Source organism: Corylus avellana, chromosome 6 (genome assembly GCF_965113065.1).
Source record: "Corylus avellana chromosome 6, dhCorAvel1.hap1.2, whole genome shotgun sequence".
Taxonomy (NCBI): Eukaryota; Viridiplantae; Streptophyta; class Magnoliopsida; order Fagales; family Betulaceae; genus Corylus; species Corylus avellana.
In genome coordinates this window covers 4,828,447-4,898,460 of record NC_142495.1, presented here as the reverse complement: position 1 = coordinate 4,898,460, position 70,014 = coordinate 4,828,447, and the positions used below count along the sequence as shown (strand labels likewise).

At 37.4% G+C, this 70,014-nt stretch overlaps 8 protein-coding genes, 1 non-coding gene and 2 pseudogenes across 10 annotated transcripts in view; 5 read left to right on the top strand and 6 right to left on the bottom strand.

The window, feature by feature from the left end:
• The window catches only part of LOC132186380 (glycosyl transferase family 1 protein), a 12,617-nt gene extending 2,942 nt beyond the window's left edge, over positions 1-9,675 (bottom strand). The window contains exons 1-10 of the mRNA XM_059600319.2: positions 8,915-9,675; positions 8,612-8,698; positions 7,737-7,846; positions 7,186-7,236; positions 4,299-4,470; positions 3,598-3,915; positions 3,313-3,516; positions 1,939-2,424; positions 1,622-1,831; positions 1-130 (exon numbers count right to left, since the gene is read on the bottom strand). The exon at positions 1-130 is cut by the window's left edge and continues 59 nt beyond it. Coding sequence (XP_059456302.2) covers positions 1-130; positions 1,622-1,831; positions 1,939-2,424; positions 3,313-3,516; positions 3,598-3,915; positions 4,299-4,470; positions 7,186-7,236; positions 7,737-7,846; positions 8,612-8,698; positions 8,915-9,361 — 2,215 coding nt within the window. The 5' untranslated portion in view covers positions 9,362-9,675. The remainder of the gene's footprint in view (positions 131-1,621; positions 1,832-1,938; positions 2,425-3,312; positions 3,517-3,597; positions 3,916-4,298; positions 4,471-7,185; positions 7,237-7,736; positions 7,847-8,611; positions 8,699-8,914) is intronic.
• Positions 9,676-13,725: 4,050 nt separating this feature from the next.
• TRNAG-UCC (transfer RNA glycine (anticodon UCC)) lies at positions 13,726-13,797 on the top strand. The gene has a single exon. It is a non-coding gene; the product is annotated as a tRNA-Gly (tRNA).
• A 616-nt stretch (positions 13,798-14,413) lies between these two features.
• On the bottom strand, positions 14,414-17,719 carry MGP4 (Nucleotide-diphospho-sugar transferase family protein). The gene is made up of 4 exons (XM_059600932.2): positions 16,945-17,719; positions 16,164-16,325; positions 15,360-15,575; positions 14,414-15,019 (listed from the first exon to the last, which is right to left on the bottom strand). The coding sequence occupies exons 1-4, from the start codon at positions 17,422-17,424 to the stop codon at positions 14,807-14,809; spliced, it is 1,071 nt and encodes a 356-aa protein (XP_059456915.2). The 5' UTR covers positions 17,425-17,719; the 3' UTR covers positions 14,414-14,806.
• A 2,880-nt stretch (positions 17,720-20,599) lies between these two features.
• On the bottom strand, positions 20,600-26,607 carry ABIL1 (ABI-1-like 1). The gene is made up of 9 exons (XM_059602617.2): positions 26,020-26,607; positions 24,963-25,045; positions 24,045-24,195; positions 23,854-23,953; positions 23,645-23,737; positions 23,437-23,521; positions 23,240-23,292; positions 23,031-23,137; positions 20,600-21,142 (listed from the first exon to the last, which is right to left on the bottom strand). The coding sequence occupies exons 1-9, from the start codon at positions 26,110-26,112 to the stop codon at positions 20,987-20,989; spliced, it is 921 nt and encodes a 306-aa protein (XP_059458600.2). The 5' UTR covers positions 26,113-26,607; the 3' UTR covers positions 20,600-20,986.
• A 1,387-nt stretch (positions 26,608-27,994) lies between these two features.
• LOC132187071 (DUF2358 family protein (DUF2358)) lies at positions 27,995-30,806 on the top strand. Its single transcript, XM_059601228.2, has 2 exons — positions 27,995-28,525; positions 30,140-30,806. The coding sequence occupies exons 1-2, from the start codon at positions 28,200-28,202 to the stop codon at positions 30,555-30,557; spliced, it is 744 nt and encodes a 247-aa protein (XP_059457211.2). The 5' UTR covers positions 27,995-28,199; the 3' UTR covers positions 30,558-30,806.
• A 1,529-nt stretch (positions 30,807-32,335) lies between these two features.
• Positions 32,336-33,548, top strand: LOC132187271 (hevamine-A-like; annotated as a pseudogene).
• A 2,245-nt stretch (positions 33,549-35,793) lies between these two features.
• On the top strand, positions 35,794-36,926 carry LOC132187688 (hevamine-A-like; annotated as a pseudogene).
• A 931-nt stretch (positions 36,927-37,857) lies between these two features.
• SLD2 (Fatty acid/sphingolipid desaturase) lies at positions 37,858-39,642 on the bottom strand. The gene is made up of 2 exons (XM_059601913.2): positions 39,445-39,642; positions 37,858-39,349 (listed from the first exon to the last, which is right to left on the bottom strand). Exon 2 carries the CDS (start codon positions 39,346-39,348, stop codon positions 38,005-38,007), a length of 1,344 nt encoding a protein of 447 aa, XP_059457896.2. The 5' UTR covers position 39,349; positions 39,445-39,642; the 3' UTR covers positions 37,858-38,004.
• A 13,801-nt stretch (positions 39,643-53,443) lies between these two features.
• On the top strand, positions 53,444-58,912 carry LOC132189546 (uncharacterized). The gene has a single exon (XM_059604288.2). It carries the CDS (start codon positions 53,444-53,446, stop codon positions 58,910-58,912), a length of 5,469 nt encoding a protein of 1,822 aa, XP_059460271.2.
• A 6,206-nt stretch (positions 58,913-65,118) lies between these two features.
• On the bottom strand, positions 65,119-67,870 carry LOC132187736 (acidic endochitinase). Of its 2 annotated transcripts, none has more exons than XM_059602155.2 (2): positions 67,580-67,870; positions 65,119-66,306 (listed from the first exon to the last, which is right to left on the bottom strand). In XM_059602155.2, the coding sequence occupies exon 2, from the start codon at positions 66,293-66,295 to the stop codon at positions 65,246-65,248; it is 1,050 nt and encodes a 349-aa protein (XP_059458138.2). In that variant the 5' UTR covers positions 66,296-66,306; positions 67,580-67,870; the 3' UTR covers positions 65,119-65,245. The 2 variants fall into 2 exon arrangements, with proteins under 2 accessions (XP_059458138.2, XP_059458137.2); XM_059602154.2 differs by having other exon boundaries at positions 65,119-66,303.
• Positions 67,871-68,369: 499 nt separating this feature from the next.
• LOC132187735 (hevamine-A-like) lies at positions 68,370-69,540 on the bottom strand. Its single transcript, XM_059602153.2, has 2 exons — positions 69,015-69,540; positions 68,370-68,909 (listed from the first exon to the last, which is right to left on the bottom strand). Exons 1-2 carry the CDS (start codon positions 69,503-69,505, stop codon positions 68,507-68,509), a joined length of 894 nt encoding a protein of 297 aa, XP_059458136.2. The 5' UTR covers positions 69,506-69,540; the 3' UTR covers positions 68,370-68,506.
• Between the last annotated feature and the right edge of the window lie 474 nt (positions 69,541-70,014).

The window sequence follows — 70,014 nt, the reverse complement described above, 5'->3', positions numbered from 1 at the left end:
CAATCCGATTTGCAATTGCAAAAAAGGCTCCATATTCACCAAGTATATCTCGATAGTAAGAGCTACTAAGAAGCGGAAGCCGAGAAGGTGCATCAACATCTTCCACTCCAGGTCTCCGGCCTTTACTGGACTGCAAGTACCCAGTCCATGTATCCACATGAGATTGAAGGCAATATAGCTCATCTCATCCAAATTCCAACTTAAGAGAAACAAGTACAATAACTATTAGATGAGTATCAAGGCACGCTCAAGTATAGCAGAAAGGTGCCAAGGAACACAACACACAAAAGAACCAGAATACCAAAACAAGCGACCACAGCCACAAGGAACCCATCTTGAAAGAAAATGTGCGTACTACAAAGGGTTGCATAGAAAGAACTGCAGAAGCATATATAAGATGAAGAGCAGCCTGTAGACCAACCAATCTCCATGAAAAGGCATAGCATACTGAACTGCTGTGCTCTTTATAACTCAGTGTAACAATCAACAGAAACTCAAACGAAGATTAGTTAATTTCAATTACTAATAATTCATTCTTTCTTGTTCTTTTTTTTTTTAAGTAAAGAGAAATTTTATAAAATGCGTAAGATACCCCTAAGTACACACGCAATATACACCGGGAAGCACCCAACTAAAGCAAGCACAATAACAATTCATTATTTCTGTCAACCTTTTAGGGGTACAAAGAAATTTAAAAACACACCAAAAAAAAAAAAAAATACACATACCCCCCTCAAACTACCACCCCATTGTCAATGTCTCCCCTAAGGACAAAAATACCCTTCATAAAATTAAAAAAACTCTCAAATTATATTTTTAAAAAACTAAAAATTAAATAAAAAATAAAAACCAATTTATAAGGATATGTTTTAAAAAAATAATAATAATATTTTATTTTTTTATAAATTAAAAAAAAAAATCCAATTTATAAGGATTTTTAATATATATATATATATATATAGAGAGAGAGAGAGAGAGAGAGAGAGAGAGAAAACTAAAAAAAATAAAATAAAAAATAAAAACGAAATTCCAATTTATAAGGATAGTTTTTATATTTTTTCCAAAATTTTTAAAATTTTAAATTTTTATTTGAAAAAAAAAAAATATATATATATATATATATATATATATTAAAAAAAAAGGAAATTAAAAAATATATATATAAGAATATTTTAAAAAATCTAATTTTATTTTTAAAATTTTTCCTTTTTTCACTTTATGTTTTTTTTTTTTTCTTTCTAATATATATATATATATATATATATTTTCAACACAATTGGTAGTTTGAGAGAAACATTGACAATAGCATGGTAGTTTGAAAATGGTAATCTGAAAGAGGTATGTGGATTTTTTCCAAAAAAAAAAAAAAAAAAAAAAGTATCATGCATGACACATGGTTCTAGTCTTCTATGAGTAATATGCTACCTCACCAGGCAAGTTCTACCTCATTGTGTAGAGGAATGAATTAATATACAATTTTTTTCTATCACACCATTTCTTAGACTGACATAATTTTTGGAAAAAGAGTAATGTAATTGCATATTTATATATAGAGGTATGATCTACAACTGTGTCTGCCTTACGAAAACAAAGGTGAAGAATGAGTTTGGTGGTAACTCACCAGCCCAATCCCACGATAAAGAGAAGAGATGTGAAGGAAAGGCCAGGTACCCTCCCCGAAGTAAGGTTCATAAATGCACAACGGTTGACCAGTCCTTTCAAGCTCCCCGTCATCCCTTTCATGCAAATCGTGCTTAGATCTATCAGCCTTTTTGGCATTTCGATAAACTTCCTCCCAGGTTCCATGAGACTGATCAGTTCTATCCTTTAACTGCATCAAATTCCAAATTAGGTTAGTTTTTACCCAAATAACAGATCTTTAAACAGTCAAGGTCATCACAAGATTCAACCCACATCTTCTTACACAGAAATGTTTACCTCTTCTTCCTCTCTTTTTCTTCTGGTATTAGCCATCTGAAAGTTTTTCTCTTCCTCCCAAATGCTGTATAAAAACGATTCATCAGCAGCATTTATAGCCCCAGATCTATCTCTTTGAGTATAGTTCCGTTGCTGCTCAAACTTTTCTAAAAATGTGTAACTTCTCAAAGTGCTGTTCATATTCGTCGAACCTGATACTCCTTCAAATAAATGCCATTGCCACTTTTCCTTAAACTTGGGGGGGATTTCTGCAGCAGCCTTAGGAAGCGCAACATCTGATGGGAGATTCAAAGCATTTACAAGGAGCGAAGCATATCCCTCAACAGTTTCCAAAACCATCAGGTTTTTCGCCGTACTTCTTCCTATTGAGGCGATATTGCGAGCTAGTGGTGATAATTTTCCTTTTGAGAACACTTGCCTTAAGATTTGTGTCAGAACCCTAGTATTGTCCTTAGGGAAAAGATAGCCATTCACCCTGTCATCAACCTAGTAGTTATTGCCAGTGCAGTTAGTAGTTTGATTAGAAAAACATATGCAACATACTGATAATTCAAAATAAGAAAACAATTAAGATTGGGAAGATGTCTGAGATGCCTTATAAGCAGTCACTCTAGCACAAGCAACAGATAGGAAATCGTTACCTACATTTTAGTTAGTTCCCACATATGAGATTCTTTATGTAAAAAATTCAAAATGTTGCTAAATAGGCTGTGTCACATGATACTAAGATAAACAACTCAAGGTGAACTTTAATACTAAAAAAAACTTAAGATCTAAGAGGACCTTTCTTAAGGGTCTCCAAGCCAACTAGTTATAAGGAGCCTTAAGGTAGAAAATTAATTTTCGTCAAAAAATATGGACATGGAAACACTTCTTTTAGTACTTGTCCCCTATACTTACAATTTAGGGGATAAAATTTCATAAGACTGTAAGGCTAGCCAGGGGGAAATAAAAGAATACATGTCCATGAAGTTGCAGACCTCAAATGAGGATGTTGATAGATGGGTGGCAAGGAGAAAAATAAAAATAAAATGAAATAAGAGATGAATGCATGAGGAGCTACAACACCAGTAAAGACGATATTCTGCTTTAAGTCAAAGGCATAACAATAAACAAGAAGATGGAAAAGAGCAGGGTTCAAGTCTGGGTAGAAAATGGAATCATTTTTAAGAAAAGGTCCTAGAAAAAGCTCCACAGCCAAAAAAGATTTCCATGCCTGGGGATAGGACTTTGCAGAGTTGAATGAAGATAATGAATGCATTTTCCCTCCCATGAAACTTCTCTTGTTGTATTACACTATGTTACTTTGACACGTGTTTGTGTTGGTCAGAATTGGTGTGTGAAGAGAAGAGAACAGCATTTAGAAGGGCATACATATTTCCTTATCATGGAGAGATTTGGGGCAATGATGGGTTTCCCGAAGCACATGGCTTTCATCAAACTGTCTGGAAAAGATTGCTCTTCAAGGAAGGATCCATATATCACAAGATCAGCCATGCTTAAGACATTGTCTGCATCCACATCAAGAGCTTTATGCTTCACAATGCCACTCGGATATTTCAATTCAAGAGCAATTGCCTAGGGACAACCAGATAACTATAAGAAACTTAAACTAATATATCAATAAATAGATAGAACCAAACTTCTGCAGATATGTACCTCCACAACCAGACCATAGCTACTTGTTGAATCCCCACTTAAAATGATGATTTTGAGTCGAGAATTGGAATTATTATCTGATGGGAAGTCTGAAAGGGTTGGTAATAAAGCCTGTAAAACAATGGCATGCTCCAGCCACAAACCCCTGTACAAAAATTGGCTTCCCACAATTGCTATAGTAGCATCTTCAGGCTCGTAACCCATCTGGACGTGCATATTATCTTTGTGTAAGGCAATTACGGTGTCTGCTTCCAATGCTTCAGCAGGAGAACCCGGAATAACAAAAAAGTTTCCGACATCAAATGTGGAGTAAATCATCTGTTGAAAGAACAGAAGAAATCAGACCGCTATAAATAAGTGCCAGCTTCAGCACCTAGTTTAAAGCTTGATTTAATTAGACAATAACAATTTATCATCCTCTCATACTATTTGTAACTAGAGTGTTCTCACAATATAACATTTATTTTATCAGATTATGATTTCCCATCTGCACATTACTTATATCTACTGAATCGGATATACCCTAAGAGTGAAATATATAGGCAATTCAAAAATGAAGAATGTGCGGATGTTACACAGGAGATTTTTAACTGGATACAGTGAAGCACCCTTTCCATGTGTGCCAAATGTGATAAATCAATAAATCATTACATAGGAAGTTGATCAGTGTCTAAAAAAAAGAACAGTCCATTAAATATTACCGGCAAGACATAGTTTGGGAAGACAACAACGGTAGAACGGTTGAAAACTCTTTTCCAATCATTTAAAAGGTCAATCTGACCACTTGAAATATATTGTCTTGAACGAGTAGCAAGCAATCTTTCATGGATGGTCCATATAAGAGGTAACGACTTGAAAGGTTCCTGCTCAAAACTGTAACAAGTAAAATCATTCAATTTAACTGGATAAGGACAATGCTGATGACTGGAATCCTGGCAACATATTCAAGGAAAAAAAAAAAAAAAACCATATAATTTTTTTGATAATTAAAGCGACATGTTAAATTACCACTTATTCAAAAGCTTGAACAGATAGAAAATAGTAAATTTAATCATTTAATTAATACTTTAACACTCTCCCTCATGTGCAGACAACTCTCCCTCAACAAGTGAGACATACCAAGAGAAATATCTTACTGAAATGAACAGTACACTATAAAGTCAAGGTTCAAACTTATGACATTTATACTGATGCTATTTTAAATCACCGTTTATCCCAAAAATTTAAGCTGATAGGAAAAGTGACTTTTAATCATTTAGTAGGATTACAACTCTTTCTCTATATAAACTAAACAGGGACGGCTTAGCCTCCATGTTATGCTGTATCTTCATCAGTTTTTAATAAGAAACATCTTGGAGTGAGTTTTCTTCAATTTCCCCTACAAATTCTGATTTTTCTTGGTTTGTGGAAGAGTTGTAAATCTTCTGTTTGTAAATCTTGCGATCCAAACACGACATACTGCATTAGTTAGTATCAAAGCCCATGGTTTCTTTCTTGTCATGGCGCGAAGAGGAAGTGGATGAGGAAACAAATTTGCAAGTAATGGTGAAGTGCATGAGCGCGAAGAGGCAACACGTGAGGAGTAACTAATGGCACGTTTGCAACACTTGGAGAAGCAATTTTATCAGTTTGAGCGATTTGGAGACCAAATTGCGCCTAAATTTGAACACCAATTGAACAATTTGCCGCCATGAGTGGTCCTAACGGTTGTCGCCGACTCGCCATCAACTAAATCCGCATTTCGAAGAAGAGGATGACGAATTTATCATTGAAGAGGCACAATTTCAACAGAAGCAGGTAAGGCTTGATGGGCAGAATTAGTTGCTTGCCACCTTGACTGTTATTAGCAAACCTCAAATCCATCTACCAAATCGATCTCAAATGGAGAAAGATGAATTTGTCCAAGGAAATTTTTCAGTAGATTTGGATTCATTTTACTGATCTACAACATCCATCCTGACAAAGAGGATCTATTGGAGGCGGTAAGTTCTTCGGTTGATGCCATAAAAATGGTGGAAGAGAATGATGTCTATTATGTGTATGATAAAAGTCCAAAGAGTGACGTATCTCAGTTGGATCTTGAGGAAATTAATTTTGTTGATTTTCTTGGGGTTGAAAATTTTCTATTAAGTTTCCCTAGCCAAAATTTTGATGTTGGTTTCGTCATGTTGAAGGAAAATTTGATTCTTTGAGGGCAAGAAATAATTGATACTGCTTGGAAAAAATTTAAGGAGAGTGAGTTTGAGAAAATAAATAAGCAACGTGTGAAGATTTGAGTTTTCTCAAGTTGGAGTGAAGGATTTTAGAATTGCTAATCAAAATTATATTGTGATTTGTTGCAAGTTGTTTCTCTTCTGGTGAGTTATTTTGTTTGAGGAGAACAAGATGGAAGGGATTGATTGGGCATCCGAAAGATCGAGGCAAGGACAACTGGAATTCAAGGAAGACTTCTCTCCATCCAAGGAAGGATCATGCCGGGCAGTTTACGGGCAAACCAGTCATACCAAATCAGCCATATCTTGAGATTCCAAGATCGGATGAAGACAATCTTGGTGGTGTTGGGAAGCTTATTCAAAGGCTTCAAATTCATATTTCATGAAGATTTCCAAATTCCGACATTTACGAGGTCCAAATGGGCCGTCAATAGAAATATGAAGAAAAAAAAATTAGGAAGCTTGGTAGAACCTCAGTAGCTGCTCGATCGACCAAGGATGCTGCATCAAGTCTCCATACAAAAAACCTAAGACACTCAGTAGATGACTCAGTCAATGCTCGATCAACCGAGGATGGTTTTTAGGGTTTTAAGGGCTTCATCACAAGTCTCGTTCAAATGAGATCGCAACTAATCATTTTTTATTTCATTTTTAGTAGGGTTACGACTCTTTCTCTATATAAACTAAACAAGGACGGCTTGAACCCCATGTTATATTGTATTTTCATCAGTTTTCAATAGGAAACACTCTTGGGGTGAGTTTTCTTCAGTTTCCATACAAATACTTGATTTTTCTTGGTTTGTGGAAGAGTTGTGAATCTTGTGTTTGTTAATCGTCATATGCTCTCTAATCCTTCCTGCCAGCATCTTGAACAATGTTTTTCCAAAAATAAGGCTCTTAAATGAAAGTTACCTCATGGCTCATGCCTCCTGCATCATGCACATTGTGCTGACAAACAAGAGACATTAAGCCACATGATCTAAGGTCAATCCTGGCCTATGTTATAGCCTCTGGTCCTTTGAGTATCTCTCCCAACTCAGCTCACAACCTAAGCCTCATTGGCAAGACCATGACAATGTGGTGGAACAAGATAACTATCCACCCAACTTATAAACCAAGATGAATAGAAGACACAAATAATTCTATTTGTAAGTATTGACCATTCCAATAGAAATATATATACATGAGTGTACTTTCACTCTTCGTTCCTTTAAATCTGAAGTCATTGTAGTGTATCATCAGATCCAATAGTTTCCCAAACTAATTTGTATACTGAAGACAATTTAGAGAAGAGAGGAGAGCAAAGAGTTCATGTGACAACAATAAGTTGGAAGTTTATTGCGCTAAAAACTTAATATAAAAGAACTAATCTTACCATGAAAAGATGCCTCTAGCTTCAAAAGAGCTCACAAGTATGCTGTCATAGCTGCGAAAAAACATACATTTTTGTTATAAGTATCCAACATTTATCAGATCCAATAAACTGAACCATGCTCGTATACTGTGACCAACAACTCAACTCATATTTCACACTGAATAAATTTATTTATAGCTTAGTATTACTTATAAAACTGAAACATAATGGATGTATTATCAATTCTATTTGCAAGAGAATCTTGATTTCAGATCAAAAAACTACTAAATTGATCACCAATTCAGAGAAATCAAATCATGACGTCAACACAGATTTTGTCCCAACACAGCCAATGAAATGCCAAGTGTATTGAAACATCTCTAACATATTGCCAATGAGTCAAGAATCTAGTAAGTTAAAACAGAGAGTTTGTTATTAATTTTATTAAATGAACAGACTGTGCGAGCTGGAGTGAGAAGATCCTCAATTTTGCTTCAATCCAAACAATCCCCTACATAAAATATTATCTTAAATGTTCGAGGCATGTCAGTAAACTACTATGATACACATACTTTAACCAATCTACAACGATCTCTGTCTTATCACATGTTTGAATAACCGTGACTGGAATTCCTATTTTTCTCCAAACATCATGCACAGGGCCATCTTCAAGAGAGAAAACCTGCAAAATTATAAGAAATTTGATGCCATCATCAGAAAACTAAAGGTAAATGCTTTTAGATAACAGATGACTTAGGTAATTCAGGAGATGAGAAAGTCTATGATGACAAGTCTGCTAATGAAAGAGAGAAACATCTTTTAGTCATTTGCATCCAGCTAAATGTATAACTCTGTAAATAAAGATGGAAATTATTTAACAGCAAATAATAATGACATGGAAAGATATTCCTTCCATCAAATTCTTTTTTCTTTTTTTTTCTTCACAAAAACATAAGGGAGCAGGGTACAAATCCTACATTTCATGTCAGTTCAAGTAAAATTGCTTATCCACCTTCTGATCCCAGCATCCATCAATAGAAAATGAAAAACACAAATTCCCTCACATAAAATTGGGCGTCCAAGTTGAAAAAGCCTAAGATCGGTCTAATTCACTTCTAGTTCCTACAAATGACAGATGACAAGGAACTGCCGAATACTAAATACAACATAGGAAAACTGGGGGAGGGTTACCGTTCCCAAAACAAAGTTTAAGTGATAATCTGAGATGGAAATTTGAATTTCAAGCCCGAATGCACCATCTGTAACACCTGGTTGAAAGGTCATACCACGCATCCTCAGTACCCACTATGACAGTTCCTAGCCTAATAATGTCGCCTTCATCCCATAAGTAGAAAGCCATACGCCTAGAAACATTTTTTTTACTTTCTTCACAGCCCAACTTTAGATGTAAAAATTACAACAACAAAAATGATGCAAAGGAAACTACCTGAATTTCGTAGCCGATCTCCTGCAATGCAGCTGCAACTGTCACCATCAGTATTTTTTGAGAATCGACCAACAGATCTGCAAAAACCTTCAAGTAGAAAACGAAACCAAACAGATAGTCACGCACATACCCACACACAAAAAAGAAAACAGACAAACAAAAGTTATCAACCAAACAAAACCCATAAATCAACACAGACTTGCACATATATATGTGAATACATCTTACATGCATAAACCAAAGGAAATGCAATATGTTGAAATTAAGAACGTGCAATACTCCTGATAATAAATTATTACTGACCAATGCAAGCTGGGGTTTTCTGCACCCAAAACGTTGTAGTGTCCTGTTGAAAGCAGAAGAATACAGATTTGCCGCTCTAGCTTCTCTCTGAAACTTCTCCAATAGCTTAGTAGGCTCAAATCTAACATCCTCCCCAAATTCAAACGCGCCCATCTCTTTCAAAAGCTTAAAATCATCATCATAACTCACTTCCAAGTCTTCTTCAAGTGATGCCCCAGACTTTTCCACCTCCGAACCAAGCAGAACCATCTGGCAGAACACCACAACGAAGAGGAACACACCCATAGTACAAATCCATTGGAAGTAATCTAGCTTCTTGAAGAAAAAAAACTTTGAGAACCTCGATCTGGGTCTCTGTGGAAATGGGTGCCTCTCGGTTCTACCAGCTGATGAAGACCGGAAAAGGTTATCTCTCTTCAACGTTTGCCCGGTTTCCAGGGAACCCATTTAGAGTTCCATCCAAAATTACAGGTTTTACTTCAAAAACTTCAAACTTAACCCAAACACATCAAATTCATATCAGAAAAGAAAAAAGGTAAAACAAACAACAACAAAAAGACTAATAGACGAAGTTCTCTAATGGGTATTTTCTACACACAGTAGGTATGGTATGGGACTTGCGAGTACAAGCAGAGGAGATGTAAGAGCAGTGAAAGGCCAGAGAGCGATTGGGCTATGGTGATGATGATGACGTGTACGTATTTGGTCGTGGTAATTAATTGTCAACTTTGGAGAAAAATGGATTTTTTGTGATGTTGGAAAAAAAAAAGATACTTTGCGGACACAACCGCACACCCCTGATTTATTGCTAGTAATGTCTGAAAGAATCTTTATGGCTCTTCACGCAAATAATATGCCCGCCCTCTCTTGTAAATAATTTAATACCATGTGAATTTTCTTCAGTCCAGCTATGCTCGCATTGTCCATGGAGTAATTTAAGCTCAATTCCAACTATTTAATTAGTGGATAATAACCTAATTTCAGTGTTGATGAATAGTTGATATGATGGAACACTAAACTTATTGCTTAATGAAAATTATCCCAATTTAAACCTTTAGGATTTATCTATTGTTGTATTTAATAGTAGAGTTGTTCAATGAGGGCGGTAAAAAATTGTTTTGCATATGCTATCTACCCGTTTGCATGGATTACGAGCGAATTTTTCTTCTCATAACTGTAAGCAAATGGATATTATATCTATTATCCACATCTATAATAGTAAAACACGGCCAACAAATGCATGGTTATAAACGGATTCCGCTATGGGTGTTCAAGCGGGTCGGTTATAACCGATCCGTCAACCGATAACTGATTATAACCGCAAACTGATAATCGATAATCGCTAACCGATTTGATAGTCGGTTATTAAAAACCGCTAATCGATTAGGGCGGTTGCAGTTAGCGATTTTAAGGGTAGCGAAAGGCGGTTATTTATATTAAATATTTATTATATTTATATTTGCTTTGCTTCCATTTGGTTTGTATTTTGTAATATCTATCTGATTTGGGATTTGTCTTTTTAATTTTTTCATTTGAATTTGGATTAATGGATTTGGGCTATGTGGTTTTTAGCCATGTTTTTTGGGCTAGAATTTATTTGGCCATGTTTTTTTGTCATCTTTTTTTTAGAATATGTTGGCCTTAAACCCTTAAAATAAGACTAAAAAATAGCAAATTAAAGGTCAAAAACACTTAAAAAAAAAAGAAGCTCAAAAGCCCATTTAAAAAAAAAAAAAAAAAAAGGGTTATAACCAGTTATTGGATTGAATAACCGCTAACCAGTTATAAAATAACCGATAATCGCTTAGGCAGTTGTTATTAAAAACTAATAACCGTCAAAGTCGGTTGCGGTTGCGGTTGCGGTTATAGCCAATAACCGACGGTTACAACCGTTTGAACACCCCTAAATTCTGCAAAGTGCCCCAAAATTTGCTCTCCCTAAAATTCGGATGTTTTTTAATATGTCCCCACAAAAGAAAATGGGGAAGAATAACTTAAACTAGTGATTTTTATTTCATGAAACATAGATTTCCAATCAATTGAGCTACCTTATGAGAATTACCAAAATAAGTATTTTATTAGCCCATATAATGCAATTTACACCCATATTTAACGATTTCATTTAAAATTTTAAATAACATAAATATGTAAAATTTAATCCGAATAATAAAATAGACCTATCTATCTCTATTTGATATATAAAATAATAAAATAGACCTATCTATCTCTATTTGATATATAAAATAATAAAATAGAAAGAAATGGGTGCACTCATCAACCCTACAACTGTTTTTTTTTTTTTTTTATTGAAGAAAATAAAAAAAGTTGTGGTCAGTTATAAGTACCATCTGGAGTATATGAAACGCAAAAAAAAATATATATAATTATTTGCAAAACAACAAACTTTGTTCCTTGTGTGATGTGTAAAGTTTAGAAGCAGCTGCTGCTTTATCGTAAAAGAACAAAAAATAGCGATAAAAAATTGGAGTTTTCGACAACTGGCCTTCATGCGTTAATCTCGTGACTTTGGAACTTTCCGTATTTGCTATTTCCCCCCACTAGTTTTACCCTTTTTCGTTGGGCCTCCTACAGGCTACAGTGCTCCTTTCCGCTCAGGGTGTCTGATTCTGACATATTTCGGTAGATTCGCCTTCTTCAAAAGGAAAAGAGATTTTCTGCTGCCACGGAGAGTCGGCTAGTCCGCCATTTTTATTTATTTATTTATTTTATTTTTTTTAATTGAGGAGGAAAGATGTTATAAGGAGAAAAGTGTCAGCCAAATTTAAAATCGAGAATCACTGATTATAAATAAAAAATTGATGAAATTATATATCAAATTCACTGATCTCCATGAATTACTAATAAGAAATTGGTATGAGTAAAAGTATATAAAACCAAGATAACGTTTTGAAGCATTAGCACCAAATTTAGGATGACTGAATCCCTTTATAGTGATACCATCCCTAAAAGATTAACCTTCTTCTCTTATGTTTTAGTTTTAAATTCGAGTTTTAAGACATTAGAACCCAAATATTAGCTCATAAAAATTTAGCTAATATCACTCGAATATCTCAAAATACAACCCAAAAACCTTGCTCTTTCTCATGAAAAATTCATCAAACATACTGAATGTAAAAACATAAACATAAACCACCAATGACAAAAAAAAAAAAGAAAAACAACAACAAAAATATTTCTTCTCATATAAACGTGTTTTTTAAATAATTTTTTTTTTTTTTTAAAAAAAAAAACAACAACAAAAAAATTTGTATTCCTCCTTTTTTTTTTTTTTTTTTTTAAGAGGCAACCAAGTCAGTATTGGACGACGCTGGGCTGCCTCTAGGACGCCGGATAGCACGGCTCCTTCAAAAGATCTAGGGTAAAACAAAACATGGCACGCCGCGTGCAAAAAAAAAAAAAAAATTTAAAAAAAAATTTGCACTGGGCGTGCCACGCACGCTGCGTGCTCCCAATCAGTGCTCAAAGATCTATGTTTAAATTCCTCATTGTTGAATATTATTGGCCAAATCTCCTATATATATAGTACAATTTCTTAATTTATTGGACAAATCATCCCAATTTGAGATTTTGTTGCTTATCAACTATCATTTTGATTTGGGAGTGCTCGTTCATAGCTTCGATTATCTACTTGTCTTGTTCAGGAAAAAAAAAATTGTAAATTTGGTTCCTGGAGTTTCAAGCGGTGACAAATAATTTTTTAAGATTTTAAAAGTGACAAATAAATCCATTGGGTGTGCTTATGTAATAAATCACTTTCTTTCTCTATTGGAATTACTGTAAAATTACACATTTATCTTCAAAAAAGTTATAAAAATATATATATATATATATATATATATATATATATTATCTCTTGTTGTCAAATCAAAAAAAATAATAAAATAAGATAAATAAATTACAATACGTGAAACTAGTTTTTCAAGAACTATGTATAATTATTCTCTATTATTGCTTATTTTACATACTACTCAATATTTTATTTTTATAGACATGAAATCATAATGAGAGGTTAAAGAGTATAAAATAATAGTACATGAATCAAAACGCTACATCAATATATTACATGAATGTTATAAAAATTCTAAAAGATTACATGAATGTATAAAATTCTAAGAGATAAAACTAAATAGTCATTCACAAAATGCATGAATGAATTCATAACATCTCTCAAATCATCATCATATTACCAATGTTCTTTCAAATTATTGATTGAGTTAATGCTTCCACAACTAACAAAAATAGTCGGTGCCCCCTACCCACATGGGCAAAAAGACAATAATGACCTTAAAATGTTAAATAAGACAAAAATATTCCTTATATATATATATATATATATATATATATATATATATATATTATAAAAAAATACTAAAGATTAAAAATATAATTAAAAAAAAAAAAAGAAAAAAAGAAAAAAGAGGTTCAAAGGGGTGGCACAACCACTACCAAGGTGGTTTGGCTGCCCCCTCTTGCTAAGCCTAGGGACCAATTTTGCAAATTTTTTCAACATTCAGTTACAAATAATCTAGCCAGCCAAAATAATGGGAATTAGACCTAAGATAATTCCAAATGGCAAAACTTGAATTATTTCATTTGTTTTAAAGGGGAAAGAGAGGATCTATTATTATTGCACATGAATCTGAATGACTAAGCATTGAAAATTGACACGGTAAGAAATTATAGACAGAATACCACCAAAAAAAAAAAAAAGGTTATCCACCTGTCTTCTTGTTTGCCGACACTCTCTTTATTTCGTTTAATATTAAGTGCTACAATCTTCTGTCATCTCAGCGTTTGTAGTCCAACGGTTAGGATAATTGCCTTCCAAGCAATAGACCCGGGTTCGACTCCCGGCAGACGCATGTTTTGATTGTTAACAGCTTCTTCTTGGAGTGCTCAAAATCATGATTTTTAAGTAATCTTGCATCCTTATTTTAAGGCAAGACCTAAAGTAACAATTTTTACACCAGTTAGATAGATGCGTTATTAAACACTTATCACCAAAAAAAAGTATGTGTTTTTAATAAGTTAAGTGAGGTATCACAATTTTATCGACTCAATAAAAATATATTCTTTCAACCCATTTTTTTTTCTAAGAAAAAACTCTATCCTTGGTGATTGTCGTTTGAGTGTGTTTTCTAAACTGTGTTGATGCAATTATCCATCACTGCGAGTAGGTCATTCAAATTTGGTCAGAGCTTTAATTCATATGACATTTACCAGTCACCAAAACAAAAGGAGAAAATCTCTAAGGGATAGCTCAGTCGGTTGAGAACGATGCCTTATGAAGCAGAAGTCACTAGTTTGAATCTCTCATCCCTTTTTGTGTGAACATGTCAAAAAAAAAAAAAAAAAAACTTAATAGCAATTATTGCAGGGATCTATCAATTTTCTCCATGTTGGTGGTTTATACAAGTAACCGAAAACATCACACAAAATCTTGAAGATAATGACTTATTTGGTGAAGATTACACAACAAAATGAAGTCCATAACATGGAGTAATAAATTGTTATTAAAATTGAATTTCAAAAGAAAAAAGTAAACTTTTAAGAAAACGAAAATAATGGACAATATTGCATACATATATCAAACTGGGGTAACTGGCTGACATCTCCTTTATGCTGACTGGATCTCCTGCCAAAACACCAAGAAGCCATAGGAAACTTCTGCCCAGACGGGATCATTGAAATTCTTTACATTCTTGAAGAATCCATCAGCACATAAAAAAGTTAGCTGCTAATGCCAGGTTTCCTTCCACAGAGTTCATGGGAGTAGTCATTGCGCAAGAAGGTGGAGTTCACTGGCTTGGAGCAATAGACAATGACTAACAAGATTCTGCTTGGTTCTACATGGGGATATAAGTTTTCACCTTATCTTAGTCTGCCTAGAGGGGACTCAAGGGCATGATCATCCACCAACCAGAGGCCAAAGTCATGGAAGCGCTTTATCTTCTTCTCAAAACCTGTGATATAATTGTTGTGAATTATAACATTCATTCCCTTGGTTTCCTGCACCCATGTCTGGTTCTTGAAGTACAATCCTCCTGTTGGAAATGCTGCCTGGGGAAGCAAGTAGAGATCCACCTGCAGAAAAACTTTCAAACATCACATTATCTGAAGATTCCAAACAATACAGCTTGTATAGACATTTCAGAAATTGAAGTTGTAAAAAATCCAATAATTCTCACTATATTTCAACCAGATCATGCAGAAAACCCACTATATAAAGATTTCGTCATTATGTTATTTAAAAATACATGGCAATACATTCAACAGAAGCAGAAAACCCTCACGAGACCTTTTAATATTCTACTTTCATGGAAATATTAAAATGAGAAAGTTTCACTATTATTTTTTTTTTTTTGGGAAGTCCGGGCCATGAAACAAACTAGAAAGGTGACAATAGAACACAAAGAGGACAAACCTCTCCAGCAGTTTTGTTCAATGCCCAATTGAAAGCAGGCTGATCATTCGCTTTCTTTGCTTTGGACCATGGCTGTGCTTGAAGTTCCTCAATCCACTTCTTCATAACCAGTTTTGCACCACTAGAAGGTCGAAGGAATATCATGCAGCTACATATGTAAGTGCGCCCTTTTTTCCCTGGAGGCGGTAGCTCATGGGAGTGGTTCAGCGGTTTAACCTGGTCATCCAGAAAGAAAAAATTATTGATGATGTTAACATGTGGCTTCTGCAGTAATGAACAATAAGAAATGATTACAATCAAGAAGTTTCGTAGCCAGATTGATTTGATCTTATTGACTAAGCTTAAAACCCACCAAATGACTTTCAATGACTTGGCCTGGGGAGGTGGGGTGGGGATCTTGATAGATTTTGGAATTAAAGGTCTTTTCTTTTTTTATTGCAGTTCTGCTCTGCTTTTTTGAGCCAAGGGCTAGGGAAAGAACAGGAAAAAGCAGCCATCCACTTGGTATCTAGAGGGCATCTGAAAGATCTCAGCAACAAGAAATCAACTTTTCAAGGCAGGCACCCGTAGAATGGAATCAGGTGGTGTTCATTGTTATGATGTTGCAAAAAAAAAAAAAAGATATAAACAAAATAAATTTCAACTGGAATCCAAAAGACAAAGATATTTCAACTGATGTCCAGCATATTCTAATTTCATTATCTATCTGGGTTCATGTGGAATGGATTGGTCTTAATCTAAAACAGAGCACTCTATTTTATAAATGGCACACAGCAAAGGCAAGAAGCAAATTAGTGCACCTACGGCCGCCATATCATCTGTGAAGTACACATCATGATGCCCTTGCAAATAAGGAAACGGATCAGCCAACCAGACCATATCAACGTCATTGTACATGACATTATATCCAAGCTCCAAAATGTGCAGTAAGTGGCGCGGCCTTCGGGATGTAAAATTGAAGAATCCCTGTACAATGAAACCAACAAGGATTACTTCCGAAATGCAATTAACTCAATAAACCATGGGGATAAGCATTTCCAAATCTATACAAGTTGGCAGGACAAATAGGAAACATTTAAACGAAATGACAAAATTTAGTCCATACTACTAGAGCACATCAAAGGGAAAAACAAATTGTTAAAGAAAATATCCCCTTAAAATTTTGGTGGCAAGCCATCTTCTTTTCATATTATTGATCAGAATCATGCTGAAAACACAACAGAAAAAGGGAGCTACAAAGAAAGAAAGAAAGTTAAGAATAAACATAACAACGATCATTTTTTAACTTCAATCCCATATCCTCCTCAAGTGAACAAGAAGAACTAATAATTGGTGTGTTCACCCTATAATTCAAGCACAGCCATTGCAATTACAATGATTGGGTGGATTATCACATAACTACCAATCGCAAGTCTTTACCAATGTAGCATCAAAGTCCAAGTACCAAAACAGACAAACAAAAATCAAGAAGCACGATAAGTTCCGGTTACAGAGACTTGAATTGACCGACCACTTAACATACAATCTTAAACGCACATGTTATGGAAAAATAAATAAAATCCAGTTGTTAAAACCAAAATTTTACCTGAGAACCAAACTTATGGGCAGTTTGAGCATCGGGCGCCGGTGGGACGAGCACGGCGTGACCGGGCCACCGCTCGTTCACCTTATAGAGCGTGGCATAGTCCTCGGCGATCACAAGCACCTTATCCTGATGCTTTTGCCTGGCAATGCTAATCAACCAGTTGTTAAGAAAAGGCAAGTAAGGCTGGCTCACAGCGCAAACGATCACAGTCCCATTCTTGGCCACAAAAGACGCCGCTTGTGCGAGCGTGTAGTCGCGCCACTTCGAAAGGGAAGGTCTGGTGCTCGAAAAGATGAACTCGGGCATGCCCGCCCAGGGCAAGAAAACCCCAAGGACTACCAGAAGAGACAGGAGAACTAGAAGCGTGGTCGGGCTGAAAATCGAAATGGGTCTTTGGGAAGTTGAGGAAGAGCGAGGGGATAACGGATATGGATCTGAAAGCGGGTTGTGAATTGGTCTTTGGTGCAGTAACTTTGACATTGTATGGGTCTTCTGGGGCTTTCGGATTCAGTTTGAAATGGGAAAGGAGGGGATTTGATATGGGAATTCGGGATTTTCTCGGGGAATCCCAGCTCGGATGGAGAAGGGAATTGAAGAAGATAGATTTTGAACGTTTTGAATCTAAGTAAAAGTTTTGGGTTTGCTGAAATCTTTGAAATACCGGAGATCTGAGGGAGTAAGAAGGAGAATGAATGAGAGTGATGAGTTAAGAAGGGTATCGAACTATCGATGTTCATGTGGCGGATCGAACAGCTAGTCTGAAAGAGAGGATCAGCATTTCCTTCAATTTTAAAAAATTATAAATTCTACATGTTTTTTTTTTAGGCATGAGAAAGGTTCAATTTTGCCAAATTTTTTTCTTATTTTTTATTTTTTATTTTTAAAAAAGTTAATTTTTTTTTAAACAATAACATCCGTGGTCTTTTTTTTATTTGATATTTTTTTAAAAAATGATATTTTTCTTCATAAAAATTGTCATTTAAAAAAAAAATGTTATTATTATAAAAAAAAAAATACCAAAATAAAAAAGGACTACGTAGGATTGCTTAAGATTTTTTTAAAATTTTTTTTTTTAAAAAAAAAAATCTCATAAAAAAATTGGGCCAAAGTTATGCTTTTATCATTTCTTTTTAGGGAAACTTCATTAAGTCCTCCGAAGTTTCAGCTGATTTGACAAACACCCCCTGAATTTTCAAAACTCTCACTTAGGCCCCTTAAACTTTGATTTGCTCTCATTTTAGACCATTTTAACGTTAAAGTCAAATAGTTTAACTTTTTATGCCCATTTTACTCTCACCCCAAAACTACACCGTTTTGTGTCCTAAAACTACAACACCTACTCAGCCCAAAACAACGTCGTTTTAGGCATTAATTTTTTTTAATTAATTAGTAGGATTGCTTAAGATTTTTTTTTTTTTTTTTTTTGAGTAATTAGAACCCCTACTATCCGGTTGGGTTGTAATCCCACTTATTTACAGCATCCAATAAAAATTGGACACATCAACTTGAAACATGAAATAAAATAGGAACGAAAACACAGGATGAGCAAACTCTTGTTTTCCCTTTCAACGAAACCATGGATCTACCTACACTCTGCACCCTCCTTCTTCGCCAGATGCCAAGACCACTGTCTTAATCAAAGACACAAAATCACTGGCTTGATCACAATTACAAACACAGACATCAGTGTGAGAAATTTCTCTTTAGGTCTTGCTTTATCCCTTTCTTTTTCTTATCATAGTTCACTAGATTCGGCTTGCAAAGCCACCAACTGCGTTGTCTTCTCCTTCGGTTTTGGCTTCTGGGTTGTCGACAACATCGCTGCATACGGTTCTGAAGAGGAAGAGGCTGGCAAGGCTTGCTATTCCGGTGGCGTCGTTGGGTTTTCTGGCTCCAACGGAGGAGAGGTAGATGGGTACTGTGGATTACAAGAAACGGAGAAGAGAGGCTATGGAGGAGAAAGAAGAGAGGCTATGAAGGATCGGGTTTTGGGTTTAACGTTATGATGTGTTACTGCTGCCCTTAACGTTCTGGTTTTGGGTTGGATTCAGTGTTTTGTGTTTATTCTATTTAGTGAAATAATTTGAGGTGTCAAAATTGTAGTGGATGCTGTAAATGAGCGGATTTACACCACATACTGGTTAGAGTTATTATCTTACGTTAATTCATGTTGATCTTTACATCCCATACTAAAAAAAATGTTACCAGGTTATCAAAACAGTTTTAAAAAAAAAAAATTCTAACAAAAGGTAGCTCAAGCCACCCATTCTTCTTCTTCTTCTTCTTTTTTTTTTTTTTTTAATTTTTCTAATTATTTAAATATTTTTAGTTTTTATTTTATTTTATTTATTTATTTTTAATATGAGATATGAGCACGTGACAATTTCTTATTGGGTTGACGCAGGATTCCGTCAATTTTATAAACAGATTTTGGACGAAAGTACAATTTTCGTTTTTAACCATAAGTGAGCTTCTATTTAGGATATGAATTGAAATTGAGATAAAGAAAAATAAAGTCCTTAAAGCCACAAGGAGTAATGAGTTATAAGCATACTATTATGCTACTTTTATTAAAACTTAAAGCCAAAAAAGAAAAAAAAACGTGAGCAACCTATGATGGCCACCTCGTCTATTATTTATTTTTCTATTTTTTAATGAGAATGATGTGAAAAATATTGTTTACATTATTTTTATTATTTATTTAAAATGAAATTTGAGATTTAAAAAAGTACAAGGTGGTCCTCAAATATTTTTTCTTTTATTTATTTTCTTTTTATTTTTCTCTTTTCAGTTGATGATAAAAGAACAATACGTGTCTAAGTAAAGTTCCTAAAATCTTAATGGATGTTTTTAAAATAAATAGACGAGGCTTTAGTCACTTCAATCTTTATCATAGTTATCAACTCAATATTTTATTATATTTATTAATTTAGTAAATTTAAAAATATTTTAAAAGTTGTAAATATTGAGGCAATTTATTTTAAAAATAAAACTTGAGATTTTTCAGCTTTAAAAACTCTAGATGGTAATAATGCCATAAAAATTTTAAACGGATCTTATTCAAACGTGACATCAAAAATAGAGGTATGTACAGAAAAATATACTTTCTTTCTAAAGGACTCTGCAGTATATACTTTCTTTCTAAAGGACTCTGCTGTCTGCACCAGAAACTAGAAAGTAAGACAGGCATAGTTCATATAGAAAAAAGGGAAACATACCTGCAGAAAGAAGTACAGCTATAATCTGGCAAACTTTCATCGATGGCAAAAGCTCTCAGAATATCAAGCCATGTCCTTTTGTTCTAGAAACACATCTGATCCCAACTATCTTGGAATCATGGTAATCAAGATATGAATAATTACATCTGGATCCTCCAGAGTTCCCTTATGACTCTAGATATATTAGAGTTCTTAAAATCTCAACAATTGTTTTTGTACTAAATAATTCAGATATTACCACCTCAACATTTATCTTACTTTTATCAACTCAATATTTGTTAAGGATTGAGAATATGTTAAAAGTGCTAAATATTGAGGTGGCAAAATCTGAATAATTTAACTTTAAAACGATGGTTAGAAAATAAGGAACTCCATTAGCTCCTGATCTTAGCTGGTGATTACTGGTCCCAAATATAGTTGAAGCAACACTAGGAATGCTTAACCATCATCAATCAGCAATATTGACACAAAATGTTCTTATTCACTACATTGTTACATGTACAAGTGTATGAACAGTGATAAATCACAAGCATGGGCATAGAACTTACATACTCTGGACAAAGAATATCATGACATCATGGATTAGGGCTAATACTCGAGCGAGCAGATCCTGAGAGTCTTCATTAGGAGGATTTTAAGCACATTTTTTTTCTCATTATTAGCAGCCAAATGAAAGGGTTGGAGTAGAGTGAATTTCATTTCAAGCAATTTCTGAACTAGTGGCCAAGAAAACAGCCCATCAAGCACCGAAGATATTTCCCGGCAATTCGACTCAAATAATTGGGAAGGTTTGCAGGGCAACATCTTCGATTTCTTTAAAAGATTTATGCAACAGAACCAGCCTTCAGCTTTGGTGTTTTCTGTTTGACAAAGAAAGCTGATAGTACACTTTTGCTGCGAACAGGGACACGTACAATCTGTCGATTTTGATTTTCAAATGACCTGTGAGCTGTCAATGCTTTGGAACTCTCGATTGTGTCCTACAGAAAAAAAAAAAAAAAGAACTTCGTCAGCTTTCTAATTTCACTCATCTATTAAGACAGGTAACAGGTATAGCAGAACAAGAAATAATGTGCAGTGCAATGAGGAAACAAATATCCTTGTTTAGTTTTGGTCAAATGCAACCCATCTTCTAGAGACAGCTACACCAACTGAATAGTCTGATTATCTGATCAATCTGATGTTTGAAATACATGCATTCTGGATAATACACATAAACAGCATTGGAAAATATTAATCTAACGCTATTTTCTATCAGATACAATATATTCTTTTTCAGAAAAGATTGTCCTAAAGACAGAAAAGAACTACATAGTCCAGTGGTTCCCCAAAACTATATCAGACAAACCTGTAGAAATAAGTATAAAAAGGAAATACTTCGGTGGGGAACTTCGACAAAATCTAACAAATTCGGATCAACTTAAAAACTCTTTCACATGGTATGCAGCCCATTGATAAATAATCAACAGTCTCCAGAAACAGATTTTGTTGTGCACACACAGCCACTGAGTTGCTTGATGTGCATAATGTTGTCTCATTAATCACATGCCTAAAGCTAACACACTTGTAAGAGTGCACCACATTACCACCAGTTTGATTTAACAAAAAGATTCTCCACACTGTTGACAAACATCATATATTGTATCTTCTTGTAGGAAAGATAAGATGTGTTCTTATGCTCTGTGCAAGGCAGTCTGCCACGAACCAAAGCTTCCAGCTTTGAAAGCAGTGCTTTCCAGTCTTACTCAGAAAGCGCAGTATTTTAAAAATATTCTGGTAGTTCATCCTAGGGGTTGGGTATTTTAGTACCCACAGATCTATCAATGCTTGTTTCTTGCCAAGCCATCAAATTAAGTTGAGGACAATTAAAATCATCAGTGACTCACAGGCAGTTATATAATAACATTGCATTATAGTTCACACCACCATCTGCGTCACAATCTGCCTTAGCACTAGAATAAGATAAAAATAGTTCAGCAGAACCAGTACATAAGCCAACCAGAAACACAATGCCTACTGACCCAGACCACTCAAAACATGAACTTCTCATGTAAATCCCACTGGAACACAATATGCTCCAGTACCCTAATGTTGGATAGATAAAGTTTACTGCAGAGACAGGATAGAAACCACCCATAACCATGCCCACCAACCAAGACTACTCAACACCCAAACTTCCTAAGCAAATTCATTCAGAACACAACCTGCCCCAGTACTATCCCCCAAGACGATAGAATAGTTCTGCTGCAGAGCCAGCATTTAAACAATAACCAAGCCTACCAACCCATCCCAGTCATCAGCTTGCAACAATAGAAAAAAGCTGAAATGCTCCAAGAACACACAGCTGAGTGCATATCAGGGCTTTTTCCTTTTAGATTTCACCTGACATCTTTGCTTGAGTTCATGTGCAAGGGTCTCGCCAATAATAATTGGTGAGAATCATGCCTAAATTAATGCCTAGACTATCCACATGTGGAACTTATCACCAACTCAAAATCACATTGTTTAATCCCCATCAGTGAGAAACTTTTGTTAAGATATAAATTTGAAAAGTAGGAAAATGAAAGGCAATAAGATTGATAACAAACCACAGTATCAAATGGTAATACATAAGAAGTTTTCAAGACGCTTTCATGAAAGATATAATGTACCATTAAAAAATAATCGTGACTGATGACCCTTCCCAGACCAGGTTACTTACAAATGGTTAACACGCTCTTTTAATAAGTACAAATGGTTCACATGCTTATAAAGAAATTCAAGCAAATAACATGGCAAACACAAAAAGTCCAACGACTCTCAATTTTGATACTCAAGCATGCAAAAGAATGTTGCGCATGTCTGCGAGCTTTTTTGTTTTGACATTACCCTTCTTGTGGCAGTCAATGTTTGCATAACTGCACTAGAAGCAAGACCTCCACTTGAAAATTGAAGATGAGCTGGTGAGGATTTATTCCTGATAGTCTCTTCATTCTCTGCAAGCACATGAGCTTGAAGAATAAGTATCATATCCATCTATAGTCCAATAGCAACTAAACAAGATAAATATGACAAGGTGCGACTCTAATTCGACATACCTACAAGATGGAAAACCCCAGAAGCCTTTCCAGAGATTTTTGGGTCTTCAGTGCTGCACAAAAAGGAAAATGTCAAAAACCCAAGAGAGAAAAAAGTCTTTATGCTCTCTTCAAATATCAAGACAAAGACACATAAACAGAAAAGGAGATACTGTGTCCACCATTTGAAACTTTACACAAGAACCTTTTTTGGTTACCTGGTCGAAGCATGGGGGTTTCCTTTCAGGGTAGACTTCGTTTCTGAGGCTAAATGCCAAGAAAGAGTTTTTGATGCAAGGATACCTACTTAAAACACATGATAAATAATAGAAAATTCACTTAATGCAAAATGAGAAGCAGCATCAAAACCAATATGAAAAACTGCAAAAGCAAGATATCCCTACTGAAAAACTACGAAGTACATACCTTGAGGCTGAAGACGAGCTCTAGGTTGAAAGTGGCTTTGTCTAGCATCAGTCTGTATGTGTGGACTAAATTGTACCTTCTTATTGACAGAATCTACATTGGAGGCGAAGCCAGAAAATTAGAAAGAGAAGAAAAAAAAGAAGTTTAAAAAAAAAAACTCATCATACTAATTATAAATTCTAAAAGAAGCTCATCATAGTTAGTCTTACTTGGTAAAATGTAGTGTTTATGGTGCCTAGGGATGAAAGCCAACAACTGCTGCTGCCTGAGGCCTTCTCTAATTGTGTATGTTTGACATGTCAGAAGTTGCTGATATTAAGAAATCATGTTGGTTCAGCTCTATCAATTCAACAATCCCTCGACAATAGCACATCCAATTAGACTAATGTGAGCAATTTACCTGATTTAGACAAGAAATCCTAAGCTCCATGGTTGAGACTTCTAACGCTTGCTGATCGAGAAGGTCAGTCAACTTGTAAGCGACCGTGCCAAGGTGATCAACAGCATTTACCAGGGCCCGAACAGCATAATCTTTCAGATTGTCCAGTACCCTGAGACAATAATACAAAAATAATTTTCTGCCATGTAGATTATCTTTGATTCTCTCTCGAAAAACTTAACAAAGACTCGTATCCCTTGTCCTAAATTCTTAAGGTTAGCCGCACAGCCTCCAACTCTATCTAGGACAATGATATACCATCATGTATATTTTCAGCATCTTGAACCACATAAGAAAGTTTAGAAAATGTGTACATACTATCTTTAACATATATTGCATGTACATATCAGTTGCAAATTAGAGGTAAGGACCAACATAACATGAGCCCCTCCTATATTCCCACGATTATGCCCTATCTTGTAAAAGTTTCCAAATCAATCTAATTGTTTATGTTTGTTAGACCATATGCTTTAAAATTCTGTCCCTTATTCTAATTACCGTGTTGTTTCTTCAAGTGCAATTCATATACTTTTTGGTCCTACTCTTCAACGTTAGAGAGAAACTCATGTCAAATCCAAATTTTGAAAAGCGTTGAGTGCATCTATTCTAAGTTTTTCATTAGATGCTACATAGTATTTAATTGACATCGCGACTTATTCTGTGACAATGCCATTGAATTTCAGTCGTATTCTTAGTCTAGGAGAGTGCCATGTAGGAATCTCATCAAGGATGATGTTGGTTTAGTTACTGCAAATCTTTAAGATCATACGGTCATACAACAACTGCAGTGTGAGAAATGACATAAGCTCTCACTAATGAAACGATGTTACGCAATAAATTCATTGCGTAAATTATGTACAATGAAATTGGTAGTCTTACATCTGTTTCTGCTCACTGTGAAGATACGATTTTTCACAATATTCTGCAGCAGAATACAGTTGAGGTCTTAAGTTCTTAAGTTCCTGGAATAATGACAAAATGATCAGATTAGAATCAAAGCAACAATTTTGCTTCAAACAACATAATCACATTGCCATAAGAGAAATTATTCATAAGAATGCTACATGAAAGAGTTTAATAAGCATAAGCACAAAAATATTTTAACAAATAGAAGAAATCAAAGCAATCCCAGAAAATAATAGATAATATGAAAGGCATCTGACCATATTACATATACCTGATATTACTCCTTGCGACATAAACAAGTACGGCTTGACATATAGCATAGAATATATATATATATATATATATATATATATATATGAGTTTACCAGTTTCCTGCCTTTCAGGGCTCATGTAGTGAGATAAATTAAAAAAAAAAAAAAAAGTTTTATAAGTGTAGTGAGATAAATTAAAAATGCCTAACATCACATGAGTAAAATCTATTTGGGGAAATTGTGCCAATAAAAAAAACCATATAACATATCTAACATGCCCTTGTACACAAAGGAAGAACAACCCCCCCCCCCCCCCCCCCCGGCGCCAAAATAACCATTACATCTCCTCATAGTAGTACAACACACTAATTATTCCTTAACAAAATTCAGCAATCTTAGCATGTAATTTCCCAGAAGCAATGCACAAAATGAGAAAGATTACACTAACTCCTCAGTCTCCTCTCCTGACTGCCAAGAAAATAGATAAAGAAAACATAACGGGTTAAAAGGCCTCAATTCCAGTCCGCCTAACACAACCGTTTGACTCAGTTGACTCGATTATTTTCCATAATTTCCAACCCCTTTTCTCTTTCCTTAACTTTCAAAACAATCAAACATCAACAGTACGTAAATTGTAAAATTTGGCCATAGAGCATACCAAGCATAACAAAATTGATCAATGAAACAACAAGAATCCAGATCTGGCCCTAAAAAAACCCGGCAACAAACTCATCCACAAATGCATAACATAAAAATTATCTGAAAGAGAGCTGCCGAACCTGCAAAGCTTTGACGAAGCTTTTGCTGCGCTCCATGGAGACCTCGTCGAAGGTCATGGCCGGATTGGCTGGCCTCGCTTGCTCCACTTCCATTTCAGTAGCAATCACCAACGCTCTGGATTTTACGGTCAACTACAAGAAAGAAATGGAAGAGCCCGAGAGCATTGACAAAGAATAAAAAGGGAATATATTAAGGGTTAGATTTGGGGTTAGGTTCTGGTTGGAGAGCTAATAAGCGAGTGGTTTTAGAGAGAGAGAGAGTGAGAGTGAGGTCGAAGCAATCGCGGCAAATGCGATTTTGGAGTTAATGGGAAGCGAAAATGACAGTGGGATTACTTTATTCATTTATTGTGACTTTGTGAGCGGTAAGTGGGTAGTTGATGGGCGTTATTGAGACGGTGGTTCTCATTGATTAAACAACAACCAGTAATCGTCTCTCTCCGACCTACGACGACGAAATGACGAAACTCTCCCCCATTAATGAGCTCGGAAATTCCAACCGGATGGCCTGTAGGGACGATGATGACGACGATGAGATGACGAAGCTCTCCGTGCCATGACGACGATGAATCGAACTGTCTCTCTCCGACGCGTATAGTGGCATCACTGGCATGTGACTATACGGACGAGTCAAGTCTGATGGAAAATTTTCACACATGAAACAAAACTTTAAAAATATACCTCACAAATACGAGTAATGATATAAGTCTTCTTAAAGTCATTCTAAATGTGATGTAATTTTTAAAATTACCAATATATCAAAATTCAATATATCATATCTCAAATTTAACAATAATTTTAAAAACTACATCACATTTTTGAGGATCCTAAGATGATTATAGGAGGACTTATAACATTACTCTACAAATACACACCGAAGAATTTCTTCCCCACCAAACCTAATCTATGACGAACTTAACCGCTGCCTTAGCTAACCCATGTGTTGCAGTGTTTGTGACTACTAATATGGGAAAAGGTGCAATAATCATCTGAATATCCTCTACTAGTTGTTTGAATCGGCTCCATTTTTTGACTAGTATAATTCATAGCTTGAACCACTTTGAGCGCATCACCTTCCAAAATAATATTTAAAGTGCATATTTCTTTCAAAATTTAATAGCAATTGCCAAAGCTTGTTCTTGATGACCCATTTTTTTACAAGCTCTTAGCTGCAATCACAAAACCCTCACGTTCTCGCACCTCAACTCCTATGCTTATCCTCCCATGTATGGCATCCATCGCTGCATCTGGTGACGGAGGAAGGAGGTGGCTAGAATAGTTCATGGTCACCTCCAACTTATAAGAAAGAAAAAAAATTTATTGTATATTGACTCCTAACAACACAATTTATTACCCATTAATCTCTTTCCATACTAAACTCAACCTCCGTCCCAGTCGTTCCAATTTTCCTTATAGATTTTCTTCTAACGGGATTTCCATATATTTTTGGAGAGGCTACGAAACAAAACCGCAGCTGAAACCAATGGTTGAAATCAGGAGTCAGCAAGAATACTTCAGTGTTCACACACACAGCAAACTCGATGGAGCTATAGCCTATAGGGTTGGTTATTCACAAAATTGCATTAATCTGGATTTAATTAATTCTTCACCTTATATAGAAGGACATAAATTTTTTTTTAACTTAATTGAAAAAATAATTTCAACCCAATAAATAAAATTATATGTTGTATTTTTTTTAACATGTGAGAAATATATAATTTGTTAATTAACATGTAAAAAAATACATATTTTTTTAATAAAATTATTATTTAAAAAACATGTAAATCTCTACCCAGGAAAATTTTATCCTTTGGCACCGTGGCAGTGGGTCTATGTGATGCGATCTAGACCGTTCGTTCGTCTTTATCCGGACGTACGACCCAGATTGGAGTAAATTCGCCGGATGTCAATCTTTGGCACGACATATTCCAACTGCCAATCACATTTTTTTCTTAATTTTAATTACTCGATAATTCCAATTATCCGGAAACATAAAACATCATGTTATCCAAAACAGATTTCGTTTCCCTTTCTCATTTTCTCGCCACCCAAACAAGTTCTATTAGATAAAAATTCCGTTCACTTTCCCGGGAAAATGGAATTATTTTCTCAATTGACCTTCCTGTAATATCACGTTTTCCAAACCCCAAAATTTCATTTTCGGAAAATTTGACCGTTCCATGGCTCTTCTCATCCATTCACCTGAAATTTCCACTCTCCCGAAGTTCTTCTGTAACCCTAGTCCTACGAATCCCAAAAGCTTCATTACTTTGAGGAATAACGGGAAGGCTGGGTCTAGGGGTAGAGTTAGGGTTAGGGTTTCGGGGCTGGATCAAGGTGTGAGCTTGTACGGACAATTCTCGGCTCCGGTTAAGCGAGGTTCCAAGCCGAGCAAAGAGGAGGAAGAGAAGCAGAATTACTATGTGAATGTGGGCTACGCGATTCGGACTCTCAGAGAGGAGTTTCCCGAGGTGTTTTACAGGGAGCTCTGTTATGATATCTATAGGTATGATGTTTTATTTTTATTTTTTTAATTTCATCTTACTCCTTGTGGTTTTTAGTCAATCGAAAACCCATATCAATTTAGCGAAATAGTTGAATCATGCTTGTTTATGTGGTGGGAAACAAGAAGTAAATTAAACTTGTGAATTTGATCGGTGATTATAATTGGAAAGTCACCCCCTTTGTTTAAATTAGAATCGCATGGAGGGTTAAGATTCATTTCGATGTCAAGGTAAAACTTATTTATCATTCAACTTACAAAGAAATTATATGCTTTATCTATCTGGTAGGAATACTGTTATGGTTAATTCGGTATCATCACTACAAATAAGCTAGACACCATGTTCTTAGTGCCTGCCTGCTTACCCACATTATGCCTTATAAGTTATAAAGTTAGTCATTTTATTTTGTAACACTAATTAAGGCTATAGCCTATGATACTTCAGCAAAAGTATTTGTTGGGATATTTGGGTCAGTTTTACTTAAAAGAAAAATTGATCTAGGATCTTCCCTGAGGAGAGGGAGCTGGGTATGACCAGATCAAAAAAGCTTGTGATACGCTGCCACTAAAGCTTAGGTGTGATTTTTTAAACTGTAATCATTATAGTTTTTGATATTGAGGATGGGTAGGTAGCGAGTTTTTTCCTTAAGTCTTCTCTAGATGGATATTTAAATGAAAATTGCTTATAAAAAAATATGGACACTAAATTGAAAATAAACTGTGTGATTTTGAGCATCTCATTTAATTAAGAGTGCATGGACAGAAAAGCATGGAAAAGATGTAGCATTATTCTGTATCTTGGGCTTGTATTTTTCATGCATCTTTTGATAGATTATTGGTGATACTTGTCAACAACAATAGCAGACAGATTAACATCATTACTATCCTTCACAACACGAGAACAGTAATTCTAGGTAATAGTCACAGAATAAGATTGCAGTGTTCAAATTCAAACCTGTGTATTATATATAGAGAGATATACATTGAATCTGCATGCATGTCATGGTGTAGTTGCAGATAGGTTCCAATGTTCAATGCATGGCACCGCCTCTTAGACACTTGGACTCATCACTCAACTCACCTCCCACACACTTCTACCCATGCCGAAGAAAATTTGTCAGAAGTGGACATGTAATGATTAAAATATATATGTGAATGGTGTTAGTTTTTACTTTTGACCAAGGAAGACACTGAAGGAGCATATATATATATTGCATAACAGTTGGTTGCAGTTATTTGTATGCTGATTTCCCAAAATTATATCAAAACTATTGCTGTTGCAGATTATTGAGGGATGAGTTTGCATTGTTAAGACTATAGATGCCAATGAAAGTAAGGACGTTTCAGGCTATCATGTAGAAGTTCTTATCATGTTTGGTTGAAATTATATATATATATATAATGTTTGCAGTTATGAACTGATCTATGTCCACGTATATATGGCAAGAATGAGGTATTTGATTGTCTAGCACACATGCCAGTAGCCTAGACAAGACTTGTATGCATTTTTTTATTTTCACTAGCTCATAAAACTTTGTGCCTATCATTATCGCATGGAATTTTGTTAAAAAAACATCTTGAGTATATGCTAACAATTTTCATTGGTACTTTGGGCAGGGATGACATCGTTTTTAAAGATCCTCTCAATACTTTTAGTGGCATTCAGAACTATAAATCAATTTTCTGGGCACTACGATTCCATGGCCAGATATTTTTTAAGGCTTTGTGGGTTGACATCGTTAGTGTGTGGCAGCCCATGGAGAACAGCATAATGGTTCGATGGACCGTCCATGGCATCCCACGAGTCCCATGGGAGAGTCATGGTCGATTTGATGCCACCTCAGAATATAAATTCGATAAGAAAGGAAAGATATTCGAGCATCGAGTTGACAACATTGCTTTCAATTCACCTTCAAAGTTTCGGGTGCTGGCTGTGGAGGATTTAATCGGAACTCTTGGTTGTCCCTCAACCCCGAGACCAACTTATTTTGAAATTTCTTCTCCTCCATCTTCAGAAAGAACTTATCATTACTAAAGCGCTTTACACATTTTGAAATAAATTGTGCTGTGCAAGTAAATATCAAGCTAGAGCTTTGCATCTTCTTCAGTGTAAATCAGTGTGAGAACCTGGTTTAGAACGCAAAATGTTTTTGAAGTTGATAGTTCGAAGTGTGTAGTGTTTGGTTGATCTAATTATTAGCACTAGCTAATATGAACCATATTGGCATGTTGTAATTACTCAGAGATGACTTTCATCATTACTCAAAGTGTTGTTTAAGCATTGTATATTGAGTAAATGTATAGTGCAGGTTAAATGCAAATCATTTATTCGTGAATTGGGGACAAAGCAAATATGAAGCTAGAGCTTTGCATCATCTTGAATCTATACCTACACCTGGTTTTGCCTGCAAAATGTAACTTCATTTATTCGTTAATTGGTAATTAAGTAAATATCAAGCTAGAGCTTTGCATTTTCTTCAATGTATATCAGTGTAGGAATCTGTTTAAGACTGCAAAATGGTCTTGAAGTTGACAGTGATTTAGTTGTATTTTCAGATTTTAGTATAATTAAGGGTAAATTACACTTTGCCTCACTAAGCTGTCATCCCATTCTCAAATTGACCTATAAATTACAGCATACAACAATTTGAACTTATAAATTATTGCAATTTTTCAAGTTGCCTCCTGTGTCAAAATTACCCATTTGGAATGGAAAAATGTTAGCATATGCCTTGTATGTGCACGTGAGTTACCAAATTGCCCTTAAAAAATGTGACATGAATATCACCAAAGGGTGGCGGCCACACCCACTCACAACAGAGGAGTTGGTTGTACTACTGCTCTTCTAAAGGTGAAAGGTGATTGTGTGGCTTCCTATCTAAACAAGTGAGAGGTGGTCGTACAGCCATCTCCTCTAAACAAATGGGAACTCCTCGCGTGGCTACCCTATTAAAGAGATGAAGGTGGCTATGTGGCCAATCCCTGGCCATGTGGCCACCCCTTTACTACATTAGGAATGACCACACAACCACCTCTTTGAATTAGTAAGAGTAGTCCTACAACAAGTAAAATGAGTGATTGCACAACCACCTCTTTAAATAGATGGGCCGGCTGCATGGCAACCCCATCTGTTATGTTGGGGGGTAGTCGTGCCTCCGTCATTCTGAAAAGGTGGGCCACCCTTCACTTGAAATAGGGTAACCCCTTTGAACAAAAATTACATTAGCTTCTTTTTTTTCTTTCTTTTTTTTAAGTGAGGGGAATCTGTACACACGTGTAGAAACACGCTAAAAATTTTCATACAAAATAATGGTCAATTTTGACACGGGACAATTCCGAACATTGCGTTAGTTTATAGGTCTGAGTTCAATGAATTGTAGTTTAAAGGTTAACTTGAGAATGTGAAGATAGTTTGGAAAGACAAACTGTAATTTACCCTACAATAAATTTACAAGTTAATTAATCCATCAGAGGAGCGTAGATTCTTGACTAATTTTTTCACGAATTAGGAATCTGGAATGAGAAGTTGAAAGGTGCAAATTGGATATAGAAAATTAGAACAGGAACATATATACTTTGTACGTAATCCATAATTCCCTTTCACAAATCTCATTATATTCTGTAATTATTCACGTATTCTGACAAATGTTGGCTGAAGATTATGAAGGGGGCAAGAAAGAGAAGTAATTTGTAAAAAGGATGACGACAGTCAACAGGTCGTTGCACCCTATTAGAGAACAAACACCATAAGGTTAAAGATAAGCCAAATCTGATGTAATTTCAAATTAAATTTCAAGATTTTGAACTCACAAATGGTTTAAGTAGTACACAACTCGACAAAAGAAAGATGAGGAGAAGGAGAATTGTCTGCAATTTACAACGCCGTGTGCGTTTAACAGTGATTATTAAGATTGTGAAACTAGAGCAACCCTTCAGCCACGCACTCTTTAGCAACAGAACAAGATGATAAATGTCACAATTGGGCCATAATCCCCCTATATAAAGCATGCTTTACACTAACATAGTCAAGCAATAAAGCAACACAGAATGGCAATGGAGTTATCAAATTCAGTAGCATTATTCTGCTTAGCAATGTTAACACTGGCAATGGGTTCAAATGCTGGCGGAATAGCTATCTATTGGGGTCAAAATGGAAATGAGGGCACCTTGGCGGAGACCTGTGCCACTGGAAACTATGACTATGTGAATCTAGCTTTCCTACCAACCTTTGGAAATGTTCAGACTCCTATGATTAACCTTGCAGGCCATTGTGATCCCTACAGCAATGGCTGCACCAGCTTAAGCTCTGACATACAATCATGTCAAGCCAAAGGCATTAAGGTAATGCTTTCGATCGGAGGCGGCGCAGGGAGCTACTACCTTACCTCTTCTGAGGATGCCAGACAAGTTGCTACTTATCTTTGGAATAACTTCTTGGGAGGAAAGTCCTCCTCCCGCCCACTTGGTGCTGCTGTTTTGGATGGAATTGATTTTGATATTGAAGGGGGCACCAACCAGCACTGGGATGACTTGGCAAGGTACCTCTCTGGATACAGCAAGCAGGGCAAGAAGGTGTACTTGACTGCAGCTCCACAGTGTCCTTTTCCAGATGCTTGGATTGGGGGTGCTCTGAAAACTGGTCTGTTTGATTATGTCTGGGTTCAATTCTACAATAACCCTCCTTGCCAGTACACTTCTGGGAGTATTGGCAATCTGGAAGATGCATGGAAGCAGTGGACTTCAGATATCTCTGCTGCCAAGATTTCCTTGGACTACCTGCTGCTCCTGCAGCAGCAGGAAGTGGCTTCATTCCTGCATCTGATCTAACTTCCAAAGTACTTCCAGCCATTAAGGATTCTTCCAAATATGGTGGTGTTATGCTGTGGTCCAAGTATTAAGATGATCAATCTGGATATAGTTCCTCCATCAAGAGCCATGTCTGAATACCCAGATGATTTGTATCCAAGCTTCTGCATTTTTCACTTGTGTTCTCTCTATATGTTCTAATATCATGTATGATTTGTATGGAAATATCATGAGTGTGATTTTTAACTTATTTCAATCAATTTAGTCTATAAAATTATCTTGTGTCTCTTAAATGAATGATAAATGATAAAAGCAAAGTTTGAACTCAAAATCTTCGGCTTTAATACTATATTAAACAAGGGAAAAATGCAGTTTACTCCCTGAAGTTTCAGGAGTTTTTTAATTTTAATCCCAAAGCTCAAAAATTGGCAATCTACCCCCTGAATTTTCAAAAATTGGCAATTTAAACCTTTCGTTTAATTTTTCCGTCTAAATGAACGGAAATCTATGAAATTACATCATTACCCTCATGCTTTTTTAAAAAAAATTCTGTCAAATTTAACAGAAATTAATAACTGAAGGTTTAAATTGCCAATTTTTAAAACTTCAGGAAGGTAGATTGTTAATTTTTGAACTTTTAGATTAAAATTAAAAAAATTCCTAAAACTTCAGGGGTAAACTGCATTTTCCCCATTAAACAATCACTCGTCTCCCTATCCACTCCAAGATAACCACCATCCACTGAAATAGAAGATATTTTCAAGTTAATTCAGTCAGCATGCGACAAGATTTTCAATACCCAACCAAATATGTATAAGTTTGATTTAATAAGATAACGTTGAGTTGATGTTGAAAAATGAGGCAGAAGCAAACAAAAAAATTTCATTGAAATTTGTAGACCAAAGGCGCCGCCCTAGCCATTTGTCTCACTCTGTTGAACATACCAACAACATATAGTTGAACTCTAGTCCACCACGTAGACCACCTCTAATTCACCTATAATTTGTGTGGACATAAATAGAATACTAGGGGCAACAATTGGTAAGGGCGGAAATAAGATTTTAGATTTGGAAATTAGAAATTGAAAAATAAAAATAAAAAATTAGGAGATACAAATTTGATTTTAAAAGAATTATAGGAGTCTTTTAAAATGAAAATTGAGATACAAATTGGAGGCTTGAGAGAACTCTATAATACTTGTTCACGTGTTGGATTTGAGTCGTGTTGATGCATAGATATAAGACTATATAAATCAACTTTAACTCAATCAATTTACTTAAATGGGTCAAACCTTTTAACCATAACCCACTAATTTCGTGTTGAGTTCGTGTCAAATTTGTAGGCTGTTTAAAAAATCGACATCCCTAAATATCACTATTGAGTTTATGTCGTATCGAAATATGGATATAATATTGTAACCTACCTATTTTAATTAAACATGACAAACAATACAATCCTAATATACTAATTTCATGTTAAGTTCGTGTCTGTAAAAAATTGTGAACATTAAGAATACGCTCAAAGTGTTTTTTCTTTATTTTTCAAACATATTTTTAGAGTTTTGTAATGGATTGACGACGTGACAAGATCTTTGTCTTTCGTTATAAACGAGTTGATAGGATTTAAAATATTACGGTGGATAAAATATCTTAGGGATTGTAGATGATTTTGATGCCTAAAGTATTCGAGCTTCCTTCATCGAGTAAAGGATTGTATTTGTCCCCAATTCTTCACAAAACTGTCAGCATTACCATCATCATCTTTCGAAGTAGAAACGAACAGAGACAAAGAAGAAGAGGTGGATGAGGAGTTTTTGAGAAAAGAAAGGCATTTGGGAGGTGGGAAAATTGGAGAGACGAATGTTTCGCAGTGAAAATCAATACTAATATGAAAAAAAGAAAAAGAAAGTCAGATGCACTTCCAAATACACTGCATATTCTCTTACCTAGCAGTAAAAATCAACATTAAATTTTGAATAGATCGTCATTTCACTTGACTCACTGTCAAGTCAAAGAGTGTACGCTTAAAAATACACGTAATATTTCTCTTTATGTGAAATATAAAGATTAGCCCGTTTACAATTCAATCGTGATTTTTCACTCCCGTATCAAGAAATAAGCACTTAGAGAGCAAGTGCTTGAAACTACAGTTTGCATGTCTCAATTGGAAAGTCCATCATGTGGGAAGTGTAATAGCCCCTATCTATTTGTTAGGCACGGGAAACATCTCATCAAATCTGATATTATTTGTCAGTCAGTTAATAAATCTTAATTCTTAAACAACGTAGGGAATGAAATCTAGGACACACCGAATTAGAATTCAAGATATGGAACTTAAATATGGTTTTCCTGTTGGGGACCATGCCTTACAAAGAAAGAAGGAAAAAAAATTGCCTTATAAGCCAAAAATTAGTTCACAACTAGACAAGGCAATATGAGAATGGAAATCGACTCAAATCCACAACGCCGTGTACGTTTATCAAAGACTATTAAGATTAAAACATAAGAAAGAAGAAGGTAACCCTTCGGCCACGCACTCAGCATGAGAACAAGATGATAATTATCATTATTGGGCCATCATTGCCTCTATAAAAAGCATGCTTAATCTTAAGATATAGTCAAGCAAAAAAGCAACAGAGCTTAAGAAAAACTCTGCACTGCTCAGTGGCTCAAGTTCCAGCGCTGCAGGTCTCAGAAAAATGGCATTGGAGTCGTCAATTTCAGTAGCATTACTCTGCTTAGTAATGCTAACACTGGCAACGGGTTCAAATGCAGGCGGAATAGCTATCTATTGGGGTCAAAATGGAAATGAGGGCACCTTGGCGGAGACCTGTGCCACTGGAAACTATGACTTTGTGAATCTAGCTTTCCTATCAAGCTTTGGAAATGGTCAGACTCCTATGATTAACCTCGCTGGCCATTGTGATCCATACAGCAATGGCGGCACCAGCTTAAGCTCTGACATAAAATCTTGTCAAGCCAAAGGCATTAAGGTGATGCTTTCAATCGGCGGAGGGGCGGGGAGCTACTACCTTACCTCGTCGGAGGATGCCCGACAAGTTGCTACTTATCTTTGGAATAACTTCTTGGGAGGAAAGTCCTCCTCCCGCCCACTTGGTGCTGCTGTTTTGGATGGAATTGATTTTGATATTGAAGGGGGCACCAGCCAGTACTGGGATGACTTGGCAAGGTACCTCTCTGGATACAGCAAAGCAGGGCAAGAAGGTGTACTTGACTGCAGCTCCACAGTGTCCTTTTCCAGATGCTTGGATTGGGGGTGCTCTGAAAACTGGTCTGTTTGATTATGTCTGGGTCCAATTCTACAATAACCCTCCTTGCCAGTACACACTTCTGGGAATATTGGCAATCTGGAAGATGCATGGAAGCAGTGGACTACAGACATCCCTGCTACCAAGATTTTCCTAGGACTACCTGCTGCTCCTGCAGCAGCTGGAAGTGGCTTCATTCCAGCATCTGATCTCACTTCCCAAGTGCTTCCAGCCATAAAGGATTCTTCCAAGTATGGAGGTGTTATGCTGTGGTCCAAGTATTATGATGATCGATCTGGATACAGTTCCTCCATCAAGAGCCATGTCTAAATATATAGCTAGGTCACTCTTATGATATATTTGTATCCAAGTTACTTCCTAGATGGGTGTTCTTGTATCTTGCCCTTGTGTTCTATCTATATAATAAGGAGAATTGTGTACTGTTGATACATTTTGCCTTCTTCTCCCTTTGGTTATCTTTTCCCTAAGATCTTGATGGCATGCTTAAATAACAACCTCCCATTTGCCAAAACTTTATTTAGTAATGACTGACAAGTTATCAGCAGAACAATTCAATACCCAACAATGATCAAATGCTGTTTCTATTAATAGCCATGTCAAACATTTAAATAACAACCTCCCATTTGCCAAAACAGATCTCAACCCACCATGGACTAACTTGGGGAAAGAATTGGAGGTTAGGGGGGTATACCTTAAGCTATTCCTTTTGACAGAAGTGTGGACAATATTTACCATTCCAAATACCGCAATATATGCAAGATAAACAAGATCCTGTTATTTTTTGGAAGGCATCCACAAAAGATTCACCAACGCTGTTTTAGGAAACTTCCTCCAACAATAGATGTGACTTCAGAAGTGCTGCCAGCCATCAAGGGCTTGGCAAGCGCAAGAGGCAATGATGTGGAAGGAGTATTATACAATGTCGCGTGAAAAACTCATTCCTTTCCTTAACAGACACGCTTAGATATATAACAAAGTTGCGTAAAACAAAATCTAAAGGGTTTCAGTCTCAACTATCTCCATTTTCTACATGCATTGGCCTAATATATAAATCTATAAGAAATAAGCACAGATGTATTAAGCTCATCCTCTGTTTTACTGCAATAGAAACTATCCAATAGCCTGGCACCTCAACATTTCAAAGTATCCAATAACTCCCACAAAGTGAAGAAATATCAAGCATAGCTTAGCACTATGTGGTAATGGAGGAAAAACATAAAATATATTTTTTGAACAAAAATAAACAAAGAAAACAAATCTGGATTTCAAATAGAAGCATAGTATATGAGATATGATATCAAATTTGGAAGTAATTGTCATCCTAATGGCACAAGCCAAGGAATATTATGAAAATACCAACCAAAAAAAAATTCATTTGTTAGTTGCCTCAGCCATGAGTATTAACAGCCTCCCACACCAAGTTTTTCGGGACAGGGCGAGTCAAGTCGCGAGCCTCCTGGGCAGCGGTCCTGAGGGTCCTGATGGTGGATAAGTTGGCAGCATAGAAGGACAAACTTCTGTAAGGCAACTTGTGCTTCTCGCATAAAGCCTCCACAATAGGAGAAACCTTCCTCAACTGGCACCGCGGCAATCGGGGGAACAAATGGTGCTCGAGCTGGAACTGCAATCCACCAAAGAACCAATCCATCCATGGCGGGCATGAAATATCCAAAGTCCCACCTGTCTGCTTCTCAAACCAATCATTCCCATTAGGATGTCCAACATAAACATCCGCTGAAAAATGGTTCAAAGTGAACTGATTGTGTTGGATCCCTGTCACAGCAAAACTCGCCATCACGAACATCACCCTCTCGCTCCAAGTGGGTAGGCATGACACAAGGAGAGGAAACCAGGTCCAGAATACTAGGATTCCCAATATGTTCAATCCTCTATTAGGGACTCCCTTCCTAACGAACAACAGCAAGAGTGTCTGAACAAACAAGTTAACCCGTGCAACACACAAGATCGGGTAATATGTCCAATGCTGGTAACTGACTAGGAATCTAGACACAGAATCAAACGTCATCTCCCTCCCATAAAAGCAGGATGTTATAGAATTAAACAGTTCGGAGGACACAGCAAAGACTGGAATGTGTTGGAGATCAGGATCGTGATCAAGGCTATTGCAAGCTAGGTGGTGGGCATTATGAGTCCATTTCCACCACGCAATGCTGATCCCAGTTAAGCAATTCCCAGCCAGGATTTGCGTAACTTTGTTAAATACAGGGCTTGACATCACTTGGTAATGCCCGGAATCATGACCCACATAAGCACTCTGAATCCAAAGCAAACCCAACAGCATACCACAACCCAAATGAACCAACACGCTCTCAGATCTCAAAACACCATAAACAACAAGGGAAAACAAAAAAGTAACGCCTAACAGGGAGTACATAGTCCCATGTCCTTTCTTTTCAAACAACCCCTGTTTGGCAAACTCAGAGGCAAGCTTTCTGTAATCCTTGGACACCTCTGAGATCTTGAAATCCTGGAGATAATACCCAGTAAAAAACCTGTCGAGGTATTGCCACGCGGTTCCAGGATGGTAGGCTATGAAAGCGTCGGTGACATCTTGGCCAGCCAAACCGAGGAGAGGAGTGTCGCCACCTGGGTGATCCTTAATCCAGTCAGAGACATCGTAAACCTTGTTCTGGATAGAGATCCACAAGTCCCCTGGCTTGTTGTGCTCCTTGAGCTGCTCGACGGTGACATACTTCTTCTCCGCCTCCATTCTTGGTAGAATATGAAAAATGCAAATCTACGAATCAGAATAACACGAAAAAAAAAAAAAGCACATAAACTGCGAAATTTGGTAACAGAGACAAACCAATCAAGTCAAGAAATCCCCTTTCCGATAAATGGGGAGGCTTTTTATGCAAAAAACCTCAAACCCATTCTCAGGGATATCCCTGATTTGATTTGGAGTTTGAGTTTCTTCCAATGTCTCCTTCTTTTTCTCCGTTTTTCTCCTAACAACTCTTGTTGTGTTTAGTGTCGTATTAAATCCTGTTTAGAGTATCCTTCTGTACGAGGCTCATATATAACGTACAGCGAAGCAGCGGTTTCCAGCGAGGCACGCTCTGAGGCGTTCGCACGTGGTGGTTTTATCAAAACTAGGGAACGTTGGGGAGAATGTTGGGTGCTCCTGTTTACACGTTAAGTCACGGTTTTGACCATCGATTTGGAGGTGATGAAGGGACTTGGACGGCCTATATGGGGAAGGTGGTGAAGTTATGCTGCATGCGGGTACACGACAAAAAAATTCATTCTAGTTTAAAGAATGTGAGATATTTTTGAGAACGGTGCCTCTCATGCCTGATGTTTGGACAGGTATTCAAATGCCAGCCAAACAAAGTGTTAAGCTTTCCGGTTATTTTCTTTTCTTTTCTTTTTTATTTTTTGAATGTGTTAAAAGGCATTATATGATGACGAATAATCAAATTTGCTTCAAATAATCGCTTGCTCGTAGTGGCCACAAAGAAAGACAAAAAAACAAGGTAAAAATGTTCCTATAATATTAATGCCATTTTCTCAAATCTTATGGCACCCTTTGGTATGCTTTTACCGTGTATTTAAGATCATTCTCAGTAGCTACCTTAAAGCTATTTTCCTTCCCTACATATAAGAAAAATATCAAAAAAATTACTATTCACCTACAGTATAAAAAATGACAAGAAAACTGCTGTGAATATTCTTAAAAACGGTAAAATGATATGACCCATCTTTGTTTTGTTTTTCTTTTGTTATTTACATCAAAATTTACGACAAGGACTTTGATTTTAGTAAATTAAAAATGGAATTTCAATGTAAAAAAGAGTATATATTTTTTTGAAAAGAGTAATGTTATTCCTTAACATAGCATTTTGATCTTGGTCAATTGAGACGTGTCGATCAATATCGCACGTTCCACATGTCACTCAACTCCGGCCCAAGTTTTCTAGATTAGATGACACGTGTCTTTATGTCATTGTACAGTCTCATTTGACTAAGCTCCATTTTATAGAAGCATAATGCTCTCTCACTTTTTTGCACAATTTTTCATATTTATAGGTGACTTTTAAAACTACCATTGAATAAAAGTGAGAGTAAATATAGCATGATTATTTATAGAAACCCTAATTTTTGTACTTGGTCCAATTTCGATCCGTTTATAGAAACTCATAGGTGGCTTTTAAAACTACCATCGAATAAAAGTGAGAGTAACTGTAGCATGATTATTTATAGAAACCCTAATTTTTGTACTTGATCCAATTTTGATCCGTTTTCATGCCTTGTTTGCTCCTATTTTTCTTGAGCATTCTCGTACCTCATATTTAAACATTTTGAACGAGTTATTATATGCAATTTAACAATACTCTATTATTATTTTATGTGATTTATTTTCTTGTGCTTTACAAGCGTAATATTTCTATTACGTCAACAATCTATGTGAAATTTAAAATTTTTAATCCCATTTTCAATGCAGCATCCTCGTCTCCTACCAAACATCGCCTCTCCCTTTAATTCTATAACGCCCCCAAAACTAATTAGTTATTATAATTAACTCAAAGTTTTACTCGTCACGCTTCCATACTAATTAACTTATAATTAGCTAGTTTTACTACATCAAACACTAATTATTAAAGTAAATATAATAAATTAGATTAATAATGATCAGAGTCAAACTAAAATAACATTGTAATAATTTTATTCATTACCATCAAAGATAAAAAATGGGACTTTCAAGGGAACATAACTACAATAATTAACATGATTTGGCAAAGGTGGAACACACTCGAAGGGAAGCGAATACGATTGCTTTGGCAAAGGCAGCGCTCCAAACATTTACTTTAAAATTTGGATAGAGGAGTATCCCGATTTTTTGCAAGCTATTGTATGTTTTGATTATTTGTAATATTTGACTTTGAAGAATTAATGAGTGAGATTTTACTTTAAAAAAAAAAAAAAAAACTACAATAATTAATATCATCATCTAACTATTTTAAGTAAATTATAACGAAACTTGATGGGATGAGCCTTAAGTAACAAATTGTATTCCTTAACTTTGGTAATTGAAGATGTCGTGGGTTTGAAAAATTGATAAATGTTGCCTATGTTATTATCAAATATCAATAAGAAAAATTAGTTTTATTTTGAAATGGATTAAGCATAATCCCATTGACAAATCACATGTTATTTAATACATAAATCATGTTAGTGAAAATGTTGTTCGTAAATATACATAGTCATAAGTTTTTGAATCTTTAATCCCTCTTGTTGGAACAGGATCGTTCATTTGAACTAGAAAGTATCGAGTTAGTTATATTTGAAGAGTATTTATGTCTTTTTACTTTTTAATGAAACAAAAATACTCATCAAATATAACTAACAGGATCTTAGAGCATTCAGCTCCCCTATATATGGTTCCCTTCCCTAAGTGTAAGAAAAATGTCAAAAAAGTTACAAAAAGTCACCCACATCATAGTCCTAATATCACCTCTAAACATAAGAGTCGCTATTGTATAACCCAATGTATAGGGTTGCACTATATCAATCATTGTGCTTTTAGAGCATTTACAGCAGCTTCCTTCCCATTTTTTCATAAATTTATGGAACAAAATTACTTTTTGCTTCCCTATTCAAATACACTCCACAATAACTTCTCTTTATATTTATCTATAACATTATTATTATTATTATTTTACTTTTATATTCATTTATTTTGTATAGGGAGGTGTGAGATAAGAGATAATGTCTTTTTATGATTAATAAGCCATGTGAATTGCTACAGTTGAACCCAATGTATTGGGTTCAACTGTAGCGATTCAAATGTATAAAGAAGATATAGGAAAGCTGCTGTAGATAAGTTTTTGTGATGTTTTTGAGATGTTTCCTATATATAGGGAAGGGAAGCACCTTAGGGCAATTATTGAGAATGCTCTTAAATGCACGTAAAAGAATACCAAAATGTGCCATAAGATTTGAGAAAATGGCATTAATATTATAGGAACATTTTTACCTTGTGTTTTGTCTTTCTTTGTGGCCACTACGAGCAAGCGATTATTTGAAGCAAATTTGATTATTAGTCATCATATAATGCCTTTTAACACATTCAAAAAAATAAAAAAAGAAAAGAAAAGAAAATAACCGGAAAGGGACGGATTTTTCTAGAATAGAAAAAGAAAGGTAAAAGTAAAAAAAAATAGGGTAAAGTCCACTTAACCCCCTTAAAATTACTATCCTAATTACAATCGATCCTCCAAACTATCAATTGCGACAATTTACTTCACAAACTACAAAAACAATGACAATGTATCCCAACTTTTAACAAAATGAGGAAATTACCCTTAATAATATAAAAACAAAAATACTAAAATATATTTATTTTTCCAAAATTTTAAGGGTATTTTTGTCTTATTAAAAATTATATAGGGGTAATTTCGCCACTTTGCTAGTATTGGGGGGTACATTGTCATTGTTTTGGTAGTTTGGTGGGGTAAATTGTTGCAATTGATAATTTGAGAAGTAGATTGTCATTGAGGTGATAGTTTGAGGGGATAAATGAACTTTACAAAAAAAAAAAATTATTATTTTAATGATATAAGGATGATTCAGAGAACTTATTATGGGGTGTATTTATATAGGGGAGTAAGAAATAGTTTTGTTCATTAATTTTTTAAAAAATGATTGAGTATCTACCGCTAATACTCTAATGACTCAAAAAAGTCAAACCTTTGGTGCTCTACGCCATTATCAATGTCCCGCGTCTACACAAAAAATTTACAAGTATTAGGTAAGTCCGTACTAAAACTTTTCTTAAGAGCATTTTCAATGGAGGAGCCAAATGTTTATGAAAAATAACTCATTAAAATTCACTTTATTTAGTTTAGCTAATAAATTTTTAAAGGTCTCATACATCCGATTAGCTATATTTTTATCTATATCATTTAAATATCTTTTTAATGAGAGCGACTTGGGTGCACCTGTTGCACAAAAGTCACATTTTGTGCCATTAATAAGAAGCTGACACATCAGCCAATTTTATTAAACTTATTCTTAAAATAAAAACTCAAGTATACCAGATTATACTCTAGATAAAATAAAAAATTAATTAAAAAAAGAAAAGAATTGAAGGGTTGGCTGGCTGGCTGGCCACCCCTCCCCCACTTAGGCCTGGAGGTGGCCATGCGGCGTAGGGGTGGCAGCCTAGAGGTGATTAATTGTTTTTTATTTTTTATAAACAATTAATTTTTTATTTCATATGTGATATAATCTGGCGCAGTTAATCTTTTTTTAAAAAAAAACTTAAGTTTGGTAAATTTGGCTTAGGTTTCAACTTCTTCTGATTGATTGTACAAAACTCACATTTTGTGCAACCTTCCTATATAAGTTATTCTCATTTTTAATATATTTTTATAAAAAATTGTGAAATAATATTCTCATAATGATCCATTAAAAAGTGGGGAAAGTTTTGAAAAAGAAAAAAAGAAAAAAAGTGAAAGAAACAATAAAAAAAAAAAAAAGGCTCTCTTTAAAAATGCTGTTATATGTACCTTTTTATTATTATTATTATTATTTTGCTATTCTAATGTGAAGGTTTTTACAAATTTGATTAATTATTTTAGATAAAAATACGATTTGACTCTTCAATTAAAAATGCAATGCTATGAGGATCGGTAAATCCAATCCATTTCACTAAAAAGAAAGAAAATTAGGATGAAATTTAAAAATCTTATTAGTTAGTGGAAACCACGTTGACCAATCACCGATCAACGGCCTATTCCATGTTTGGCAAATCCAGGACGCACTACAAACCACTAATATTCTTGAAAGTTGTTTTAAATAAAAGTAGGCGGTATTTTATGTATGGTATATGCCACTAATATATAAAACTATAAAAGATTCTCTACTATCTTCGAAGAGCGTGAGGGCCCCACATTGGCGTGACATATTGTGCAACACGGTCGCGTCACAGAAGTACGAACCACGCGTTTAAATCACTTGACAATTGACATGCAATTGAAAGGCTCCCAGCACCACACAAATTCTACGCTGGGACCCACTCCTGCTTGGTTGCCTTCCTACGCAAAAGTCGTAGTAGACGGCTTTGCAACGCGCTTCTACTTCTTTGCTAATTCAAGACCTTTACTTACTAATTAAGAATCTAAGATATTTTGTTCACGACATTCAAACAATTTTAAGATATTTGTTGTTAGCAAATAGCAAGTAGGCAGCAGGCTGCTTCGAAGTTTCCTGAAGTTTCTCGAACACACACACTAGGTCTGGTCCAAATTGGTTGTCAATTGTCAAATATGGAAGCACCTTCTCGTTAAGTAATATCCTATTCACCATGACCTCAATGGTGTACGGTGTACCATAGATTTGTCAAACTTATTACAGAAAGAAAAAGACAACGTATTGGTTTATTAGCCTGCGTTTTGCGTGATGATTAAGGATTAATACAAAAAAGAAAAAAAAAAAGTCTCAATGTTCCATATGATCGTATGTTAATGTTCCCATGATCGTGGATTTGACTTGGAAATTGAGGAGAGGGAAGATTTTGGTGTGGACATGGATAAGGTGGGAGGAGGGGGGCTTGATGGAGCTAGAGGTCGTGATGAAAAGGGAATGGATTCGATCAAACGGAGGTGACAAATATGTAAAGGGAATCAAAAAGGTGTGGAGGGAGGGGGGAGGGAATGTGGAGTTTAGGGCAAAGATAGAGTTGTTAAGGCATTACAAATATATAGAAATACTATGAGTATCAACTCTTTTACAAATAGACGCTTCTTAAACTGAGAGTTTATTTATTTGTATTAGTTATATTTCTTTTAATTAATTATTTTATTTTATTTTTCTAATAAGTGAGTTACACATCAGTTTAATAAGTCATCTGTTAGTAAAAAAATTAATACCTTTAGCATTTTTCTTATAAATAATTAATTCAGAGTGTGACTCACAGCATCTCAAAATTAATTAATTAGTAATTTACTTGAAATGCGACACTCGTTAACAAATATTATAATAAAAACAACGGAAATGCAATATTGATACGAGTCATTAATCCAAATTAGAGCTTCCAAAAAAATAAAACAGGTGAAGTACACTACTATCTCAAAAAATACAATTATAACAAATGATATACATAAATAAGACTATAAGCTTTTGTTTAGTGTCTTAAGCCTTGCGAACAGCTCTAATATGCATCCCTATAGCTAATATATATACTAGGTTCATGATTTAGTAAGTAAATTGCTAATAAAACTTGGTCTACGTTGTAAACTCGGTTTAATAACCACTTACATGTACAACCCTAGTAACCATCATCAAACGTGCATTGCTAGGGTTGCATCAATTTAACAGTGGTCCTAATAAAATGTTCCGTGCAACCCGAAATCCACTAAAGGCTAAAATATCTCACTTTCTTCCTTGCTTAGCACCAACTTTAAACATTATTGGTTACAATTAAAGCACTCTTAATCGTCATTATTACTCGGGGTGTCACATGTACTATATTTCAACCACGAGAATTTGATCTCATCCACTTGAAATGAAGTTAAGTCACCTCTCGTTTGTTGGTGACGAGAAAGCATATGGAAAATAGTGTGATGATTTAATTAAGAAAGTCACAAAAGGTCTGCAGTGAGGCCACGTTACGGTTTTAGATATTTCAAATGAGACTTGGCACGAAGAAAAACAAAATAAAAAACAAAACATGGAACCAAGAAAAACATGTTCAACTAAAAAATCTTACCCATCATTGTTATAGTATGCTCAAAGGCTGAGGGGGTAAATATAAATCACACCATAAATAGTGCATCCGTACATATCATATACTTTCATGATGATAAATTAAAGTCCTCTTAATCCCTCAAACTAACTATCATCATAATAATTTTCTCTTCAAACTATCAATTGTAACAAACTAAAACAATAACAATGTACCTAATGCTAATAAAATAACGTAATTACCCTTACTAAAATAAAACAAAAGTACTAAAACTTATAAAAAAATAAAAAATAATAAAAAAACTAAAAATTTGGGGAAACTTTAGTAAGCCCCCCAAATTTTCAGTCGATTTAATAAGCACCCCCTGAATTACCAAAACTCTCATTTAGACCCCCTGAACTTTGATTTACTTTCACTTTGGACCCTTATGTTAGTTTTCAACGTTAAAGTCAAACAATTTGAATTTTTATGCCCATTTTACCCTCACTCCAAAACTACACCGTTTTGTGCCTTAAAACTACAACACCTACCCAGCCCAAAACGACATCGTTTTAGGCATTAATTTTTTTTTTTTTAAAAAAAAAAAAAATAAAAACAAAATATAAAAATAAAAAATAAAAATAAAAAGATCAAATCGGGGTGGTTGGAGCTACCCCCCTAGCCGATCTGGGGGTGGTCTGGCCACCCCCAAAAGGCCAAAAAAAGAAAAAAGAAAATCAGGGAATCGGGTGTTTTGGGGTTGGTTTTGGCCACCCCCTACTGGCCATAGGGGGTGGCCGAAACCAACCCCAGGCCCTTGGGGGTGGTCCGGCCACCCCCGAAAGCACCCGATCCGATCCCCCCCCCCCTTTTTTTTTTTGGCCTTTTGGGGGTGGCCGAACCACCCCTAGACCGGCCAGGGGGTGGCTCCAGCCACCCCGATTTGGTCTTCTTCTTTTTTTTTTTTTTTTTTTTTTAAATATTCTGCTTTTCTTTTTTTCTTTTTTGTTTTTGTTTTAATATTATGCTCAAAACGACGTTGTTTTGGGTTGGGTGGTGATATAGTTTTGAAGCCCACAAAACGGTTTAGTTTTGGATCAAAAAATGACGTAGTTTTGGTTTAGGGTAAAATGAGCATAAACCACCCCATTTTGGCCAAGGGGGTGGCTCCAATTTGGTCTTCTTCTTCTTTTTTTTGTTTTTTTTTTTTTAATATTATGCCCAAAACGACGTCGTTTTGGGTTGGGTGGTGATGTAGTTTTGGAGGCCACAAAACGGTATAGTTTTGGATCTCAAAACGACGTGGTTTTTGTTGAGGGTAAAATTGGCATAAAAAGTCAAACTGTTTGACTTTAACGTTGAAAACTAACCAAATGGTCCAAAGTGAGAGCAAACCAAAGTTCAGTGGGCTTAAGTGAGAGTTTTAGTAATTCAGGAGGTGCATGTCAAATTGGCTGAAAGTTCGGGGAGGCTTACTGAAGTTTCCCCTAAAAATAAGACAAAAACAGGGGTGCTAAACCACCCCTGGATGGTGGCCGGACCACCCTTGGAGCGCCCTCAGGGCAATCGCAGAAGTTATCGTTGAGCTGGGCAGCCTGAGCTTTGCTGAATTTCTTGGATCCATCTTTACATTTTATTAAGTCCGACGACATCTTGTAATACTTCTCATCTGTAGTAATGAACAAAACTAAATTAAAAATGAAAAGAAGAAGAAGAAGAAGAAGGAACCAGAAAGATTTTGGAAAGAAACAATGGACTGACCTTCCGAAGCAATTCTGATGAAGGGGTCTTTGAGAAATGCCGACACTGATCAAACCACTCTCAATCCTCGTTTCCTGTCACTCTGTCTGCGCCTCTCTTTTCTTAGCTCACAAATGGCGGCTTCCACATTTTCCCCGACCCTCTCCGCGCCGTCATCGTCAATCTCCAAAATCCTGAAGCCCGTCCTGAAACCCTTCAGTCTGGGCTTCGCGACGTCGGTTTCAAAGGGCCTGATGCCGATACTGATCTAACCGCAACTGGAGATCCCACCAAAAACATACACAACACAAGTGAAATGAGACCCAAACCCATATTTAGCTTCATCTTCTTCTGCCCAGTGCACCCAAATTAGTTTCAGAGATAGCGAGAGAGCAGTGGGACTTGGCAAACAACTGGTTAAGCCACCCCATTCCGGCCATGGGGTGGCGAGCCACCCCCATTCCGGCCACTTGGATGGCTCGGCCACCCCTTACTTTTTTAATATTTTAATATATATTGTTTAATTTTAAATATATTTAATTATTTTTTTTAATTTTTTCAGGATATTTTAGTTTTATTAAAAATTTATAGGGATAATTACATCATTTTATTAGCATTGGGAGTATATTGTCATTGTTTTGATATTTTAAGGGGTAAATTGTCACAATTGATACTTTAGGGGAGAGATTGTCATTGAGATGGTAGTTTGATGGGGTTAAGATGACTTTGCTCTAAATTTTAATATGGACATGCTTGGCAAATGAGTGGACCGGAAAGAGGACCCAAAGACCCAAAACCTAAAAAAAAAAAAAAAAAAAAAAAAAAAAGAAAAGAAAAGAAAAGAAATTCTCAAAATCAACCTCATTATTCTTACTTTTTACATCACATCAATCACTTTTTATTACTATTTAAATAAAAAAATAATTACAAAACAATTTTTTATTTTACTTTTTTCATATAAAACATTCATACTTTTTATTATCACATCAATCAAATCTGCTAACGTTCCGATCCACTTCATTTTTCAAGTTCTTTGCCAAACACACTCTAAGAGCACTCCTTGCTAGGGCTGGCAATTTTGACATGACTTGCAAACCCGACATGAACACGACACAAAATTACCGAGTTTAAGTTTACCCTTAACGGGTTTGGGTCATAAACGGGTCATTTGACCCGACTCATAACTTTCATTTAAAAAAAAAAAAAAAAAAAAAATCACTTTCTAAGCTAAACGAGTTAAGCGGGTTGTGTCGGGTGACCCATAAAATTGTCGTGTCATGTTCGGGTTTGGTGGGACCAACTCGTTAGCTAAACATGTCATGTTTGGGTTTACCCTAAATGGGTCGCGGGTCATTATGGGTTGTGAACGGATTAACCTGCCAACATGTTTTTGCCACCTCTACTCCTTGCAGCCTCACTAAAACCATTTTTTTGTTATTTTGGTGAGGCAATTTAACCAAAATGGCATAAATATCTACTTTTTAGGCTCACTACTTTAACAAAAAAAAAAAGTAGTGAGGTGAACAGTACTCACTAAATTTAAAAATTACTATTCACTCACCTATTGATTAAACAATTAATTTCTCACTATTCCTTTTTACTTTTCGTTTCTCTCTCTTCCTTTAATAGTTTTTTTTTTTTAAAAAAAAAAAAAAAAAAATCTTTGAAATTTTTTTTAATAAATTATTAAAATAATAAGGCTGCTGGGTGTTCTAAAAAGTGACATTAATAAAATAATAAAAATCTTTGCATTTTTCTTTTTTTCTTTTTTATAATTTTTTTTTTTTTAAAAAAAGGTTGCATTTGATCAGAAAAAGAAGTAGCCATTAATTTGAAATTGGATTCCACAAAGTAATAGACAAGACATAATGGAGCAATAGGCATTCTAGGAATGACGTGTCAAAATCAAAGCTACTTATTGCAAACATTTGGCTTCGTTTTCAGCCAACGGCGCACGCACATGGCAAGAGCCTCGCGATGCCATCCAAGATCCCCAAATGAGTGGGTGCGGACGTGTGGGACCCTATTTTACCTCGTAGACATCATCAAAATTACTTCTTGTTTGGTCCGCCCAGGCACCAAAAGGATCAAGATCCACGGCAATGCCTAAAAAATTGCCGGATCAGCAATTTTGAAACCCAAGGTCAAGAATGTGCCACGTTAACCTGCTATTAAATTTCAAAATTTATTCAAGTTCGACTCTCTTTCTTCCCTTCTTCTTCCCCACTTCTTCACCCCCACCCCCTCCCCCACAAACTTTCTTGCCGTTGCTACTTGTCGCCGCATCTGACCAAACTTCTTCATCATCTTCTTATTTTCTCCCCCAAAATGGAGTCTGCCTCCACAATATTTTTCCTCTCTTGTTTTGGACATGTTTCGCTTTCGACAACTTTATTTTGGCCACTTTCCACAGCAGGGAGTAAGACAGATTTTAAAAAGCTTCCTTTAGCCAAGTTGGTTCAAAGAGAATCTTTCTTATTTTTGATAGAAATAAGGGTAAATTTATTTTACTCCTCAATTATTATGCGATTTGAGTACTCTTAAATTTTGAAATTTTTTAATTTAACCTATGAATTACAGTCAATTTTAATCTTTTCATCAAATTCTAAACGTTAAAATCTGAGGTATATACAGTGTAAAACTGAGTAAGTAAAAAATAAAATTATTAAATCACATGAGACAAAACAATATTTAACCATAATTATTAATGAAAAAAACTCATTCATCAAAAATAAAAAATAAAAAAATAAAACCCAATTTAAAATTTTAAGGTTTAAAAACTTGTTTTACTTACCTTCACAATACTAGAAATAAATATCGAACTTTTTCTGTATCATCTGTTCTTCAAACTCCTCCATTTTTTTTTTAATTTTTTTTTTTTTTACTACACTGTAATTTCCCTCTCTCTTGTTCCAGCACATGGGAGTGCTGGAACATGATGGAGGAAACTCAGGAAAGGCAGCATGGTTTTTTGTTTTTAGCTAAGTGCGTTTGTCGGGTTGTTTCAAGGGAAAAAGCAAGCTTTAGTTTACCCATGGGCTTTTAAAATTTCAAAGAACCCCATTTTCAAAAAGTTCTTAAAATTGATCTCCCCAAATTATTTTTTGTAATGAGTGCAGTTATAAAAAATAAAAAATAATAATAAAAAAAATAAAGTTACCTGTTAGCACCCGATGACAATCTCCCTCCAAACTATCAATTGCGATAATTTATTTCTCAAACTATCAAATAAAAGACAATATACTCTCAATAGTAGTAAAATGACGAAATTACTCTTATTAAAATAAAACCAAAATACTAAAACTTATAACAAAATAATAAATAATAAAAAAACTAAAAATTTAAAACTAAACTCCTAGATGGTGGCCGGACCACCCCTAGGTAACTGGGGATGGTCGGGCCACCCACCAGCAAACCCTTACCACCAAGCATAAATGGAAACTTTACCATCGAAACCCCCGGATTCCCCAATAGTCAGCTTCCAAATTCGCAAACTGAAATTACAAATCCCAATTAACTGAATCAACCGTCCTCAAGCTAACAACTTTAATCCATCAACAGAAGAAACTAAACAGAACCTAGATTTCCTTTCACCCAAAGCCATCTAAATTCCCCAACAATCAGCTTCCAAATCCATAAATCGAAACCAAAAACAAATACCCAATTAACAAAAACACTGACTAAATCCCCAAACCTCGTGGCACTGGAACTTGCCCAGTGTGACGACCAGGACGAACCAGATCAGATTCCACATGGCGTGCTTGGCGATCTCCCCATTCTGGCCAGGCGGGTGGCCCATTCCGACCATTTGGGGGTGGCTTGGCCCAATGGCCACCTCCAAACCTTTTTAATATTTTAATAGTTTTTTTTTTAAAAAAAATTTAAAATATACTTAATTGTTTTTTTTCAAATTTTAAAGAATAAGTTAGTCTTATTGAAAATTTTATAGGAGCAATTGTGTCATTTTACTAGCATTAGGGGGTATATTGTCATTGTTTAGGTAATTTGGAGGATAAATTGTCGCCATTGATGTTTGGGAGGAGGAAAATTGTCATTGAGGTGATAGCTTGAGGGGGTTAAAATGACTTTATCCTAAAAAAAACTAATCGTATATTAATTTTCATCTTCTTTTTATTTTTAATAAACAACTCAAAATACTAAATACTTAAAATTATTTTTACTTTTATAGCATATCATAACATTTTTTTTTAAAAAAAAAATAAAATCAAAACACGTCAGAGCTAAATCTCTTTAATAGTTGACATATACCCTAAAATTTTAGAAGTTTTAATAAAGACAATTATGTTTATCAAAAGCATGATAGTTTATTACATATCATTAATTTTAACATTTCATTTTTATTGACGGACTTTAAGTCATTTTGTCTTAACCCTAGAAGGATCAACCAACTTCAGCCTCTCCCCTATGCGTATGAAGGATCAATAAATTTTTTTGGTTTTTTTTTTCTTCACTATGCGTTCGTCTACCTTCCACCGTATTGTGCTGTTCTTCGCCTTCCCGGCCGCTACTGCTCTTTGCTAGTTGTTTGTTTTGAATAAGAGGTTTATTTTCTCTAAATCTGTCCTCATGTGTGTTGGGTCATGAACTAGCTTATGATTTATTGAGCAGTCCTTGGGCCCAGCCAGAAGAGGCCCAAGTCCGAGACCTGCTCAAAAGGCCCAAGTCCGAGACCTGCTCAAAAGGCCCAAGTCCGAGACCTGCTCAAAAGGCCCAAGCCCGAGACCTTCACAAGTGATCCGAGACGAGACCTTCTCAAGTGATCCGAGACGAGACCTTCTCAAGTGATCCGAGACGAGACCTACTCAAGTAATCCGAGACGAGGACTACTCATGAGATCCGAGACCTCCAATCCGAGGCAACCCCTAGCCGAGACCATAAAGTCCGAGAATAACTCAGGACATTTAAGTCGCAGTAAAAGGGATAACTCTGATATCTTAAAAGATTACGAAGTTGATCCTCTGATCTCAAGTCGCTCAAATCGCGGAAGAACTAACAAACATGATCTTTTCATTCAAATGTTTGTTCAGCCGATATCAAGGGATAAGATTCCTTAATAAGTGGGAAATCAAATTCCCTCCAATGCCTATAAATACAAGTCATATGATCAAAGCAAAGGTAATCACAACTCTCATAATTTGAGCTCTATAGTTGTTACAAATATCCTTTCCCATTCTGACTTAGGCATCGGAGTGCCCACGCCGGCTCACCCCCGGTCACTTCGATCCTTCTTTCTTCTTTGTTGTGCAGTCAAACTGTTCGTGAGTTGGTTCAACTCAAACTCGGCAGGCGTGCCACGTCATCTTTTGGAAAACTGTGCATCAACAGTTTGGCGCCGTCTGTGGGAATTCGATTTTCATCAGTTCGCTACTAATCCAAAATGGTGACTACCCGTTCCACTGCTGCAGCCTCCAACGCACCACCACCACCCGATCTAACCGAATTCATGAAGCAGATGTCTGAATCCATGAAGGCTCTGAAGAAGCAAAATGAAGACCTGGCTGTAAGGCTCACAGCTGCTGAGGGCCGTAATAGCCAGAGGGACCAAGAGCGAGAAAGAAGACGTGATGAACGGCGTGAAAAGGAAAGGCGAAGGGAAATTCGCCGTGGAAAGCGGACGGCTGGTTCGCACCGTGACGAAGAAGCAAGTTCAGTCCAAGCTAGCCATCATACTACTGTCCAGAATGAGGAGCACCATGAGCAGGAGAGGTCCCAGCACACGAGGCCTCGACAGGAACAACCCCATGGGCAAAATGACGGCCAGATGAGTGCTGACATGGAGGATCTGAAGAAGAAGTACGAAGAGCTGACCCGTAAGTTGGCTGCAAGGGATGAGAAAACCCCTGCTTCGGGGTTCATGGATAACACCGACCTGCCTTTTACTGATCGAGTGCTAAATTTCCCTTTGCCTGAAAACTTCAAGATGCCTCGCGTCAAGGAGTTTAATGGTAGTGGCGACCCTTCGGAGCATATGGAAAGCGTCCGTGTTCACTTCTCCCTTCACAGGTTTCCGGATGAAATAGCATGCAGAACCTTTCCTCTCACTTTGGAAGGAGTTGCTCAAGACTGGTTTGCCAGATTGCCTGCCAAGTCAATAGACAGTTTCAAAGAACTTGGAAGTCTCTTTTTAAGCCAATTTCTGGCTACCAAGAAGAGGAGAAAGCACTCGGCTTGCTTACTATCTTTACGTCAAGGGAAGGAGGAAAGCCTGAAAGATTTCATGCATAGGTTCAATAAAGAAAAATTGCTAGTGGATAACCCGGGGGATCAAACGGTGTTATCTGCGTTATGGCATGGGGTTAGGCCAAATGGGCCTCTAATGGCCGAAGTATCAAAAAGTTCGACAGAAATAACTCTTCCCGAGTTTATTGCCAAGACGGAGGAGTATATTAATCAGGAGGAAATGATTAAAGCTCTCACGAAAGGTCAGGAGGAAGAAGACCGGGAGAAGGAGGACGCCAAAAAAGAAGAGGATGCCAAAAAGGAGCCACCTGTAGCATCTGCTCCGAAGGAAGAAAGGTTTCAGAAGAGAGTAGTAAAGAAGACTGTACCATCAGTCCCAAAGTCGGAACCCCGGCGACGTGAAGATCGAAGGTTCACACCTTTGAATACCAGGGTCAATGAAGTGTTTATGGAAATCAGAAGAGATCCAGCTTTCAGATGGCCAAATAAGTTGCGGGGTGATCCGAGGAAGCGAGATCGGACGAAGTTCTGCGAGTACCACAATGATCACGGCCATTTGACGGAAGACTGTATAACCTTGCGACAGGAAATCGAAACTTTCATCAGAAACGGAAGGCTGGTAAGATTCCTAGCAGGGGAGAGGAACCAAGGCGCAGTGCATCAACAACCTCTCCTATTAGATGGAAACCGAGTTGAAAGGGCACAGGAGCCGAGACGTGATCGGGACGATGGTCCTAGAGAAGATCCGAGACCCCCTCGGGATCAAAGAGTAGTAGGAGAAATTCATACTATTGCCGGAGGAATAGCTGGTGGAGGACAGTCTAATTCGGCCAGGAAAGCCCATGCTAGGAAAACACATACCGAGGAGGTCTTCACAGTGCAGAGACTGTCCAAAGTTGCAAAAAAGGATTCATTGATCCTTTCTTTCTCTGAAGAGGACGCAAGGGGGGTAATGCAACCCCATGATGATCCGCTAGTCGTAACTGTAACAGTGGCCAACCACATGATCCACAGAATTCTAGTGGATAATGGAAGCTCAGCTGATATATTGTACTGGCCAGTTTTTCAGCAAATGGGTATCGATCGAGATAGGGTCATACCATTTAGCTCTCCCCTGGTTGGATTTGCAGGAGAGCAGGTCCAGCCAGTTGGTCTTATTTCACTTCCTGTCACGGCAGGAACAGCACCTAAGCAGAAAACTGTGATGGTAGATTTTCTGGTTATTGACCGACCAGGTGCCTACAATGCCATTATCGGTAGACCTGCTTTGAATAAGTTAAAGGCCGTAACTTCGACATACCACTTGATGATGAAGTTCCCAACAGAGGACGGAGTCGGAGAGGTGAAGGGAGATCAGACCCAGGCAAGAAGATGTTACAATACGTCTCTCAAGAAGGTCTCGGATCCGACTCCTATTGTAATTGGTACGGTAGGTGGGAATAACAGGAATGACCCAAAGGGGGAACCAGCTGAACCTTTGGAGGATGTGGTGATAAGTGAAGACAAGACTTTGAAGATTGGGACGCAGCTCAGTCCCACAATCCGAGACGGTCTCACCATCTTCCTAAGAAGGAATTTAGAAGTTTTTGCGTGGACCCACGAAGACATGCCAGGAATTGACCCTGAAGACATCATCCACCAGCTAAATGTCGATCCAAGTGTGAAACCAGTAAAGCAGAAAAGAAGAAAATTCGCCCCTGAACGGAATGTGGCCATAGCAGAGGAAGTAGAGAAGCTTCTCAAGGCCCGTTTTATTGAAGAAGTATATTATCCCGATTGGTTGGCTAATGTAGTATTGGTCAAAAAGTCCAATGGGAAGTGGAGGATGTGCGTGGATTTCACTGACCTCAATAAAGCCTGCCCAAAAGACAGTTTTCCATTACCTCGTATTGATGCATTGGTGGACTCAACAGCTGGATATGGATTACTTAGCTTCATGGATGCCTTCTCTGGTTACAACCAGATATATATGCATCCAGAGGACCGTGAAAAAACTGCGTTCATAACTGACCGAGGTTTGTACTGTTATAAGGTCATGCCCTTTGGTTTGAAGAACGCAGGGGCGACATACCAGAGGCTGGTAAACAAGATGTTTCGAGACCAGATCGGACGCAATATGGAAGTATACGTTGATGACATGCTAGTCAAGAGCGTGCTGCCACAGGACCACGCACTCGACCTGCAAGAGACGTTCACAACCTTGAAGAAGTATGGGATGAAGTTGAATCCCTCAAAGTGTGCATTCGGAGTTTCATCAGGAAAGTTCCTCGGTTACATGGTATCCAGCCGAGGAATAGAGGCCAATCCTGAAAAAATACAAGCTGTCTTGGATATGCAATCTCCGAAAAACTTGAAGCAGCTCCAGCAATTGACAGGAAGGGTAGCGGCACTAAATCGGTTCATATCACGGTCGACCGATAAGTGTCTTCCGTTTTTCAAAGTCTTGCGAAAGGCTTTTGAATGGACAGACGAATGTGAAGAAGCCTTCGGACAGCTGAAAAAATATCTGGTGAGCCCTCCTTTGCTGAGCCAGACAAAGGCAGGGGAGGTGCTATATTTGTATTTAGCTGTGTCTCAAACGGCAGTTAGTGCGGCATTAATCCGAGAAGAGGAAGGAATTCAAAAGCCTGTATACTTCACAAGCAGAGCTTTGAGGGGCGCTGAAGAAAGGTATCCCCAGATGGAAAAACTGGCTTTTGCCTTAATTATAGCATCCAGGAAGCTCCGACCCTACTTCCAAGCTCATACTATCCGAGTGTTGACTGAATACCCATTAAAGAAAGTACTAAGAAAGCTAGATCTGTCGGGAAGATTAGCTAACTGGGCCATTGAGCTAGGAGAATTCGATATTGAGTTTCTCCCTCGAAATTCCCTCAAAGGCCAGGCACTGGCTGATTTTCTAGCAGAATTCACTAATTTGCCAGACATCACCAGCTGGCCAAGTGATGAAACCTGGGTAGTTTATGTGGATGGATCATCTACGAAGAAGCATGGTGGAGCAGGGATAGTCATGATTACTCCCGATGGGGAAGAGTTATGTAGTGCATTGAAGTTGAAGTTCAAGACGACGAATAATGAGGCCGAGTACGAGGCAGTCTTGGCAGGACTCGGTTTAGCTCTTGAAATGGGAGCCAAAATTGTCGAAATACGGAGTGACTCCCAGGTTGTTGTAGGGCACATTAGAGGAGAATTCGAAGCCAAGGGAGACAAGATGAAGTTGTACTTAGCCAAAGTACAGGATTTGCAAACATTGTTCAGCAAATTTGATATTGTGAAAATTCCGAGACCAGAGAATGAAAAAGCAGACCAATTGGCCCGAATAGCCTCAACTGCTAATGGAGAGGTCACAACCGAGACTCCTATCCAAATTCTTCTACAGTCATCGGTTACCGAGACGGTGTCGGTCTCTACAGCCGAGACCATGCCTAATTGGCAACATGAAATCGTAGAATACCTGGAAAGAGGAGTACTTCCTTCAGATAAAAAGCTTGCTACCCGGTTGAAGATAAGAGCAGGAAGGTTTACAATGGTAAATGGAATCCTTTACAAGAGGGGTTTCATGTTACCACTTTTGAAGTGCGTTTCAAAAGAAGAAGGGAGCTATATCCTTAGAGAAATCCACGAAGGGATTTGCGGAAGCCATGCGGGGGCTAGAATGTTGGCGCATAAAGCAGTCCGAGCGGGTTTCTATTGGCCCAACATGAGCAGGGACTCGGCAGAATTAGTCAAACATTGTGACAAATGCCAACGGTTCGGTAATATAACTCATCAACCTCCGGAAGACTTGAGTGCAATCTCTTCACCTTGGCCATTTTCTCAATGGGGGGTAGATATAGTAGGACTATTGCCTCGGAGCAAAGGAGGTTTAAGATTTGCTGTTGTTGCTGTGGATTATTTCACTAAATGGGCAGAGGTCGAAGCCTTAGTGCATATCACAGCTAAGGCAATTGAGCGATTTTTATGGAAGAGCATCATATGCCGGTATGGTATTCCTCATGCTTTTGTCACAGATAATGGCAAGCAGTTCGATTGCGACTCATTCCGAGCTTGGTGTGCCCAACTCCAAATAAGGAATTATTACTCGTCTCCAGGGCACCCCCAGGCTAATGGACAGGTGGAGGCTACCAACAAGACTATCTTCAAAATTTTGAAAAAGAAGCTGGGTGATCGGAAAGGAAACTGGGCAGAAGACCTTCCAGAAGTTTTGTGGGCATACCGAACAACCAAGCGAATTCCAACCGAAGAAACACCATATGCCTTAGCATTCGGAACTGAAGCAGTCATTCCAGCCGAGATAGGCTCAGGCAGCTATCGTGTAGAGACCTTCCGATCCGAGACTAATGACGAGGGTTTACAACTGCATTTGGACTTGCTTCAAGAAAAGCGGGATCGAGCCCAGGTGGCTATGGCAGCATACCAGGCAAGGGTGACTCGGTATTTCAACAAGAAGGTCAAGCCTCGAACCTTCAAAATTGGAGATCTGGTCCTACGTAAGACTACTCTCGCAACCAAGGACCCAGCTGAGGGAAAGCTAACTCCTAATTGGGAAGGACCTTATAAGGTGATTGAGTGCAAACGAGCTGGAGCGTACCACTTGGAAGATTCCAGAGGTAAGGTTTTACCAAGGCCTTGGAACGCTGAGCACCTTAAAAAGTATTATGTCTAAACACAGTGATATGTGATTTATTTGCCATTTCATTATTTTCATTTCAATGAATAAAAGCATCTCGGAGTTATGCAGTATACAAGGTACATATGTACAAATTAAATTACCAACTCGGATAAGTAATTGAACTTTCCGAGACCTAACTCGGATAAGCAATCAAACTCTCCGAGACCTAAACTCGGAGTAGCAAACAAATTCTCCGAGACCTAAACTCGGAGTAGCAAACAAACTCTCCAAGACTTAACTCAGAGTAACAATCAAATATTACGAGGTAGTATAATTAAAATTAATTTGAAATCTCCAAGATATAACTCGGAGAAATATAAAATCCCTAACTACCTTGGGTAACAAACCAATAAAAGTTATTCCGAAACTCATATAAACACAAAAACTTGTTTCATTAATTAAGAAACTTGAGGTATATACAAAGAGCTATTATATGGTGTTACACTATTTTGCCTTAGGGGCAGAAGCAAGATTAGCATCGGGGGCCTCGGCAGAGCCGGACTCAGCAGAAACGGCCTCGGACTGGGTGTCATCTGGATCAGACTCGGCACCTTGGCGATGTTGAGCCGAGAAGGGGTCGAAGAAAAATTCTTTTATTCCTGCGGCGTCAGGCATTTGTTCTTGGCCTAGGTTTACGAGTTGAGCCATAGCTGCGTCCGAGCAAGGGATGTCCTCGATCTTTATCCTGTCAAGATCTATTTTTCGGGTCGAGTCCTTAGCCCATGCTCGAAAGGTTTCAAAGCCAAGAATGAGTCCGTCAGCCCAGGCAGAGTTTCGGACCCATGAAGCAAAGGATAGCTGGCGCAAATAGCTGGCAACTTGGCTCTTAGCCTCCTTCAATCGAGCTTTGACCTGAGCGTATTTGCCCTTGAAGAACTTCAGTTTCTCCTCAGCAATCACTTTGGCGTCATTTGTTTTTGCCACCAAGGTTTTCTGCTCCAGAATTTCAGCCCGAGCCAATTCCAGTTGATCCGAGACGCTCGAATGCCTTTCCTCCAATTGGTTCCGATCTTCTCTTATAATGGAGTTGTCCTCCTGGAGTCGGCTTATTTCAGCCCGAAGACCCCTAATCTCGGCCGCAAACTCCGCAGCCTCAGACTCAGCCCTTGTCCGAGCCGCAGCCATCTCGGATGTTTCGGCCTGCATTATTGACTGCTGTTGGCCCGAGAGCAATAGTTCCTCATCTTGCTTAGCCACTACCTCCTTTAGCCTGGTATTTTCGGCTTCCAGGTCAGTGATTAAGCCTTGGAGCATGTCGGTCTTGTTGGTCGATTCCTGGGTTACCTTCCGGAAATAGCAGTACCAAACCAACGACCTCATAATAGCCTGTGGCAAAGATTCTGTCAGTATGTTTATGCATAGAGTAAAAAGAAAAAAGAGGTAGTATACTTACAGTAAGTTGAAAATAAATCATCTGCTCTGTCATGCCTTGAGCAGAGATGTCGCGTTCCATGGTAAGGCTCTCGTGCGGAATTAAATTTACCAGTGCCAAGAAGGGATTACCCTTCAAATCACCGCTAAAATCTGCCAGACGTCCGCCAACAGTCCAGTCTACTCCTTGAGGCCTAATAGCCGAGGCGGAAGAAGATGAGGTCTCGGCAGTAGGTTCCGTCTCTTTAGCCGATGCCTTCTCGGTAACCTTCTCGACAGGAGTCGGCGTCCGAGCCCTAGTAGATGGAGGTGCGTGGACTTCCGGTTCAGCCTCGTCAACAGGGGAAAGAGGTTTAGCTCCTTCGACAGCTGCAAATGACCCCTTGGTCCTCTCACACACCATCTCTACGGAGCCATCCGAATGCTCCACCAACTCTATATCATCCAAAATGTGTTGGATATTGGATCCCAGGGGTTGGAGCAAGAGAGATTGGATGGGAATGGCATTCTTAGCCTCGAGGCCATCCGAGGCCAAAGGAGTGGCATTTAATGGACGTGCAGGAACAGGCTCGTTGGCCAGAAAGGCCTCAACCTCTGCAACTGACTTCACCACAGGTCCAGGAGCAGCCTTTCGCCTAGCAGCTAGCAAGCTAGCAAACTGATCCTGTACCTTCACTTCTGCTGCTCTCACCAGCTTCCTCTTTTTAGGGTGAGGAGCTTCAGGTTCTCCTAATCCCTCAGGCTCGTCAACCAAGTGTAGAGCCCTAGCTGCCCGGGTTGGAGGGTTAGGTTTTGTGGCCATTTTCAAAGGCCCTGTAGTTCGAAATTGTGCAGCACCAGGAGGATCCACTCTCCCACTAATTCTTAGAACCCCCCCAGTTTGAAGTGGAGGATTCTTCTGCTTGGGTGACTCGACCAGTTTTCCTTTACCTTTATCAAGCCTGGTCTTCCGCGGGGTAGCTCCTCGGGTGTTGGCCGCTGGAGGGTCTAAGGCAGGAACCTTTGGGTCTCGGACAACCGCGGAAACAGGTCCCTTCTTACCTCCGCCATTGCCTTTTTCCAATCTGACGAGGCCCCCTCCTTGCGAGGCCGTATTCATTAGCAATGAATAGCTTAGTAAATTCTCGTGTCTTTGAGTCCACCTTAAAACTTTATTTACACGCTGTTGTTCGTCATCGGTAAGGGCTGGCTCTTTAGAAGCGTTCGCTGCAGGAACACTGGTTTCCCGAGGCACTCTCGGACCCTGGGCAACTTCGGTAGGATGAAATTCCCACCTCCCTGTTGCAAAAAAGTACTTTCCCTTCCACGCATGGTTGCTGGAATATTTACCATCTACGTGAACGAATTTCCCCCTTCGTGACTGGAAATTGTATAAACCATCACACTTTGGGTTCTTTTGAAGGCGATATACCCACAAAAATTCCCGGGCTGTGAGATGATGCCCCGGTCCGAGTGCCAGAGGCCAAAGCAACACGCAGGCATGGATAAGTCTCCATGCGTTGGGCACAATCTGATGGGGAGCTAGATTCAGATAGCTCAGTAACTCTCGAATGGTCGGCGGAATGGGTAAGCGAAAACCAGCACGGAACATCGTCTCGTACAGACAAACTTCGTGCGCATCAGAACGCACTATTGCACCTATCCGTTCATCATCGAATCGCAGCTTCACGGATTTGGGGATAAAACACTCCTCCCGAATTCTGGCTTCATCAGCCTTAGTTAACAATGGCCGCCAACAGGCTGGGTAGGTGTTGTCGCCGAGGCCATCAGACCCTGATCCCTCATCTCCAGACATGGTTTATGAAAACGAAAAGAGTTCTCGAAGGATAAAGAAGGAAACAGAAAAGCTAGAAGCTGCTGCGGAGGATAGAAAGAATGGAAAAAGAGAAGATACTGTCCTATAAATAAGACCGCCTCGGACACGTGTGCATTAAAAGCGCCATGTGAAACAGGGCCTCGGAAGCTCAACCGACACCGCCTGCAGATGACACGTGTAAAAGCCAGCCTTAAATGAGGCGACGGGGCCTCGGAAGCTCAACCGACGCCGCCTGTAGATGACACGTGTGAGCCAGCATTAATGAAGCGATAGGGTCTCGGAATTTCAACCGACACCTGGAATGTCGAGAGTCAAAATTCCCCCTAATATTTGAAATTTGAATTTGAATGTACTCTCCAAGATTTGAAATTTAAATTTTGAATCTGAAGTTTAAATTTCAAATTTTGCCGCCTTATTATCCGGGACGGAGTCGGAAAGACGTTGACTGTCTTGGAATCTCTCTTAAGAAAAGCTGGCCTCGGTTCATTCCATCAAGACATGAAATTTCTTTAGTTCTACAAACTTCGAAATTGGGGGGTAACTGTTGGGTCATGAACTAGCTTATGATTTATTGAGCAGTCCTTGGGCCCAGCCAGAAGAGGCCCAAGTCCGAGACCTGCTCAAAAGGCCCAAGTCCGAGACCTGCTCAAAAGGCCCAAGTCCGAGACCTGCTCAAAAGGCCCAAGCCCGAGACCTTCACAAGTGATCCGAGACGAGACCTTCTCAAGTGATCCGAGACGAGACCTTCTCAAGTGATCCGAGACGAGACCTACTCAAGTAATCCGAGACGAGGACTACTCATGAGATCCGAGACCTCCAATCCGAGGCAACCCCTAGCCGAGACCATAAAGTCCGAGAATAACTCAGGACATTTAAGTCGCAGTAAAAGGGATAACTCTGATATCTTAAAAGATTACGAAGTTGATCCTCTGATCTCAAGTCGCTCAAATCGCGGAAGAACTAACAAACATGATCTTTTCATTCAAATGTTTGTTCAGCCGATATCAAGGGATAAGATTCCTTAATAAGTGGGAAATCAAATCCCCTCCAATGCCTATAAATACAAGTCATATGATCAAAGCAAAGGTAATCACAACTCTCATAATTTGAGCTCTATAGTTGTTACAAATATCCTTTCCCATTCTGACTTAGGCATCGGAGTGCCCACGCCGGCTCACCCCCGGTCACTTCGATCCTTCTTTCTTCTTTGTTGTGCAGTCAAACTGTTCGTGAGTTGGTTCAACTCAAACTCGGCAGGCGTGCCACGTCATCTTTTGGAAAACTGTGCATCAACAATGTGTGAGGATGCATAATTAAGTGTGAGGATTATTTCTCATGGTTTGGATAATAAGGTGTGAGGGTTATCTCTCACAGTCAGTTTAAATAATTTTTGTTAAAAAATTTGGTTCCATATGTCTTAGATCTAGTCTGCTCGGAACAGATCTGCTTTTTAACTGTATTTGAGTGTAAGAATTTTTGTTTGTATATATAACTTTGTTACCTCATAATAGGTGACTATAATTTTTGTAGAGCTTTGTACTGTAAAAGCTTTTTGCTCTCCTCTGTAAAAGCTTTATGCTCATGATATTTAATCAATGAAATTCTCATATTTCTGTTTTTTTTTTTAAAAAAAAGGATCAACCACCAGACTCTAAGGCTCTTTTTGCCTAATTCTCAAAGATATTCTATGAACTCTATATTCAAACTACGTTTTTTTTTTTTTCCTGTTAAATATTCTTAATTTCAAATATATAGTATACATGCATGTTAATGGCTGGCTCGAGTACCGGTTGCTCAATTTTTTTGTATAGTTTATATTATTTAATTTCACACACACATATATATGAATTAACTATTGAATCAGTGGTTGCAACAATGACGCAACAGTTTTTTTATTTTTGGAAAAAAAAAATAAAACCCACTGGGATTTGATGAGCTGAATGTCTATCCAGTTCTGTACGTACACTATACTTGTTAATTAAAAGAAAAAAAAAATAATAAAATTGAAAATTTTGTATACCTCTTCCCAATATTTGAGATAACAATTAGTTTATGATATAATTTGACAGATTACAACAACATATTTTGTAATCAACATATCAAATCGTATCAATTAAAACTCTGGTACTCATATTCAAATCTATGCTAATCTTAGGATTGAGAATGAGAGATGAGAGAGACGCGAGCAATCTTATCCATCACTTCATTATTCTTTCATCCTCTCAAAAAAGTCGATGTGGCACGGTCTCCTATAGTATTTGGTATATAAAGATTGTTTTTTTTGTCGTGAGACCATGCCACATCAAACCTTAGATGAATTGAGAGATAATGGAGTGATGAATGGAATTACTTGAGAGAGGCAATGAGCAGATTGAGAGGTCAATGATCTTTTCATGGAGACACGTCATTTCATGATAAGGATTTAATGTTGTTGCAGCTAATAATGTACAAGATGGCATATGATTTATTTATTTATTTTAATGACATGCCAACATATTTACTAAATGACTTTATTTACATTATTAAATACAACAACCTATTAAAATTTCACCATAATATCAACCAGTAAGCCCAAAGCAATAAATGCAAACTTGCAAACCAAGGCAGGTTGGGCCACTATATTAGTTGTTCGGGAGTAGGATAAGCTTGCATCTATATCATAGAGGCAAGCATATACTGCATATCTAACCAAGCTCTTATCCAGTCTCCCCTCCAGGTTGCAATTACTGCATTAAGTTCAAAAAATAAGCCAAATTCATTCTCCATCAATTGCTTTCATCTAAGAAAGGGGGAAAAGAAGAAGAAGGAAAACTTGGGTTAAGAGATGTATAGATGGCCCAAATAGATGCATAGTTTTCGTTAGAAGAGTTGGGATTTAAGTCATTAGGGTTTTGGGGGTAGTTTAGTCTTTATAGTATTTCCCTAATCCTATATAATAGGATGCTTGTATTAGGTTAACGAAAGTTGTATAAGTTGAATAATATAATAGCCTCCGCTTTTTGTATCTAAACCGTTCATACAAACTTTAACAGTTTTATTCGTGGTACATTTTATAGCCATAGAGAAAATACATATGGAAGATTTAGGAAGTCTTCCACTTTGAGATTATTACATGCATCAATTAAAGGGTATTCAGATTTCTAGACACTGCTCTTGATGGAAGAACTGTAGCCAGTTTGATCATCATAGAATTTAGACCACAGCATCACACCTCCATACTTGGCAGACCCTTTAATGGCCGGAAGCACTTTAGAAGTTAGATCAGCAGCAGGAATGAAGCCACTTCCAGCTGCATTAGGTGCTGCAGGAAGTCCTAAGAAGATTTTGGTGGCAGGAATAGAATTCCATTGATTCCATGCGCTTACAAGTTTGTCAATACTACCTGATGTGTATTGGCATGGAGGGTTGTTATAGAACTGTACCCATACATAATCAAACAGGCCTGTCTTAAGGGCACCTCCCATCCAAGCATCAGGGAAAGGGCACTGAGGGGCTGCGGTTAAGTACACTTTCTTTCCCTGTTGGCTGTATCCAGAGAGATACGTTGCAAGCTCATCCCAGTGTTGGGTTGTTCCTCCTTCAATATCGAAGTCAATTCCATCCAAAACAGCATCTCCAAGAGGGCGAGATGAGGATTGCCCCCCCAAGAAGTTATTCCAAAGATAGTTTGCAACTTGTCTAGCATCATCAGTTGAAGAAAGGGAGTAGCTCCCTGCTCCTCCTCCAATAGAGAGCATCAGCCTAATTCCTTTTGCTTGGCATGATTTTATTTCAGAGCTTATTCTGGTGCACCCATTACTGGATGGATCACAGTGGCCAGCAAGATTCATCACTGGTTTTTGACCATTGCCAAAGGTTGGAAGGAAAGCTATGTTAACAAAGGCATACTTACCCGTGGCACAAGTCTCTGCCAGAGTACCCTCATTTCCATTCTGACCCCAGTAGATTGCGATTCCACCAGCATCTGTTCCAACCACCAGCATTGAAATTAATGATAACAGGAAAGCTTGTGAGATTGCTGAGTTTGATGCCATTGTGCACCAAGGCTTGTGGTGTTCAAAGAAACACATCTTCTGTATTATATATAGGAGAAAGGTCATCTGTCTCTGCTGGCCAATTTGTGTCTTTTTTGCAGAAGTGAGAGTGTTTTGGCAATTGGCACTCACTTGGTCCCACCAAATTTGCTTCATATCAATGGCTGCTGATCAAGGAAGGAGACTTGTAAGAAATCTACACAAATTTCCACATCCTTAATGCAAAACATATATACCCCATCTTACAGTGACTCATTACTTGAAAATGAAAATCCTAGCATATGAATAAGAATACCCGCACAAATTTCCACATCCTCTAATGCCAAGTCAAGAGAATCGAGAAAAACATACCCCATCTTCAAGTGGTACACTACTGGAAAATGACAAACACTACGGTATGAAGAAGCTGCAAACTTCTCTGTCAAGAGCACGAGTGGGAAATGCCAAATACATTTACTTTTTGACTAGGATTCTCACAACTTCTTGATAAGTTTATACAGGAAAAACTACCACAATGGCATTCACCAATACGTAGATTGATTTGTGGGTTCCCATCAGATTATATTCAAATATTTTGGATGAGAAATGTTGAATCAACATCCTTTGTAAATTTTAAGATACTCTGTCACGTAGATTTGTTCAAATCAAAATTATTGTCTTTCAAACTAAGTGGTTGGAAATTTAACATATAAGCATTTATCATCTCTATTTTTTAAAGTAGGATAAAATACACTTACTCCCCATGAATTGACTCCATTTGTCACACTTGATGCCTTCATATTCAAACTACCATTTCCTTCCAATTGACACATTCCGCTAGTGTCTGACATTACATACGAGTTACATGTGCAAATTTTTTCCTTGAAACATCCAATTTATCATTCAACCAAAGAAAAAAATAAATTAAGCAAATGGTTGACCCGGTGGATGGTTCGTCCACACTCAACAACCCTTTTTCTGGTGGTGGTGGTTGCCAAACTACTTTCTCAACTCGAAGGGTGGTTCGACAACCCCCTTAGGGATCTCGAAGGTGGTCAAATGACTCCATAATTGGCCATTCCCTTATCCCAATATTGAGTCGTTTGATCACGCCTTTTAAGGACCTTGGGGTGGTTCGAACCATTCCCTTAAGGACTTTGGGAAGTTGGCGAACTATCCACCATTTTTTTAAAAAAAAATTGTAGTATTTTTGCATTATTACTTATCAAAAAAAAAATTGAAGTATTTTGTATATTTAAAAAATAATAATAAATTAATAAAAAAATATGAATCATATGCGGCATTTCATCTATTTTTTAATGCCAAAGCTATCGAAAGGTGCCAATAGGAAGAAAATGGTAATCTGTGAATAAGTGCAAATAGGGTGTCAATTCTCGGGAGATAAGTGTGAAAATAATTAGATAAATGCTTGATGCAGAAGGCGAATCTAGTGAAACCAACCTCCTTATCGATTGCATTTCTTCTCCTTTGCACTCGAGAAATGAGAATGGCAGTTGCTACTTCCCACAAGTGGAGTCTGCAAACTTTTCTCTGATATTTCAGCACCCCTACCCACTACCATTATAATTCTCAAGATTCTCTACTTGGGTTTCTTGGCTTGAACCCGAAGCATTCGTACTAGGCTCAGATGCACTTGGCTAAGACCCGGTGCCGGTGGCGTTGCGAACTATAGGCTCAGCCGCTCAGATGCACCAGCTATGTATCTAAGGGAGGTGAAAGGTGTGCCTACACTTTCTGAATCACCTTCTTCTTCATACCCATGAAAATAGACTATTAAGCCCACTACAATCAAAGGCCCATTTATTTAATGGACCTATCACAATAGATCCCTTACAAAACCACAGTGGATCCTGCGCCTTTTTGGCAATTCCTTTCTATATTGAAATAAATCAATATAAATCAAGGGCGGTGGTTCAATAGTTTAAGAAAGTTTTTAAGTGGTCTAGGTATGTATTAGGGATTAAGTTGGAATCTTTGCAATGAAAAATCTCCACATATGCCTTAGGGCTAGTATTAGCCACCTTGGATTGGTGGGCTAGGTCAGGCTCCTTAGACTTCAGGAAGCGTCTGCGGTTTCTACCGTTTAGGCTCTTCCTGTGCTGCTCCTAGCAGGTAGGTGTTACTATGGTCACACCCAGCAGCTAGGATAGCCACAATTGGTTCCTCAGCCTATCCTTTTTGCTAAAAAAATAAAAAAAAAAAAAAAAAACCGTGGAAATATGGAGATGGGTGGTCCAAATCAATGCATATTTTTATTGGTGGCATATTATATAGCGGTAGAGAAAATACATATGGAAGATGTAGGAAGTCTTCCACTTTGAGATTGTTATTACATTACATGCATCAAATTGGAGGGTATTCAGATTTCTAGACACTGCTCTTGATGGAAGAACTGTAGCCAGTTTGATCATCATAGAATTTAGACCACAGCATCACACCTCCATACTTGGCAGACCCTTTAATGGCCGGAAGCACTTTAGAAGTTAGATCAGCAGCAGGAATGAAGCCACTTCCAGCTGCATTAGGTGCTGCAGGAAGTCCTAAGAAGATTTTGGTGGCAGGAATAGAATTCCATTGATTCCATGCGCTTACAAGTTTGTCAATACTACCTGATGTGTATTGGCATGGAGGGTTGTTATAGAACTGTACCCATACATAATCAAACAGGCCTGTCTTGAGGGCACCTCCCATCCAAGCATCAGGGAAAGGGCACTGAGGGGCTGCGGTTAAGTACACTTTCTTTCCCCGTTTGCTATATCCAGAGAGATACCTGTCAAAATATTAACTAAAATGATAAGTTAAATTTAACATGATACGAGAATAAATGTTCTGAGTTCGAGTTCGAACCCTATTTTGTGGTGATATTTATCAATACCTTGCAAGCTCATCCCAGTGTTGGGGTGTTCCATGTAGAATATCGAAGTCAATTCCATCCAAAACAGCATCTCCAAGAGGGCGAGAGGAGGACTGGCCCCCAAGGAAGTTATTCCAAAGATAGTCTGCAACTTGTCTAGCATCGTCAGGTGAAGAAAGGGAGTAGGTCCCCAAGTCTCCACCAATAGAGAGCATCAGCCTAATTCCTTTTGCTTGGCATGATTTTATTTCAGAGCTTAATCTGGTGCACCCATTACTGCCTGGATCACAGTGGCCGGCAAGGTTGATCACTGGTTTTTGACCGTTGCCAAAGGTTGGAAGGAAAGCTATGTTAACAAAGGCATATTTACCCGTGGCACAAGTTTGTGCCAGAGTTCCCTCATTTCCATTCTGACCCCAGTAGATTGCGATTCCGCCACCATCTGTTCCAACCACTAGCATTGAAATTAATGATAACAGGAAAGCTTGTGAGATTGCTGAATTTGATGCCATTGTGCACCAAGGCTTGTGCTGTTCAAACAAACGCATCTTCTATATTATATAGGAGAGTATTGATGATTGATCTGTCTCTGATATAGAAATTTTGGCTCTTTTTCTAACAATGAACAGAAATGTCTAACACCGAATCACACGTAAAGTCTGCTATTTTCTTTTTATTTTTCTAGGCTTATGAATTTCTTCAGCATGGTACCACCAAAATTTGTTTCATTTCAATGGTTGTGGAATAAGGCAGGCGACATACATGGAAACCTGCACAAATTTCCACATCCTTTAGTGCCGAGTCAAGAGAATCAAGGAAGAACATACCCCATGCGTCTTAAAGTGGTTCAATGCTGGAAAATGAGGAACACTAGCGTATGAAGAGGAATTCTAAGGAGATATTTTTTAACCCGACTTGTTGCTGATATTGGAGTCTTTGGCCTTATTTTTCATGTGAAAGATAATTACGACCAAATATTAAAATCAATATTAAAATACAATCAAATATGACCATATATTCT

What these genes read in the sequence shown, in the direction of transcription:
- MGP4 (XM_059600932.2), bottom strand. Translation starts at nt 17,424, where the DNA reads ATGTCAAAGTTACTGCACCAAAGACCAATTCACAACCCGCTTTCAGAT. An exon ending in CCCATAAGTTTGGTTCTCAG is followed by an intron (nt 16,326 to 16,944) that starts GTAAAATTTTGG and finishes TTCATTGTACAG; the next exon opens with GGATTCTTCAATTTTACATC. An exon ending in TCACAGATGATATGGCGGCC is followed by an intron (nt 15,576 to 16,163) that starts GTAGGTGCACTA and finishes CTGGATGACCAG; the next exon opens with GTTAAACCGCTGAACCACTC.
- ABIL1 (XM_059602617.2), bottom strand. Translation starts at nt 26,112, where the DNA reads ATGGAAGTGGAGCAAGCGAGGCCAGCCAATCCGGCCATGACCTTCGAC. An exon ending in CACAGTGAGCAGAAACAGAT is followed by an intron (nt 24,196 to 24,962) that starts GTAAGACTACCA and finishes TTATTGTCTCAG; the next exon opens with GGTACTGGACAATCTGAAAG. An exon ending in GGATTTCTTGTCTAAATCAG is followed by an intron (nt 23,954 to 24,044) that starts GTAAATTGCTCA and finishes TCTTAATATCAG; the next exon opens with CAACTTCTGACATGTCAAAC.
- LOC132187071 (XM_059601228.2), top strand. Translation starts at nt 28,200, where the DNA reads ATGGCTCTTCTCATCCATTCACCTGAAATTTCCACTCTCCCGAAGTTC. An exon ending in CTCTGTTATGATATCTATAG is followed by an intron (nt 28,526 to 30,139) that starts GTATGATGTTTT and finishes TACTTTGGGCAG; the next exon opens with GGATGACATCGTTTTTAAAG.
- SLD2 (XM_059601913.2), bottom strand. Translation starts at nt 39,348, where the DNA reads ATGGAGGCGGAGAAGAAGTATGTCACCGTCGAGCAGCTCAAGGAGCAC.
- LOC132189546 (XM_059604288.2), top strand. Translation starts at nt 53,444, where the DNA reads ATGGTGACTACCCGTTCCACTGCTGCAGCCTCCAACGCACCACCACCA.
- LOC132187736 (XM_059602155.2), bottom strand. Translation starts at nt 66,295, where the DNA reads ATGAAGCAAATTTGGTGGGACCAAGTGAGTGCCAATTGCCAAAACACT.
- LOC132187735 (XM_059602153.2), bottom strand. Translation starts at nt 69,505, where the DNA reads ATGGCATCAAATTCAGCAATCTCACAAGCTTTCCTGTTATCATTAATT. An exon ending in CACTGGGATGAGCTTGCAAG is followed by an intron (nt 68,910 to 69,014) that starts GTATTGATAAAT and finishes ATATTTTGACAG; the next exon opens with GTATCTCTCTGGATATAGCA.